Source organism: Ricinus communis, chromosome 7 (genome assembly GCF_019578655.1).
Source record: "Ricinus communis isolate WT05 ecotype wild-type chromosome 7, ASM1957865v1, whole genome shotgun sequence".
Lineage (NCBI taxonomy): Eukaryota > Viridiplantae > Streptophyta > Magnoliopsida > Malpighiales > Euphorbiaceae > Ricinus > Ricinus communis.
Genome location: NC_063262.1, coordinates 21617226 through 21689049, shown reverse-complemented (window position 1 = coordinate 21689049; position 71824 = coordinate 21617226). Strand labels below are relative to the sequence as shown.

The 71824-nt window shown below is 31.9% G+C and overlaps 6 protein-coding genes across 16 annotated transcripts; 4 read left to right on the top strand and 2 right to left on the bottom strand.

The window, feature by feature from the left end:
- Nucleotides 1–12838: 12838 nt before the first annotated feature.
- LOC8282543 (chromatin remodeling protein EBS) lies at nt 12839–22938 on the top strand. 2 transcript variants are annotated; one of them, XM_048376766.1, is made up of 6 exons: nt 12839–13214; nt 13595–13937; nt 14046–14114; nt 19380–19518; nt 21154–21290; nt 22505–22938. In XM_048376766.1, exons 1-5 carry the CDS (start codon nt 13142–13144, stop codon nt 21214–21216), a joined length of 687 nt encoding a protein of 228 aa, XP_048232723.1. In that variant the 5' UTR covers nt 12839–13141; the 3' UTR covers nt 21217–21290; nt 22505–22938. The 2 variants fall into 2 exon arrangements, with proteins under 2 accessions (XP_048232723.1, XP_002525318.2); XM_002525272.4 differs by lacking the exon at nt 21154–21290 and having other exon boundaries at nt 12862–13214.
- Nucleotides 22939–41876: 18938 nt separating this feature from the next.
- Nucleotides 41877–46913, top strand: LOC8282540 (serine/threonine protein phosphatase 2A 59 kDa regulatory subunit B' gamma isoform). The gene is made up of 2 exons (XM_002525269.4): nt 41877–43755; nt 46149–46913. Exons 1-2 carry the CDS (start codon nt 42511–42513, stop codon nt 46536–46538), a joined length of 1635 nt encoding a protein of 544 aa, XP_002525315.1. The 5' UTR covers nt 41877–42510; the 3' UTR covers nt 46539–46913.
- A 1646-nt stretch (nt 46914–48559) lies between these two features.
- Nucleotides 48560–50313, bottom strand: LOC8282539. 2 transcript variants are annotated; one of them, XM_015723086.3, is made up of 2 exons: nt 50168–50313; nt 48560–49256 (listed from the first exon to the last, which is right to left on the bottom strand). In XM_015723086.3, the coding sequence occupies exon 2, from the start codon at nt 49208–49210 to the stop codon at nt 48770–48772; it is 441 nt and encodes a 146-aa protein (XP_015578572.1). In that variant the 5' UTR covers nt 49211–49256; nt 50168–50313; the 3' UTR covers nt 48560–48769. The 2 variants fall into 2 exon arrangements, with proteins under 2 accessions (XP_015578572.1, XP_002525314.1); XM_002525268.4 differs by having other exon boundaries at nt 48560–49233; nt 50168–50279.
- Nucleotides 50314–50405: 92 nt separating this feature from the next.
- On the top strand, nt 50406–58109 carry LOC8282538. 9 transcript variants are annotated; one of them, XM_002525267.4, is made up of 18 exons: nt 50406–50680; nt 51136–51250; nt 51342–51523; nt 51609–51716; nt 52466–52530; nt 53271–53376; nt 53903–53986; nt 54532–54678; nt 54765–54893; nt 55722–55789; nt 55973–56006; nt 56095–56179; nt 56366–56433; nt 56510–56623; nt 56725–56760; nt 56915–57001; nt 57460–57551; nt 57658–58109. In XM_002525267.4, the coding sequence occupies exons 1-18, from the start codon at nt 50546–50548 to the stop codon at nt 57752–57754; spliced, it is 1752 nt and encodes a 583-aa protein (XP_002525313.1). In that variant the 5' UTR covers nt 50406–50545; the 3' UTR covers nt 57755–58109. The 9 variants fall into 9 exon arrangements, 5 of the variants coding, with proteins under 5 accessions (XP_002525313.1, XP_025014243.1, XP_025014242.1 ...); XM_025158475.2 differs by having other exon boundaries at nt 57531–57551; nt 57658–57769; XM_025158474.2 differs by lacking the exon at nt 53903–53986.
- Nucleotides 58110–60480: 2371 nt separating this feature from the next.
- Nucleotides 60481–61944, bottom strand: LOC8282536. The gene is made up of 5 exons (XM_002525266.4): nt 61451–61944; nt 61249–61370; nt 60948–61039; nt 60770–60856; nt 60481–60692 (listed from the first exon to the last, which is right to left on the bottom strand). The coding sequence occupies exons 1-5, from the start codon at nt 61810–61812 to the stop codon at nt 60585–60587; spliced, it is 771 nt and encodes a 256-aa protein (XP_002525312.1). The 5' UTR covers nt 61813–61944; the 3' UTR covers nt 60481–60584.
- Nucleotides 61945–68182: 6238 nt separating this feature from the next.
- Nucleotides 68183–69292, top strand: LOC107261748 (uncharacterized mitochondrial protein AtMg00810-like). The gene is made up of 2 exons (XM_015723088.2): nt 68183–68337; nt 68407–69292. The coding sequence occupies exons 1-2, from the start codon at nt 68183–68185 to the stop codon at nt 69290–69292; spliced, it is 1041 nt and encodes a 346-aa protein (XP_015578574.2).
- The last annotated feature ends 2532 nt before the right edge of the window (nt 69293–71824 follow it).

Genomic DNA, 71824 nt, shown 5'->3' with positions numbered 1-71824 from the left:
ATGGCACTGGTTTCGTGGCAATCGGGCTCCGTTTGCAAATCGACGGCCGTGATCGTCCGCAAATTTTTCCGGATGATCGGGTGTCAGATCAGAAAATTGGAAGTGGGAATCATCATCAACGCGTCGTTGTGAGTCCGATGGTGTGTCCAGATCATCGATCGGACTCCGGCGGCCGGAGGCGAGTCGACCGAGCGTCTCGGTAATTTTCTCTGGCCGTTGATCTTGGAAATTCTTTGATTTAATTTGTGTGTCTATTGATTGTATTGAGTATTTGATGATATTTGTGAGTCATAAATAATTGTCAGTTTGCCTGCCATAGTCATGTTTTTGTACTATGTGGCGGAGTCGGGAAATAGTAAAGTTTGGGGACCCGACTCCCGTTGTTTAAATTGTTTGATATTTGGAGTGTTTTTCTGGCAGGTCCTGGATCCATTTTTACGGGGGGTAATGTTCGTGTTGTAGGGGAGGTTCTGTCGGATTTTCGGTAGAATTCTCCCGAGTCGAGATTCTTAGACAGTTAGTCCTAGGAGTCTAGACCTAGGATTAATGATCGATTGTTTCAGCGTTTTGATAAATTGTTTTCCATGACTAGATTGTCCGTTTGTTCGGCTCGCTCCAACTGAGGCACCGGAGCAGAGTTAGGAGGTCGCCCAATTCTGTGAGTCAAAGTCATTTAATCTTTGCACTATTGCTAGGTCTGATTTTAATACGCTATTTTAGAATTTATGCTTAACATGATTATTAGTATCACAAAATAAATGATTTCACTTGATTAATAATATTTGAAATAAGATAAATATTATTATTAGTAATGTTATAATAATACAAGCGTTATTATTTTTTCCCCTCACGAATTGCACGTTGTTTTATCCTAAATCGTTAATCTTTATTTCGATATGTATTGGGTGAGTTCATTAGATAATGATATTTATTATTTGTGATGATTGAGAATTGGGAAATGTGGCTTTCGTAGAACATGCCACCTGATGGGTTACATCAGAACCGCGTGATCGCTGATCTTGGTGCCGATCGACTCCTCTCGCTCTTGGCCTTGTTTTGGCGGCAGCGGTGTCGCCTGTGGTGGCCGGAGACAGAAGATCCGGTGGAGAGAGAAAATGGAGGCAAGCTTCCGGTGAGCTCCGGCGGAGGATGGACGATCGGAGGACATATCCCGACTCTCCTCAGGTCAAGCTTCGCGATGGCACTGGTTTCGTGGCAATCGGGCTCCGTTTGCAAATCGACGGCCGTGATCGTCCGCAAATTTTTCCGGATGATCGGGTGTCAGATCAGAAAATTGGAAGTGGGAATCATCATCAACGCGTCGTTGTGAGTCCGATGGTGTGTCCAGATCATCGATCGGACTCCGGCGGCCGGAGGCGAGTCGACCGAGCGTCTCGGTAATTTTCTCTGGCCGTTGATCTTGGAAATTCTTTGATTTAATTTGTGTGTCTATTGATTGTATTGAGTATTTGATGATATTTGTGAGTCATAAATAATTGTCAGTTTGCCTGCCATAGTCATGTTTTTGTACTATGTGTCGGAGTCGGAAATAGTAAAGTTTGGGGACCCGACTCCCGTTGTTTAAATTGTTTGATATTTGGAGTGTTTTTCTGGCAGGTCCTGGATCCATTTTTACGGGGGGTAATGTTCGTGTTGTAGGGGAGGTTCTGTCGGATTTTCGGTAGAATTCTCCCGAGTCGAGATTCTTAGACAGTTAGTCCTAGGAGTCTAGACCTAGGATTAATGATCGATTGTTTCAGCGTTTTGATAAATTGTTTTCCATGACTAGATTGTCCGTTTGTTCGGCTCGCTCCAACTGAGGCACCGGAGCAGAGTTAGGAGGTCGCCCAATTCTGTGAGTCAAAGTCATTTAATCTTTGCACTATTGCTAGGTCTGATTTTAATACGCTATTTTAGAATTTATGCTTAACATGATTATTAGTATCACAAAATAAATGATTTCACTTGATTAATAATATTTGAAATAAGATAAATATTATTATTAGTAATGTTATAATAATACAAGCGTTATTATTTTTCCCCCTCACGAATTGCACGTTGTTTTACCCTAAATCGTTAATCTTTATTTCGATATGTATTGGGTGAGTTCATTAGATAATGATATTTATTATTTGTGATGATTGAGAATTGGGAAATGTGGCTTTCGTAGAACATGCCACCTGATGGGTTACATCAGAACCGCGTGCGCACCGGCAATAATCATGGACATGTAATAAGATTTTTATGGGTTTGCCCTAGTCGAGCATGGCTCTCTGGGCTGATTTGTGTAAATTGTCGGAGGTAAGGTCCCTGGTCGAGCATTGCTCTCGGGGCGCCAGTCTTATTGGATTAAGAGAGCCAAAATGGCTGTTAGAATTTGGGGTTAGGGTTCTACTGAGCCACTCGTCCCGTAAAAGTAAATATATATTTTTATTTATTTATTATTATGGTATTTGATTATAGTATGATTGGTATTTATGTGCATGGTTTGATATACTGATTTGAATAATCTATGTTTTCTGAGAAGAATGCAATAGTCCCCAGATTATTTGATTTTAACTCACTCTCGAGCGATCTCATTTTTATTTTGATTCGTGACTGTTAGTCCTCTCGCGACTCTTATTCAGTAACCCGACTCCTTCATCATCGGGTGATGTATTTGATTTGGTATGTAAATTGGTGAATCTTAGATTATCCGCAGTAGTAATTAGTAGATGTATCAGTTGTAAATTTTATGAGTTTCGGGTCTCGCCTAATTTTTCTGGCAGACCGAAGTATTTATGTAGAATATAGCTATTAAGATAATTTGTGGCTTTAATAATATTAATTTGAGATGAGATTTGTTTAAGTCAGTGAGTGTCAGGCTTACTACGGGTTTCGGTGGCCTTACGCCTACCCATTCCTTAGTGCCGGTCACGGGCCCACGGGTGGGGTCGTGACAATAGAATCTACTTTAGTAACAGAGCACTTCAACTCCTTGAATACTCTATTTTCTTATCTCATGTTGTTGGATTATAGAATAGTTACAAATAAACATGTTGACCTTTTACTTCAAAGTCTACTCAATTCGTGTGATCAACTCATCATCAATCTGATAAAAAATTCTATTACGGAAATCCTAAACTTTGATGATATTGTAGTTGCTATTCTAGATAAGAAAATTGATACAAGAGCAAAGAAGACATGTTAGCTAGTTTGCAACCAGCAGAGGCACTAGCGGTGATGAAAGGGAGATCAACAGAACGTGACCAAAGTGAAAGTCAAAATCATGGTAGATTAAAATTAAAATGTAAGAACCTGAAGTCTTACCACTATGGCAAAAAGGGATATTTGAAGAAGGAATATTGGAATTTAAATTAAAAAGATTTCCAATCCTTAAGAAGATATAGCAAGTACTTTAAATAATAGTGATGCTTTGAGTTGTGAAGGAGTGGCAACTAATAAATGCAGAAAGACATTAGCTGATGATTGGTTTATTGACCTAGGAACCACATTTCACATGACCTCTCGAAGGGAATGGTTTCATCATTATGAACATGTCTCTGAAGGATCTGTGTGTAGCTATAATGATCAAACCTTGAAGATTGTCGATATTAGAACCATTAAGATAAAGGTCCATGATGGTATAGTTTGCATTATTCAACAAGTACAACATGTGGAAGACCTAAGAAAGAACTTGTTATCATTAGGTCAACTAGATGACCTTGGTCGTAAAGTTAAAGTTGAAAAAGAAATTTAAAAATGATTCAAGGTGCACTTATACTAATGAAGGGAGAATAGATAATCATCAACTTATATAGGTTAAATAGAGCAAGAAGAAGAAGCATCAATTGCTTCTATTCCAAGTGAAAGATCTGTAATAGTATGACATAAAAAACTTAGGCATATGTTCGAGCAAGAAAAGAAAATTCTTATAGAGTAAAATTTACTTTAAGGTCTTACTAAGGTATCCTTACCTTCTGTGAGCATTGTATTACAAGTAAGCAACGTAGGTGAAAGCTTAAGATATCAAATTCTAGGATTAAAGAAATTCTAGAGTTGCTTCATGTGATGTATGGAAAGCACCACTTACATCTTTATGAGGAGAGAAGTACTTTATGTCCTTCATAGATGATTATTCCATAAAATGTTAGGTGTATCCTATCAAGGGAAATGCAAATGTGTTTTCAGTTTTCAAAGTATTCAAAGTGCGTATAGAACTTGAATCTAGCAAAAAGATAAAGTGTTTGAGGATAAATAATGAAAGAGAATATACTAGTAATGAGTTTTTTACATGTTGTAATAAGAAAGGTATCAAAAGACAGTTCAAGGTAGCATATACTCCTCAACAAAATAGAGTGACAAAGCAGATGATGGAACCTAGTTCGAAATAATAAGAGCAATGTTAGGAGCTAAAAGCTTAGAAAAATATTTTCGAGCAGAAGCAGTCAATACTACCTGTTATGTGATAAATCGAACCCATCAACAATAATTGAGTTGGAATACACTAATGAAGATGTGGACTGAAAATAAAACTCATTATTTAAACCTAAATATAGTTAGAAGTCTAGTGTATATGATGTGTAATACCCAAGAAATTATAAAGTTGTATCCAAAATCTAAGAAATGTTTATTCTTAGGTATGCTGATAGAGTAAAAGGGTATCGCCTGTGGGATCCTACTGCCCGCAAGATTATAGTTAGCAAGGATGTTACTATTATAGAAGATAAAGTACAAAAGGAAGAAAATAATGATAGCACGGTGAAAGAAAATTCAGAGACTATATTGGTAAACGTGGAAAGGGATGATAAACAAAAGGGATTCTTTTGAAGCAACATTGGAGTATGGGTTACAAGAATTAATTGTGTCAGAGGAAATGTTAGAGCTTGAGGTATAAGAACCAATTGTATCACAACCTCCAAAACTTTAACGGTCAAATCTCTTGACAAAGAAATAAATATGGCAGTCTAATTATGTTTTGGGGAGTAATATTGCATATTATCTTTTAACAAAGGATGGGGAGCTATCAACTCTTCATGAGGCAATGACTAGTTTACATGCATCTCAATGGATGATAACGATGCAAGAAGAAATAAAAGCTCTTCAAAAGAACAAGATTTTGGAAACTTGTATCATTACCACAAGGAAGAAAGCCCAATGGTAATAAATGGGTGTATAAGATCAAGTAGAATGGTATTGTGCAAGATTAGTGGTAAACGAATATGCATAAAAAGAAAGTATTGACCTCAATGAGATCTTTCTTTCAGCGCTTCGATTTACAACAGTCATAGTAGTTTTGGCAATGTGTGGTACATTTGATTTACATCCGGAGCAATTAGATGTCAAAACTACTTTTATCTGTAGAGATCTTGAATAAGAAATTGACATGCTCCAACTAGAAGGTTTTGAAAGAAAAAAAAGGAGAAGAACTTAATTTGCAAGTTAAAAGATCTTTATACGGTGTCAAACAAATATTGCACTGTTGGTATAAGAGATTTGATTCCTCCATTATAAGCTTTGGATACAACAGACTCAATGTTGACCCTTGTGCATATTTCAAGAGGTTTGGTGAAAATGATTTCAATATTTTATTATTGTATGTAAATGACATGTAGCACACATTACCAAAACTACTATGACTGTTGTAAATTGAGGTAGGCCCCAACAACGATCGTATTAAAAGAGCAAAAGTTGGCTTAGTCTTACATGTTGGCTAGAGAGTTTGAGATGAAGGACTTGGAACCAACAAACAAGATTCTTGGGATGCGAATTCATCAAGACACAAATAATAGGAAGATTTAGCTATCTCAAAAAAATTATTTGAAGAAAGTCTTGCAGCGCTTCAACATGCAAGAGTATAAGCCAATTTCTACTCATTTTTCTGTTAATTTCAAATTATGTTCCAATATATGTCCAAATAGTGAAGCAAAGAGGATGAAAATATCACAAGCACTGTATGCATCAGCAATGGGAAGTTTAATATTCACTATGATCTGTTCAAAACCAGATATTGTACAAGCAGTAGGAGCAGTTAGCCGATATATGGAAAAACCAGGGGAAGAACATTGAAATGTTGTCAAAAGGATTCTGAGATGCATAAATAGTACATTAGATGTTGCAATATACTATAGGGAATTAGAGTTTATCGTTAAGGGTTATGTAAACTCTGATTTTGCAGGAGACATCGATAAGAGAAAATCTACAACTGGTTATGTGTTTACACTTGTAGGAGGAGCTGTAAGTTAGGTTTCAAAATTACAATCAGCTGTGGTATTATCAACAACAGAAGTAAAATATTTGGCAGCCGCATTACCTTATAAGGAAGCAATTTGAATTAAAAGATTATTAGAAGAACTTGGGCAGAAACATGATAAATTCTTTTTTTTTTAATTTTAAGATAGTCAAAGTGCTTTGCATATTGCAAGAAATCTATATTTTTTCATTCTATAACTAAACACATAGGAGTTCAATATCATATTGTTCGAGAAGTTGTAGAAGAAGGATATGCAGAAAATTCATACTAAAGAAAAATTCAATATATGTCTTAATGACACTAATTAATTTCGATAAATTCCTTAGGTCTTTTATAGGTCGAGCAAAAACATATATAATATGAGAAGAAGTTTAAAGATAATTTTCAAGTGGAAAAACATTAAAGATAGTAAAATTATTTATATATATATTGAAAAAATAATAGGGATTAAAATTTCTCAATTTATAGTTTTTTCTAAAACTATTTCTACCATTCATATTTATACTTGAAATATTTATCGATTTGAACCAATCTTTCTTTTAAATATGAATGGTAGAAATATTTATTCATTTGAACCAATCTATCGATTTGAACCAATCTTTCTATATTAGGTTAAAAGAAAGATTGGTTCAAATCGATAGATGTTTCAAGTATAAATATAAATAGTATAAATAGTAGAAAAAACTATAAATTGAGAAATTTTAATTCCTATTATTCATTCGAAAGATTTTTTTTTTCTTCTTTATCATATGTGTTTCTCATACTTTGAAAGAGAATTGTAATTTTTTTGTTTAATAAAATTACATACTTTAGTGGTATATTGTTTCACCTCTTTATTTTCTAGCAGTTGGCTAGATTAACACCCCAAAACTAATTTCTTGGCTCAATTTCTTCTAATATTTGATAAGCTAGTCGATTTGCCCTAAATTTAAGAATGTACATTTCACATGCATATGTAGACAAATGAGGTATATTTCACATACATGTGTAGACAAGTGAGATATATTTAAAAGTATAAAAATATAATTCTAACAATTTCATTTTTTCTTTATCATTTTTCCTACTTTTTCTCTTTAATTCTTTATATAAAATTATAAAATAAAATTAAAAAATAAAAAAGGAGAGAGAATGTCATCATTACCTCTCTTACTCCACCATCATCGTCACCTTTCTTCATCTATCTTCACTACCTGCAATCATCAATTTTCTTTTTTTACCGAATTAGGTGATGACAACTAATATTAATATTAATTCAATGAAATTCAATTGATATTGTGATGAAAACTTGATGCTATCTGATTATTACTTAGGCTTGTAGCCATTTAGTTGATATGGTGATGATGGTGGCTGATGTAAGGTGGTGTTAGCACATGGTGAGAGAGGAAAATTCTTTTTTTTTTTAGTTATTTGTTCATTTATTGGTGTAGCAGCAAAGTGGATGAGGTGATGTTGTTGAGTGGCTTGTGGTGGCGGGAGTGGTGATTTCAAACTGGTTTAGTTGGTAGCTTTTAATGATAGCACCAGACAAGATTATCTGGCCACTTACTCTGATGACTAAGTGAGTAATTTGTGAAAGGGTAGCTTATAATATAATGAGTGTATAGAATAGCATGCACTTATAAATAACATATTATAGTTCCTTATATAAATGTTGAAATTCTTCTCCTCCTATTAGGAGAACTCCATAGATGTAGGTCGTCTTAGTTATAATAGGACTTGTTTTCTTGGCTGTCAAGAGAGTCCTAGGTCGGGTCGAACTCTTCAATCCGACCATGACATAGTCTCTTAGATTTCTTGTTATAATAAGATATAGACTTGGTCAATCCTGTCTTTCTCAATCATGACAGGTTGGCTTATAATGTTCAGTTATCATTATTCCCTCTTTTGTCTGAGAGTATTTATGTTCGGCATTATCTTTTTGCTCGTACTTAGTTAATTTTATCATATGAAGAGTTTCATATTTTTCAGTAGACGAGATCAAGGATTGTTCATTTGTACTTGATCAATTCCTTAACAAGAGGTAAGCTCGGTCATATTGTTTGAATTTCAAACGTTTAGTCAAATGAAATAGAATCTTTGCAGAGCCAAATTAAAGTTTAACTTTAAATCGGAGTTGCAAGGTCGAGTTTTAGAGAAGGAAAAGAGAAGGATGAGGTCGAGTTTGCTATTTAGAATTCAATCAAAGTCTCCAAAATCATCAAACTCTTTTAGTAATAGGCAATAAAGGTAGAACAAAAGACATGGTGGAGAAAGGAAAGAAAAGATGACACATAGAGAGACAGAGAGATGAAGGTACAAAAAGATATGAGTTTTTCTATTTTAACTAAATACGGTATGTTTTGTTTAGCCTAATGATGAGTTAGTGGTTTTATGCTCACTCAACAAGTTTTTTTTTTGTATTACATTAGGTTCAGTTTGGATGCCACATATGTAAAAATCACCACTTGTGGTGGTCGGATTCTAGATTTAAAAAATAAACTTTACACAATAATTAAAATTGAAAATCTTGGAAGAATTAGACAAAATTGAAAAAAGTCCAAACTTCAGATTTAAATAGGTAAATATATCTAATATAAATATTCATCTAATAAACAATATTTTTTAGTTTCTCTTTTTATTAGCATTTTTAAATTATTGTTCGATATGATCTTATCTTTTGTTGGACAATAGAAAAGAAATGTTGGCACTAAAGGGGCATTAAATTCAAAATAGTACAAAGAGTTCTATTACAAACATTAAATGTCCAGCTAAAAAACTTAAAAGGACCCAAGGTCCACAAAAAGCTAGCCCACACTAGGCTTGAAATAAAGTGTCTAATACTTATAATAACTACTTAACAGGCTTAAAGCCTAAACTATTACGATCCATAGGCCTACAAAGGGAGAATTGCAAATGAACCCTTGAACTAATGACTTCTTACTAGAAGTCTCTATTGGCACAAACAATTTATTCGCCATTGGAGAAAGTGCGGCTACCATAACCACCGCACTATCCAAGGGTTTGATAACTAAACTTAGCAAATTACCCATGTACTATTAGACCCAAGCAATTAGCGACTAGATTAAAGATTGTGTTGTGAAAAGGCTCAAGTGACAAAATCCTCATCTCCTTGAACTGGTTATCAAGAGTTGTCCACCACCAGAGATTTATAGATCTATTAGTAAAGATAATGAAAAGTAAGGATAGATTTATCATTAAAACCATTTGTGCCCACTATTGGATCTCCAATAGCATAGTCAACACCCTTTTATTCTCTTCACCATCAACCGCTAGAGGATAGCTACCCACAAGATTACTGTAATGAAAGAGCCGGACTTAGCTATAAAAGTTAGTAACAAGAACAAATAGAAGACATCTAACTTTATAAACACGAAACATAAAGACAAGTAACCAACTACTAATATTACTATTCACAAACCCAAATATACATTTAAACAATAAAAAGATAAAAAAATTTAAGCCCTTATGGTAAGCTCTCAATGGCTGGAACCACCGAAAGCCACCTTTAAACTCAACCCCAAATGAGTATACTCAAAAGGAACAACAAACCAAGTGTTATAGAGAGAGAAAAAGAGACAATAGCAATAAAATGGCGTTAACTGAACCAAATGTTTTGGTTTTATATGGTCTATATAATAATTCAAGTTTTGTATTATTTAATTTATTATTTATTTAATCCTAGTATTTTTAAGAAATAATCTACTAAAAATATTTTTTTCCAATACAATAAAATCATTCTTGATTAATAATTGTACTCAATGTTCCTATATAATCATTTTAGTGGAGGTTCCTATATTTTATCAATTTTTTTAAAAATATTTTATTACTTAATAGTATAAAATCTTAATGGAGCTAGGATTTGTATACTCTTAAGTAATAAGAAATTTTAAATATTAATTATCAATTGAGTCCATTAAATATTTAACCAATCTCAATAAAATAATATGTAAGGACTTTTTAGCAAGTAAAATTTACTTTTTCCTCCTTCCAATTTTTATATACGTGTAAAATACTAATAACTAGACTTGCTATTATTTATCAAGAAAAGATAAATCAATCTCAAAATCTAAATTATAAATATCTTTTATGTTAAAAAGTTAGCATCATCTTTAAATTATTTATAATATTCATTTAAGTTTTACCCTTTTATTGGATTTGGATTCAGATTGATCTATAATAGCGGTTATTAACTTGATCCAATAGGCAACTATCTTACATGAGTTATTTAAAATTAATATTGTAGAAATAACTAAGAAGGGATAGAAAACAATAGAAAAATTTGCTTTCGTTTTGCGAATAATATTTTATATAAAATATTAAAAGAAAATCCTTTTCAATTTCTCTCATGCAATATAAGTATTCTAAACTATGAAAATCGAATGACTTTCTATTTTGTGATCTTATTATTGGCGGTCATCAATTTGAAAATCTGAATTCCTATTTCCATTAAAAAATTATAACATGTGTATTTAATAATATTTAGAATTAAAACAAATTGCTTTTCTCCACTTTTTAATATTAACTCATTTATTATATTTGTAAGTAAATCATTAGATTTTTCTTAAAGAATTTTTCTTTTCTTTTCAAATTTAAGATTTAAAAATATTTTTATGTTATAAAATATATAATTATTATTTTATACAAAATTATAAATTTCATTCCGGCTATCATTCCAGATTTGTCATTGGAATGAAATATTTCGGTACCAGAGCATTTCAGCGTCCGGTTTCGAACTGTTTCAGATTATTTATAATTTAATTTTAAATCATTAAAATACAACACTACAAAAATATTATTTATAATCTAATTAAATAGCATATGAAAAGCAACAAGTACACATATACCAAACTTTTCATTATTATAGAATTTTAATAATGAAATCTCTTTCTATAATACAACCAACTAAATTATAAAATATCATTTTGTGGGAAAATTTTATACAAATCAAATTATAAGTTTTAAGTTGTTATTATTAAATAATATAGGTTAGATCAAAAAAATTATAAATTAGTAAAAAAAACATAGTTAAACTATAGAGACGCAAGATGAGGTGATAGATAAAGATAAAGAAATAATTATTTAAAGTTTTAGATTTCAATTCATTTTTATTGATAGAGATGAAAGAGATTTTATTATATTAGGGTTAAATATTACCAAACTACTTAATTCAATTTAATGAAATATATTTTTTTATAAAGTTGCTTTATTTCGGCCTATTTCATTAATTTCGGTCGGAATGGTAATTTCGGTCCAATCTCGGTCATTCTAGTCCGAGATGGCCAAGATTTTAACTGATATTGAATAAAAAAAAATTTATTCTGTTTTTCTTAATAAAATGAGGAATCTCGGTCATTCCAAGCGAAACGAAACATAATCAATAACCTTGATTTTATAGCTAATAAATTTTATAAACTATAATAATTATTATTATTTATAAAATTTAAAAGGCTTTATGTTAAAAAATATTTAATTATTCTTTTATAGCTAATAAATAATAAATGTGGTATATTTACACTCTCATTTATTTAATTTTTTAATAATAAAAAATATTTTAAGATTCCTAAATATAGTTTATGCAAAAGGGCCATGTTTACCGATGTATTATTTGATTAATATATTTTTATTTCTTAAAATTTGATATATTAATCATCTTTAAAAGTGAAAGAAGTATTGGATTTAACTTTTATATATTTTCCTTTTGACTTTTTGACTTCTTAAATCATACATTTTGAAAACAATTGCTAATGAAATAAGGTAGTATGAAGAATATAAGATCCACAACGGTCTGATATAGCATTCATTAAATTCTATTGGTCGGAAGCATTTCAACGATGTTTATCTATATTTCTCTTTTAAAATTGAAATTTTTACCTTGGTTATGTATTGAAAATTTTAATTTTTTAGCCTGTTAGCCAATGAGTGATAGTGTATAATATATTTCTCTAGAAATTTATGATTGATATTAATATTCTGAACTATCATTGTTCTAGGATCTCAAATCCTAAGACTAAATATATATTTGTCATTAATTAGCAACTTGAAATAGTTGTAGGAATATGGGATTCAAACATTTAACATATCTCAAAATTAGAATTTGCAATTGTTAGTAATTTTAATATGGATAATCAGTAATTTACTTTTATGTGTAATGTTTTCTGGTTGATCCACGACGAGATGTTTGGCTTGTTATATTATATAAAGGGCTTTGATGCCTTTACTTTAAGCAAGAGTGATTGTAAATTGATCACTCACAATGGATGAAATTAGATTGTTTATATATATATATATATATATATATATCTTAAAACATTATTAATTAATTAATATTTTAAAAATATAAATTTATTTTAAGAGGCGCCTTTTAACAACGGCAATAGAAAAGGGGCCTTGTGCTAGGCATTAAATTGCTGTTGTCTCACAATGAAGTTGAATCTAGGTTCTGCTGTTTTGTCTTGTTTATGATCTTGTCGAGATGACGACACAGAAAAAGGATAACAGAGAGAACAGTTACAACACCGTAATTGGGAACAGTATCCTTCTGAATACACATACAATAATAAAATCACATACGAATGGATAATGACGTGTCCTCCATCTCGCTGCTTCTGCTCACATCACAACAAAACCCACCTTAATAGCCTTCTATGCTATACACACACTCTCTCTCCTTTCTCTCTCTTTCCCTGTCTATCGCGGAGCTAGCTGAAGCTGCTCCCCTCCCAACTCTTAGGGTTTTTTTTTTTGAATTTGTTTTTGCCTTTTCCGGCCAAAACCCACCTAAAACCTTGTCAAATCTTACACATTTTTGCATTTCGTTCTCCACATTTCGTCCCCATTCTGTCTTTTCATACATTTCTTCAGAGGATAATCCAATAGCTTCTTATTTGCTAACCTAAAATCGACCAATTCATGGCCAAAACCAAACCTGGAAAAAAAGACCTTGATTCTTACACTATCAAAGGAACCACCAAAGTTGTTCGACGTAATTATTCTTACTCATTACTCTTTCTCTTGCTTTTATTCAAAGCTCAATCTCTATTTCTGTTTTTGTTGGTTTTCTTTTGGGGCTTTGTCAATGTCAAACCTACGAATATCTCTCTTTAAATATATATATATATATATATATGAAGTAGTTTTCCCGAAAATCGTTCCCTTTCTACATTGGTTTCCTAGAACCCTTTTTCTTTTCTTTTTTAAATTGGTTTCATTTGATTATCCTTTTAGTGTTTTAGAACCATCCAGTTTTTACCTTTTTCTGCTTTTAAATGATACCCAAAATCTTGTTTATATGATGCCTTTTGAGATAAAATATCCATCAAGTTTTGGGCTGGTTTGTTTTGATGTCTTTCTTTGTATTTGCAGCTGGTGATTGTGTTTTGATGCGCCCATCGGACTCTGATAAGCCTCCTTATGTGGCGCGCGTTGAGAAAATTGAGGCTGATCATCGGAACAATGTTAAAGTCCGTGTCCGGTGGTATTATCGACCTGAGGAATCAATTGGTGGCCGCCGCCAATTCCATGGGGCAAAAGAGCTTTTCTTATCAGATCATTATGATGTGCAAAGTGCCCATACAATTGAAGGCAAGTGCGTTGTGCACTCCTTCAAGAACTACACTAAACTTGAAAATGTTGGAGCTGAGGATTACTTTTGTAGGTTTGAATACAAGGCCGCCACTGGTGGGTTCACCCCTGATCGTGTAGCTGTGTGAGTACTCATATGCATTGTTGTTGTCGTTGTTGTTTTTTTCAATTGATTTTTGTTGGTTGTAGCTGAATTAATTGGTGTATTGTGTTTTCTATTTTATTCTCCAAGGTACTGTAAATGTGAAATGCCATACAATCCGGATGATCTAATGGTTCAATGCGAGGGATGCAAAGACTGGTAACTTTTCCTAACATTCTCAATTTGTATTAAGAATTGTATAGGTTAAAATTACAAGGATTAGGTTCACTTGTTTTGTTATCTGTTGAAGCTACATTGCATTTTGGAGTAGTATTGCTTGGCATCATTACTGCTACCAGTTTCTTCTTGTGCTCTATTTGGAATCTGTTTTGTGAAGTTACTTAGGGACAATTTTTTTATCACTTCATGCTTCTATTTATTTAGTTGGTTTATGGCTTGTTCTTAAAGAACTAGCTCTGTCTTGTAATATTTTCCGATTTAGTTGAGTGTTTGTAATGGGACCATAACCAATATTTGGTGCTATCAGGATGGATTGGTAGATATATGATGGTTATTCAACTATATGGGTAGTTTATTGGGACTGGTGTGAAGCCTTGTTACATTTGGAACATAATGATTTTGATTATTAAAGATGTTGCCATTATTTTGATTTTTTGAGAAATAAGACTTTAGTTTTGTTGATCAGAGAAAAAAAAATTGCATTTGTTTGCTCCTCTTTCCAGTTTAGGGAAGATGTGGCACTTTACCTGCTATAAACTAGCCAATCAGCTTGTAAGCTGCTTAGGCTTGTTTCTCATTTCACCATTGAGATTGATGTGCCAAGGCAAGCCTACTTAAACAACCTTAGCTTGTAGTAATTGAGACTTGATCAATTAAGCTCATGGGTGAGGTTGTATGCAGACTCACTGGTATTGATCTTGAATTTATGGTCATACAGGAGAAATAAAAATTAAGTACCTATTCGAACTGTGTCCAAAAGTTCCTGGATCAGTCATATTTTTGTTAATTCCCAATAGTTATAGCATGATCTGTAAAGATGGGTTTTAAAAAATAGCTAACAATAAATAACTTGGTTAGCAGATCTTTGAGATATATCTTGATTCACAAAGTTGCAAGTGATGCATTTACATCTTGCAGATGGTCTAAAAGGCATACTTCTAAGTTTCCAAAGGCATGCCAAATGTTGGCTCTCCACCAACTGCAGTAATACCTTCTTTCTGGATTAGAAAAGTTTATTTCCTGCTTGGTAGTGCTTTACGGAACTAAAGTCTTCAATTAACACATATTTGCAGGCTCTAATAGCCACTTGTAGGCTGTATATTGTTTGTTCTTCACCAACTTCAGCAGCCTGTGACATATGGAGATAATCATTGTGGTATCATGCTAAAAGGGTTTTTGTCAAACCTTCTTTTTCTTTTCCATTTACTCTCCTCTTCTCTTTTTCCTCATAAATGGTCATGATTTATACATGGTTAAACATGTTGGAATTTCTTTTGGCTTCTTTTTTTTTTTTTTTTTCCTTTCCTGAAGCCCTGCCCCATATTTTCCCAAATTAATTTATTAAACCTGGCATTGTTAGTACATCATGGATTCATCAACTTCAAGATAACTTTTTTTTTGACACATACTTCAAGATAACTTTTTTTTTGACACATACTTCAAGATAACTATGGATCCTCAATTTCTTGGAAATCCACTGGCAGATGTTGAACTTTTACCAAAATCTCTTTTTGAAATAGTTGCTTGGAAGTATAATGCTTTATCTATACTTCATATATTGAGGATTTTGTCTTGTGACACTTGCTTTAAGAGGACTGAAGAGAGTCGGCCAAAGGCAAAGGGAAATTCTGCCTATAGGGTATGTACATGTGCAAGTCAAAAGGATGCGACGAAATCAAGAGAGACTGAATTTCTAAACTTCTTTCTGTACCCAGTCAAAATTTCCCTCCAAGTGGTATGAAACAGAGAGGAACTAAAATTCGGAGCTGATGTCTTCCTAGTTCCTAATGCCCTATGGAGGGGTAAATAAGAAATGACCATGTGTTCTATCTCAATTTTCTTTGCATGACAACATAAGCACAACTTACCATTCTATTTTTCTCCTTCTCCAATTATGTAACCTGGTCTTAGAAACTTACTTTTCCTTTCTTTTGAATAAAGAAAAAAGTTCGAACAACCCAAATGGGATTTTAACTGTCCACTTCTGTCTTTCTCTCATTTTTCTCTAATTTTGCTCCTTTCTGCTCATGCTGATAGATGATTTAACTTGGAGCAGATATGGTCATTATAATATTCATCTTTATTTTCCTTCTTTCAGCGGGTAGCAGTGAACAGTAATAATATTAGGCTGATATCTCATGTATTTCATGTATCTAGTTAAGTTTTGCATAGGTTACTGCTCAAGGCAGGCAAAATAATTGCATGCCAAGATCAATGTAGAAAAGCTAACATGAAAATAGTGGATATGGAAGAAATGGGAACTATTAAAATGAAAAGGGGGGACCATTGGGAAAGACAAACTGAAAAAAGTTGAATAAGAATATTCAAAATCTTGAAGTGTCAAAGCATTACAGTGAGATGCTTATTAGTCACTTGTTCACATTATCCCATAGGCCTTGGAACTTAATCTTGCTACTAATTTTCCGTGCTAGTAAATTAGTACTCTAGAAAGTCTAGAGGTGTAATGCACCATGGAATTTGAGTCTGATTAGAATTGTTTGTTTGCATATTTCAATTTGGTGTGAGATAATTAAGATGGTTGTCATTCGTAGCTTGAACTTAGACCATAGACAGGTACAGTTATTATGCTTAATGCATCCAAAATAGGGTCAATTCTCTTCAAGTGCATAAATGTGATTAAAGTAGAGTGTAAATCAGGGCCTTAACCTCACTTGCAGGAGTATGAGGGCTATTTGCTATTGAGCCAACGTGCAAAATCTGAATGCATTAAGTGTAAAGAACTTTAGTCTTCAAGAAACAATTTTGTTCCTTACCCATGCTTGTGAGAGGAGGGTTTAGAAGTTATGGAAATTTATATTTCTGTCATATGCTAGGGGCTTAAAGTATGAAATTGAACATTTAATAGAGATTTATCTAGTAATACTTAAACATTGTAATCAACTGATCAGTGGTTAAAGAGAATCAAACACTTAATATTAAGGTAAAATCAAAGAACTAATGTTACAAAAAAGATGCTTTCAAGATTTGAAATGTTAAAGTTTTCAGCTTAATCTTGTTATCTTGATGGTTGGGTATATTTTATTGTCATGTTATGAATGGAAGTCAAAAAGGCTTAATACATCTACAATCTCCTGTACTTGCCAAGATTAGTTATTTTGCCCCCTAATCCGTTAAAAGAACCATTTTAACACCTTAATTTACCTAAATTCTTATTTATAAGCACCTTTATGCGCTGTTGGCAAGACGTGTTGTTACACGTGCAAGCAAGAGAGAAAAAGCTTAGAAATTCCTACTATGTGGAGAAGAAATAAGATTCTAGATTATTTTTTTAAAATTTTCCAACGGCTAGAAATAGGTATTTTTCTCTTATTTAAGACTTCTTTTTTTCATCTTTTTCTTCATGATCTTACTTTTCTTTTTCCTTCCCCTTTCCATTTATTTTCTGCAACTTCTCGTTCCTTTATCATTGAAGGAAAGAGAAATCATGTTTCTTCACTATTTCTTGTGGGTTTGTGATGAATTCAACAATAACAATGAATCAATGCTCAAATTGATAAACTTGGGTTTTAGAATGACGACAGAGAAAGGGTATTTGGTGTTTGATCTTTTCTTTGGTTTTCTTTTTCTTTATGACAATGAATTTTATGTGTTTAGGAGCCAGAAACTCTTGCTATTGACATTGTAATAGATGAAGAAGATTACTAGAGCATTCCAAATCTTAACTCCTGGTGGAACAATTGCTTCTTCTACGTCTCCAAAATTCAAAGCAAATCCTTGCAGAAAAAACACTTAGTAGGATTCAAAATTTAGAAACATAAATATATATGGTTAATTATATGTAGTCATATATCCTGAATTCTTTTATTTTTTTTTTATGGGAACAAATTTAGCTGCTGAGAATTGCTAGCTATATACATACATGAAAGTTGTAGAAGCAATGTTGATACATGAAGAGCAGATGCATAAGTTAGATGGTGATTAGAAGGTCTTGAGTTTGATAAGCTTGTCCTTCCAATATCGTGGCTAGCCATGCAAAGACTCAGTCTTGGTAGACCATTCTCTTCATTTCTTTAATAACGAAATCGAAATCAAAAGGAAGAGTAGAGTTGATAAAAGAAATGAAAAGATTAGAAATGTTGAAAGTGAAAAAACAAGCTCTCATGGGACGCCTCAATGTGAGGGCTAAATAGTGTTTTTGTTTTTTCCCACCTAGGCAAGACTAAGTGGATCACTTGTCCACTTGATCATGAGTATAAAACATGTGTGGTTGATTTTTAAAAAGTGCAAAAAGGTGCTTGAATAAGTTTATAGGTTTTTTGAGGTGTCAAAGTGGTTCTTTTGAAAGATGAGGGGCAAAATGACCAATCTAGGCAAGTATATGGTGCTGCGGATGTAATAAGCCAAGTCGTAAACAATCTCACCATATAGCATTATGGAAGATCATATTGAGTTTCCTTGATTTATTTTCTTTTGAATCAAGAGTCATCTTGTGTTTTTTGACTTTCAAAGTTTGTTAAACGTAGTAGAGATAGCTGTAGTGCACCCTGACCAAAATCTTTTTGTTCTTCTTTAAGCCATTGAGAGACCATCTTAAGTTAGTTGTCTAACTATCTGAACTTTGTCTTGAATTTTCTTTGAACATTTAGATCAAGTGCATGCCTGTTTGAGGAAATTTTGAGAGAAGTGATATTTAGATGGTTTGAACTTGTGCATTCTAGATTAGCATGATTGATTGGGAACATTAAAGTTGTCACGATAAGCAAGCAATGGACAGACCTAGAATTGCATTCAAGGAAGTAGTCAGAAGGTATTTAACTGCTCTAGGTATTTTCTGAAGATATTGCCCTATGTTGGTTAGGATGCAGGAAAAGGATTCAGAGCCAAACCTAAGTAGTTTCTGAGCAAGATACAGTTGATTGTTTGTGTGTAATTTAGGATCGGATGCATCCATTGTTTTATGCGATTGTCTTATTTTGCTGGAAGCTAAAATCTTGATAAAACATTTTATGGTAATTCTTTCTAAATCAATAAATGGAGAAAGAGATCTTAGTTGATTGAAATTAGATTGGGATTAAAGCTTAACTGAGTTCAGTATAAACAGTTAAGAAGCAGATGAACAAACTGGTTCTGATGATTAATCAAGAAGCACTAATCTCTTTGGGATGCACTTTTTATATTTCTTGGGCTTAATATTACCATCTTTACATACCATTGGTTGTTATTCTGTTATACAACAATATTAATAAGACTCAGATTTCTGATCACATTGCTAATATCTTACAGGTTTCATCCATCTTGTATGGGTATGACTATTGAAGAAGCCAAAAAGTTGGATCACTTTCTCTGTTCAGACTGCTCCTCTGATGATGATGCAAAAAGATCTTTGAATGCATTTCCAGTATCACCTTCTGTTGAGGCCAAGGTTTGATCTGTGTTCTTTGTCTGACTCTGATTGTGGCTGAAGACGGGTTGCTGTTCAATTTTTGTACTGTTGTCTTAGTAGCATGATGAAGAACATTGAGAACTAATTTATTAATATTTAGTAATGTCTTTCTCTGCTAATTCCAGTTGTAGTAGTTTTATCTGTTCAATACTGAATGCTCGGTTCCTCTGCCCATTCTTTTAAACAGTCAGTTTAATTAAGCAACGTTGAGCATCTACTTGTGAGCATGCTCACCTTGTTGACTTTGATCACCTGCCCTAATCTTTCAAATTACCCACCTTCTCTATCATATAGCTAGATAAAAAATGCATGGGTGTCCTCTTCAGTCACCTATTTTGGTCACTTCTTGTGGTACTGTCCATTTATTTCTCTGGTAAGATCTCAGCCTTCGGTACATGCATTTTCTCCTTCTAAACTATGCGTCCCCAACCCTATCCTTCTGAGTGATCCAAGACCTGAAAGGCCTGCTGATCATAAAGGATGGTTCTTACATTATGCTTCTTGCCTTATACTTTGCATGAAGAGTGACATCACTTATGTCAATTTTTTAAATTTACCTTCACAAACATGTTTTGAGTTTTCACCCTTGCTCATTATGTAGAGGGCATTATCATTGTGTAATCCAAGTTCAGTTCCTAGGATCAACTGGATTGAATTGCAATAGTTAAGAGCCTACTATTGGGTTTGAGTCATTACATAGACTAAGGAAAAAAGTAAAATGTTGTAAAAGAATTAAATACACTTCATGCCTATTCCACTTGTATGGATGTCTAAAATTTACCATATTCTGTGTGCTTGCTTATGGAGTATGAGACCTAGTTTTGTATTCTGTTCTGGGCCTGTCAATAATAATAGATGTGCAAAAAGCATCTTATCCATACCTCTTAAGGATCATAATTGCATTTCTTGGTTATGTAAAATCAGATTAGCATGGCCATCTGACTGATTTTGATCATCTGTTTTCTGCTGTCTTGAAGAAGTCTCTAGGCTGCCAAGAAGGATTGAGCTGAATGTGGGTGAAATTAAATTCTATTCAGTAATTATTGAACTAAGAATTGTAGACTTGAAAATATTCAAGTTCCATGATGGATATGAAAACATTTATCTGATAATGAAGGTCTATCAAAAGGCATTTTATGAAAACAGTTGCATTACAATTTGGGGCTCAGAATGTTAATTTTGTGGTATGTAAATGCTGACTGATACCATGTTCAATTGTCTGCAATGGTTTCCAAAAAAATCTGCGCTTTAAATAATGGTTGTGGATCGCAAGTTAGCATTTTACCTTTGGTTTTTTCTGATTAGTTTCATAACAAGCATGCCTGCTGATGCTGCTGGCCGAGTTCTATGAAAATTCTGTGTAGGTCTGTCATTTCATGTATCTTAAAGATAAGGTAGAGATATAGCAAACGTAATACAGGCATCTTTAATGTTGATCATGGAAAATCGGGTTAGAAGGAAAGAGAAATCAGCTAGATGATGTACCTTTGTCCATCCTACTTCATGAGTTCAATTTACATTGGGGTTTGAAGTGCAAATAAATGTATCTAGGAATGACTACAAAAAGGGCTGCCAAGTGATGCTACCCTCAACAAGTTCTCTTTGTGATTTCAGAGTACTGTCTATCAAAGGAGTGATGATATGGGGTCCTATACCCTGAAGAAATTGGAAATTTGATTGCCATGGCTGACTTTTCAAAGTGGTTTTGAATCAACAGCCAGTGCTTTGCTTAAGCATAGGCAACTAGTGAAGTAACTCTTTATATATTCAAGTGCCAAATCCTCTGGTTTATTATATCTTTTTCCTAGTAATTTTTCATTTATTTAGAAGTGCTAGTTTATGTTAATTTTGGCATCTCATTGTGGCATAAGATTGACATGTCTGTTTCAAGCTTTAGCTTTTTCACATTCACTGGTTGCTTGCTGGAAATGGATCTCATAAGTACAGTTTTAGTTTTCATCAGGCAATGGTTTCTTGGTAGTTGTAGAAATTTTTAACCTTCATGTGGCAAGTGTTTAAAATAATTTTGACTTTCCTAAAGCATATATGTTCGAGAATGTCAATTCATCTGGCATGTTACTTTTACCCTATTAGGGTTACTTTAAAACTAATTCTGTTGAATTTTATTGCCTATTTGCTTTTATCTTATCAATAGGTCTTCATACTTCTAGATTTTAGGATTTCAACCTTATTCAATATGCGTTTAAAACTGTGCATTTCCTGAGTTCTATGTCATATGGAAGCCAAATATGGCTAAAGTCATCATCATATTCAGAGATAGCAATTATTTGCACTGTGTATAAATCTGACTTGCTAAGTGATTTGTCTATCTACATAAGTTTGAATCTGACATGGTGCTTTTACCGAGGTAAACTTTCTTTAGAATTCCTTTCCAAATTTTGTCCTCAAATTTCCTATTCTCTTATTAAAGTTCTGCATCTTCTCGAGTTTGGTATGGCATCTTTTTTTATTCTTTAGGCGTCTACATGCCCATCTCATCGAGTTGATTCCTATTGAGTGGAAAGCAAATGTTAGATAAATATTGCAATGATATAATTGGCACTTAAAGACCACTGGGAGACTCCTTAGATGCTTCGTATTGTGGAGGATTAAATTTGTCGTTTATTTTTTTGCACTATTGGTTATATGGATTATGGTCATATATGTGTCTAGAGGATGCTAATTTATTAAGAGATTTAAGTTGCAAAAGACTGCTTAATTGCAAAAATTGGAACCATAGCCCACTCATAAATGACGTAAAGTTTATGGGCAAAAGCCAATGGTTTTCAAATACTCTGAAGCAAAAGGAATCCATTTGTATCAACTCTGCAGAAAGCAAATTCATTTCAGTGGCTGTAACATAATGTTTATACAGTACTGATGTATCTAATTTTGGATTAGCCTTTCTGCTTTTATCTTTTCATTTCTTTCTAATATTCTTTAAAATGTCTCAAATTATTGTCAGGTGGAGACAAAGCGAAGGAAGAGGTAACGTATGATCAAGATGTGTGATGGGGAGGTACTTTTCTTGCACATTAGCTCCAGTATGTTGTTGTTGTTCTTGTTGAATTGTACAGTGCTGAGAAGATGCTATGTTTGCACAAACAAGAGGCTTTTATTATTATTCATCATTCCGTAGTGTTTGTATGTGTGAATGGACTTAGGAGATGAAGACTGTGCCAAATGGTTGTCATCGCGGGTAATGTGCCAAAAATTATGCCCCATTGATGACAAATCAAGCTGAACATCTAAAGGACCATCGCTTTTCATTTTCTTTTCTTTTCTTTTCTTTTCTTTTTTTGATATTGCTGTAACTATATGCATGGTAGAACTCTTTTGTACCCTCCCCCTCCCTTCTCTCAAGAGATAATAAGAAAGAGAGTTGTAGTTGAGCAAGAATTTTCACTGGAATTAATACTTGTGGGATATTTTGTTTTATCAATGGATAAAACTTCTGAAGTAGGATCTAAGGAAATATCGTTTCATCTCTTCATACAATTGACAGCCAAGTGGGTGTAGGCAATGGATTGTGAATCCACCATGTGCGGGTTCAATTCCCAAGGGTTTTTCAGTGTTCTGTATAGGAGTTTCTAACTCAAGTCTGTTTTGGCCGTGTCTAAATTCTCTGGCCGTCAATTTATTCTTCCTATTATGCACACGTGGCTTTCAGACCCGTCCAGTTATTGACCTGGAGAATGTGGAGGGTCAAGGGTTAGATGTCTAACCGGAGTTGAGTTCGGGTTGAACCAGTGACTAAAAGTATATCCATAAATACTTATATGAGATATAAAAGTATGTTTACGTTAAAAACACTTCAAAGAATATAATTTTTGATATTATCTAATAATAATTAAATCTGCCAAAAGATAATATTCAATAAATATTAATATCTATTAAGATTCATATCTTAATAACAAAACTCTTGCACATAAATTTAATATAAAATTACATATATATTTATATCAAAGGCGAATGCTTAAATAATTCAACATGATAATGTAAAAAGACAAACCTCTTTTATGGTTAATTTTATTATCATATCTTTCATCTCTTATTGCAGATGAAATGATCAGATGAGCTTGGCTTTTACTAATCAAAAGGTCCAAATGGAACAATGAAACTATGCTGTTTAAAAAAAAAAAAAAACTTTGTTAAAAGAAAAAAAATCAGAACTGCCAAACCAGTGTGACCCCTGACTGGGTCACAGGTCTACGTGATTGGATCAAGAATTATTTTGGCAGGTATGACAAGAAAATGGTCTATAGGGTTGTCCGCAGCGGACATAGGGCCGGTCCCTGGCTTCACCGGCCGGGATGGGTCAGGCTAGGCTGAGTTTGACAACCATGAATTTCCACAGTGGTCTTGATTGGGTGCTGGATGTCTTCCGTTGAAGTGGAGTGGCCAATGGCCTTCTTGAGGGTGGTATCTTTTCTGTTTTTGTCATGTAGCACCGCATGGACGATAACAGCATGTGCATTCATAGGGGAGAAAGTGCAGGCAATCTACTAGCAACGACAGTTATTATAGGTGACAATACCTTCCATTGGAAAATGTGATCTTTTTCTTTGAGCAAACTCTGAAACACATTCACTGGCAATGCATTATGAGCAGCGAGTGCTAATTGCTCTCAAAGTGTGAATTTCCCATGTTAGAGGCAACAGAATTTGCTTCACTTCCAATTCAACCCACGAACTATATTCTCCGATCGATTGGCTTAAAAGTCTGCTTGAAATCAATAGCTAATTAATTTATTCAGCTTTTAACTTCTTGGTCTATTTACCACCAATTTTGTTGACAAAAGTTTTACTCATCGTGCAAAGAATTTCTCAACCAAATCAATAAAACAAGTTTAATTTATTCCTAACTTTAGAATAAGTATCAAACTCAGTTAAAATAAAATTACTAAACGATTTTTTAACTAAAATATTTTTAATTAAATTGAGTTCTAATCTTAATATATATATTATAAAATAGTTAATTAATATTTATTTTCTTGCTCTAGGTAAACTGGTCATTCACTTAAAATTGAGGGGGCAAATTGACCTTGAAACCCCCATTCCTGCTCTACGCTATTTCATTGATGCCTGCCTAAGTTATTCTTTTGGGCTTCAATTTTTCTCTTTACCCAATTAGTTTAGCGGTTATGACCACCCAGGTTCATAAAAGGAAACAAATAAAGAACTTTAGAAACAAAATTCAATAATGGATCAAATTTATATTGCATTAAACAGGGTTTATTACATAATTTCTCATTGGCTTTTTACGTATTTCACTTTATTATGGACCCTTAATTTTTTTAACCACCCATAAACTTTTGGGAAATTTACAGTTACACTAATTTCAGATACTTTTTAATTTTAAGGAGCAATACGTTTTCTAAAGAGCATTTTGCAAAAAAATAATTTTAATACAAACGTGCTGCATATTTGAAAAAAATAAAATTAAAAGAATTCTTCTAAATTCTTTTTTAAACTTTAGCATGTCCGTGGATATGACTCGTTCAAACCGATACAACTAGTTACTCAAGTGTGATTTGCAGCGGTAGATCTCCGTTTGCTGTCACTGAATTAATATTTTTCAATAAATCTTAGTAATTTTCAGTTGGTATAATGATTTTATTTATAAAAAGTAAATAAATTTTCATCGGTTTTGCCTATGCCATAAATATCAGAATATGAATGAGATTAATTTGTTTAATTGAGCAATTTCAGTTTGGTGCTTGTTTAATAACTCCCTTCTCAAAGTGGTATTGTTTAATTTCTTATGTTAGTCTTAATATGCATAAAAAATTAAGAGATAAAGTCTAATTTGGCCTCTCATTTCGTTATATGAATTTAAATTAGTTATTTTTAAAATTTATGGACTTTTTAGCCTAAACTTTTATATATTTGGCATAAATTAATTTTATTTTGAAAGAAAAAAAGAATGAGAGTTACTCTCTCTTGAAAATAAAAAATAATTAAAAAATTTATAATAATATTTAAAATTTATTATATAATTTTAATACAATTAATATAATTAAACAATAAGTAGTTATTACCATCATTATTCTTATTAAAACCGCTCTCACTTCCATTGTCCTTGGCATCACTACCACCGAAACCATTTCCTTTACCATCATTATTAAGAAAGAAAACAGTAAGAGCATTGATAAGTAGCAATATTTATCTTTTTATTGTGTTTTATTTAAATATCAATATATTATTTTAATTTAAATAATTTAATTTAATAAAATTAGTTTTTTTATTGTTTCAACTTTCTTTTCTAGAGAGTATGTAACTCATTTTCTCAATTTTATAAAAAAAGGACTAATTTGAGTTCAATATATATAAAGATTAGAGCTAAAATATCCATAAATTTAGAAAATAGCTAAATTGAACTTGAACAATAAAGTCGGTGGCCAAATTGGACGTTATTACTAAAATAAAGTCAAGATAAATATATAGATATTGCTGGAAATATATATTAAAATTAATCTGCAGACTGAAAATAAATCTATTGTGGATTAATATTTATTTTTTTGAAAAGAAAATCAATTTACTGATCGAAAATAAATTATCTAATTGCTCATTAAATTCTGAATTTTACACTTTTTAATAATTTTATCCAATTATTTCAAAATTTTAAACAAATACTCATGCTTTTAATTTGTTTTCAAAAATACTTTTTGATAACAATCTTAAAATAGTAAGAAAGATAACGTGGAAAGTCGACTGTATTTACTAAATGAATAATAATTATAAATGAGTAAAAATAATTTGTCATAAATTTAATAATATGGTAATTAAAAGTCTCACATATGTACATCCTTTTATACATCTTATACCTAAACACAATAAATTTTTTATTAACTCACTAATTTTTCTTTAATAAGTAGAATTAACTTACCACATCATTTTTTTATTGTAAAATTCTAAAAATTATTATCTAAAAGATTTTTTAAAAATAAATTAAGAGTATGGGTATTTATTTTAAGTTTTTTATAAATTTATTAAAAATTATAAAGTTCGATATTTAATTGGCAATTAGGCCAAAATAAATTTATCGAACTTTTAAGGTGACTTTTGTCGCTATAAATTATTTTACCTAACAAGCCAATTGCTGCAGCCTCCTCAATCGTGTATGGATATGTAATAATTAAAAAGTCTATGCATGGATATAAATAAATTTAATAAATAAAGTATAGAAAAAGTATGACGTGGTTTGACTGTTTTATAATTTTTAATATGTATTTTTTTAATAAATAAATAAAAATATGTGGTTAAAAACTGTGACAAAAAAGATATATCATTGTTAAAAAATTTGTTAAATATATAATTGGTTTCCTGTATTTATTCTGTTTTTGCAATTGGCTCTCTCAATTGACTCCTCTAACTTCACGGGTTTGATATTTTAATTCTTAACAGATAGGAGTTATACACATACATTGTACGACTGCTGAAAAATACAATGCTGAAAATACATTGTATTATAATTTAATGAATTAAATATTCAAAATTAATATTATTAAATTAAAAATAAAAATGAATTTGAAATCATTAACCAAAACCCACCGTTTTGATTAAATGATGAAAGCCCCAAAATTGATTAATAAAAAAAAAAAAAAGAAGCCCTAAATTTATAACTTGCGCTTATCGCAATTCGATAGTCTAAATTGAAATCTTGCACTTCTATTCCTCTAAATTGATAGTAAATTGCACCAGCAACTAGTCTTGCAACGTACGACATCACCAGCAACCAGTCTTGCCACCAGCCATATCAGCAGCTAGTCTCATTGTTGCAAAATGCGCCAGTTTTAGTCTCGTCATCGCATAGGCACCAGAAATATTCTCGCCGCTGCACAATGCACTAGTAACAGTCTTATCACCGCACAATCCACCAGTAATAGTCTCGCCAACACACATCATACAAGCAAACAGTCTCGCCTCTATATACTGCACCAGCAATGCCGCCGTTCACAAATCTAGCCTCACCATGCACCACTGCCCCTTCTGAAGTTCCTGCATCCAGTGTTTTGATTGATTTTTTTTTTTTTTTTGTTTAAATTAGTTAGTAATAATTTGTCGATTTTGATTTATTTTACCATGTCTCATATTTGATATTTAGATTTTTAGGCTATATAATGAATTTGATGGTATCTGGATTTGTTGATAATCTGGGGTTGTTAGATTTGGTATTCAATGGGTTTTCATTTCTTATTTTCATTATTTTGATTAATAATATTTGTTTTGGTTTTATTATTTTTATTATTATAAATAACGTTGTTAGAGAAGAATATTAGTTTATTATTACTGCTATTAGTGAGGGGGTTCATGGAATCAAGAGATTCAATTAAAGCAAAATTTAGTCGAGAGAGTCAATTGTAAAAAATGGACAAATACAAAGGGCTAGCTATGTATTTAGCCTAAAAAAAATTTATTTGTAAATATTTAACTATCTTTACTCTAATTAATTATCATTGTCGTATTGATTGCATTTGATAGTATGAATTTAGAGCTTATTATTTTATTGATTGACTATCAAATTGTAGTTTAAGAAATTATCAATATGATGAAATCAATTTAATAATTAAATAAGAGAATTAGGAGTTATTAAACTTTAAATTCATATTATTAAACGCGAGCAACTTAATAATAATGGCTCATCGATATAAAAATAGTTAAATTCTTATAAATTGAAACATTTTAATAATAATTTTTTTTTATCGTAATTTATAACTAGTAACTTATTATTATCGTTATCATATATGACTAAAGCAAGTACTATTCTTACTATTTCCTTAAGTAGCGTGCTACAATTAGTTAGTGTTTGATGTATTTTAAAGACTAATATATGTTTATTCATTTGCTGTATACTAAAAAAGTAATCAAATCATAGACTTGGAGTCATTTGTTAGGTCAAAGTTCACAAAATTAATTAATGTATTGAAGTGTTATTTTTATGTGAGACTAAACTATTTTAATATATATTAAGAAATTAATATATGTTATGTTAACATATAAATTGATATATTTAAAAATAATAAAAGAGAAAAAAAAATTATAAAATAGAAGAAAGCTACTTGTATGTGAGTGTATTATTAGGTCGAATCCAATGTTAAGAAATTACTATAGTTAATATTTAAAGTATTTGTGAAATAATGATATTGTGTTAAGCTGGACTGCAGAAAAGAAGAAGTAACAACAACAACATTCTTTGCGTACGGAAAAAACTGTTAAAAAGAAAAAATAAAAAAGAAAAGGGGGTCAAATAATGAGTTAGGTTTGTAGTTGTGCACGTGCAAGCATTGTAAAAGACTCTGCACACGTGCACTTGTAATTTTAGAAGAAAAAAAGAAAGTTGTGCACGTGAGTGAGCTGTAAATAAATAGAGTTTGAGATGGGAAATAGAACAAATTTGTTTTTAAGTGATGATGTTGCTGCATAATGAAGCCTTTGACGGACTTCTAATTATTTCGTTAGTGTTTTTACTAAAGTCTCATTCAGGATTTGCATTCGGGTAATCTTTAATGTTTTAGAAATATAAATTTAAAAGGTGTGAAAGAATTGAAGATAGTAAGTATATATTTATGATAGAACATGTAAAAATCACTTAGCCTGCAGGCTAGCCCAAAGGTCGGATTTCTATTTCAGTCAAAAAATGACTTTTATATTAGGAGGTCTTTCTATTAAAAGTAAAACTGCTAAATAAAAGGCTACATTTAAAATTCTAAAAGGACAATATGGAAATGTCATTAAAAAAATATACTATTTTTAATAAAAAAATAGATAAAATATCATATTATATCATCTAATTTAGGCAGTTGAATGGTCAAAATTGACATGGTCTTTGACTGCTTCTTTTTCTCTTTATTTTATAAATCTAATAAACTAAAAATTCTAAAACTCTCTCTTAAATCCCTCTGAAATTTACTAGATCCATAAATTTATTTCTAAATATTATAATTTTTTTTATTATCATACACTTTATTATCAATATTTTATTTTTGCATAGACTTTTTAATATTATAAATTAGTTTAGTATACCTCTCGATTTTTTCAAAAAAAAAATTAAAAACTATATTCTGAAATCTCAAATATCTATCCGATAATATTAATTTTTAAATATATGTTATAAGAAATAAAAATTATAAAAAAATTAGTGTTAGATAGGAACTTTTCTTTCTCTAAAATTATTAATGAAAAATTGCTCCAAATATTTTTTCTTCATTTATAGTTGTGTGGGCACCGCCCAAAAGGTGATGTAGCCGAAATCACTTGACGTGTGGCCTACGGATTTAATATGGAGAGCATCTGGTAGTTTAGCTCAAGCTCGTGAAGATAAAATATCTTCAATTATTTCCAGAAAAGAAAAAAAGAATAAATATTTAGTGATAATAATAATTCTTTTTTGAAGAAAAATAAATTAGATTTCCTTTTTAGTTTATTAAAAAGGGATGACTTTTCCATTTTTATCATTAGTCAGCTAAGGTTAGCTCAGGACTGGATAAACCAAAAGTATGTAAATTATTAAATTTGTTTATGGCAGCAGTTCATTGGGCGTGTTAGACTTAACCAATCAAATTTAAGTATATCTTAGCTCCCATATATAATAGAAATAAACTTCTCTTTCTAAGGAGAAAGTGGTTTATAAATTTTAATTGCGAGAGACAAAAAAATAAAAGTGAGTTTGGAATTTTCGAAAAAAAGTTAATTAGTCGGAACTTATACTAAACGGTTAGAATCGATTAATTTAGATTTTTCATCAAATAGCATCATAAATTTATATCCAATGATTAAATATATATAAATTTAAAATTTTCAGTAAATAATTTTTTAAATTTTTATTCGATGATCAAATATATTTAATTTAAATTTAAAATATATTTGATTATTGGATAAAAGTTTAGAGGACTACTTACTCAAAAGCTTTAAATTATATGTAATTAACTTTGAATATAAGTTCAAAGGAAGTTAAAATAAAGAAAGACTACTTCTATTTACTTTTTATTTAACATAAATAATAATAACATTGTTCAAAATTTTACAAATCAAATTAATCTTGAGAATCTCATGTCAATCTTTATCTTTTAACTTACTTGAAAAGAATTTATTTTAAAGTATCAACTTCTTCACCTTTCGGCTTTGGCGCACATTATCCCTGTATGTACATCTCTTACTTAGAAAATAAAAATATGTTATATTATTATTTATAATTAAAATAATAATGATCGTAAATATATATATATATATATATATATATATATTTACTTAATTTTAATTTAATTTAAACTTTTATCTCATAATCCTTATTCCATAATCATTTGTCTTCATTGATAAACCGATAGTATCTAATATAAAAATCTTAAAATAACTACAAAGAAATCAATTAAAATTATTAGCTTCGAGTAATATCAACTAAACAAAAAGACCTTATAACAATTAATATGAGTCCGCACGACCCATCAATGCATGGTGTTCTTTGACTGGTTATTACTTTATACGGTAAATATATTATTGACTGCGAAACTAGTATTAGATTATTTATACAAAAATAAAAAAATTATGGAAAACCAAACAATTATATAATATTTACCCTATGTATAGTGAATATATTATCAGCTACAATTAGTATTAGGTTATTTATATAAAGAAATGGAGTAAATGGTTCAACACTGTTAGAGAATATTCAAGTGCTCAAAAGAGCTAGCTATATTAGAGTGATTATGTTAGAATTTTATAGTATAGCTTCTCATTTGTTATGACTTAGGTCTGTTAATGATAAACATATCAGTATACAAACTCATTTTTTCTATATATTTAGAGAAAGAGGATTAGTATATGATTTACTCAAAGTTATTAGCTGTATGAGAGTGACAGATAATTATTTTTTATCGGGGAAGTAACGACCGATTTACTTTATGGATGGATAGATAAAATATTTAAATTTTTTTACAATTATTTTTTTATAAGAGTTGCTGAATATCAAAACTTATTATGCAAAGAGTAGGTATTATTAGTGTAGGGAAGCATTAATATGGGGTTTATTGGGACCTATTGGGATCTTTATCAAGTTGATCATTATAAGTATTGTGACAAACTTAATTGAGAAATCCAATGGCAAAAAGGAAGAGATTTAATAGCTCATTTAAGGATATTCATTAGCTCATTATTTAGTTTGTATCAGTGAAACGATGAAATCTATAAAAATTATTCAATAAGCTCTAGAAGAAATTTTGGGAGTACGAGAATTTAGAAACCCGATGTTTCAAAAGAGATTCAGAATGAAATAATTTTGTATATGGATTCAGTAGTAAAAAGACTTCTCAAAGTTTTACATTAGAATTTGGGGACTTGTCTAAAAGAGATTAGAATGGTTTTTCTTAGAGACAGAAAATTTATCCATCAAGTTTTATCAATGAATTAGTTAAGAGAATGAAATTAGCCAACATTATGACAATACTAGGTATTATAAATATCATTGTGGAAGAACTTGAAAGTTGAAATGATAATTGATACAACAAAAGCAGACTCTATCAATTCCTCTTCTAAATTAGAGAATTAAACAAATTTTATAAAATTATATAAGTGTTTGTTCCTATTTTGATTCTTATACTGGAAATAACGATAGACATACTAGTAATTAAATAGTGAGAAAGAAAAATATTTGTAGGAATATATTAACATAGTGGACATGAATATGTTGATCTTTTAGGAGTTTTTTATAAGACTCCTTTTTTAATACAAATTAGAAACCTAAAGAATATGAACATACAAGGAAGGAGATAGATATATGAGATATATACTGTTTAGGAGATAAATACAAATCAAATTTTCTACACTTTCTCTCAAGTTGGTGCGTATGGATCTTACATTCCCAACTTGTCTAATGCTCGGTAAATTTTTTTTCTTGATATTGCTCTGGTAAGAATATCGGCGAGCTGATCTTCAGATCGGATATGTCACGACCTGATCTGTGGGCTCGTGATCGGCACTAGGGAATGGGTAGGCGTAAGGCTACTGAATCCCGTAGTAAGTCTGATACTTACTAACTTAAATAAAATCATCTAATATTTTGATGTCACAATTTCTTAACCATTACATTCCACATATTTAATTCAGTCTACCAAAAGAATTAGGCAAGACCCGAAAACTATAATAATTTACAATTGATAAGTCTTCTATTTCTACTGCGGAGAATTTAAGATTTTACAATTTAACATACCAAATCAATTACATCACCCGATGATGAAGGAGTCGGGTTGCTAGATAAGAGCCGCGGAAAGACTAACAATCACGGATATGAAAAACAGTAAAATTGAGACTGTTAGTCTCGAGAGTGAATTAAAATCATATATCTAAAAACAGTTGCAAACACTTCAACAATACATTTATTTAATTGAAATAAATACTAAGTCATGCTTAAATTAAATAAAATAATTTCTTACACACTACAGGACGGAGTACTTCAGTAAAATCCTAGTCCCAACACTAACATCTCGGTCAATCTCAACACTGACATCTCGACTAATCGCAACTCTAACATCTCGACTCTCTCATTCTAATATAACTGGTGCCGAGAGAGCGAAGCTCGACCAGGGTCCTTAACTCCAGTCCGGTCAATTAATGTTCACTATCAGCCTTAGCCTTTCGGCTCTCTTATTCCAATAAGATTGGCGCCCAAAGAGCGAAGCTCGACCAGGGACTTTACCTTCAGTCTGGTCACTTAGGTTTTCAAATAAGCCGGTGCCTAGAGAGCGATGCTCGACCAAGGACCTTTACTCCGGTAACCACACTTTACTAAGCCCAGAGAGCGATGCTCGACCAGGGTAAGTCCTAAACTTTCCTTTTTAAATTTATCCATTTACCATTTTTCCATCACTCTCGGATTTACACCGGTACACTCATCAAACTAATATGTCCTATTGTCATCCCATCCCGTATACATTTGGAGAAAATTTGAATAATCAAAATATAATTTATTTCTCAAATAATTTTAGTTAATTAATTTCTTAAAAATCCAATTAATTTGGTATAGAAAAATAACTCCTTTAATTATCTAACATTAAAATTCTACTTGATTAATTCTAATTTAAACCAAATAAAAATAAAATAAAATAAATTTAAATAAAAACTCATTTATTAATCATTATTAATATTATCTTTATTAAAGAAATTTTTTGGATATTACAGGATATGAGAGACTTCAATTATCTTGGCTTCTAATTGTTTCTTAATAAAATATATGTCTATTTCCACATGTTTCGTTCGATCATACTGAACTAGATTATGAGCTATATCACAAGCAACTTTATCATCACAATATAGTCTCGTAGGACTAATTTGTGGAACTCGGAGCTCATGTACTAAATTCTTAATCCAAAGTAACTTACAAACACCTTGAGCTATTTCTTTATACTTGACTTCTGCACTAGATCGAGCTACAACATTTTACTTCTTACTTCTCCATGTAACAAGGTTTTCTCCAATAAAGGTTAAGTAACCTATTGTAGATCGCCTATCATCAATAGAACCAGCCTAATCCGCATTAGTATAGCGCTCAACAGACAAAGTTGTTCCTTTAGTGAACGTAATGCCTTTTCTTTGAGAGGATTTCAAGTATTGCAAGATATAAAGAATATTGTTCATATGATCTTCACTTGGAGAGTGCATGAATTGACTTAATATACTTAGAGAATATGCCAAATACGGACGAGTATGAGCAAGATATATTAACCGACCTACAAGTCTCTGATATCCTTCTTTATTCGTAGGTACTTACTCAGGAAATATGTCGAGCTTCATATGTTCACTAGTAGGAGTATAACTAGTTGTAAGCTAGCATACCGACCTCTTTAAGCAAGTCCAAAGTATACTTTTATTGAGATAAGAATATGCATTGCTTAGATCATAGTACCTCAATTCCTAAGAAATACTTGAGATCACCAAGGTCTTTCATTTCAAGCTCTTTAGAAAAATAGTTTTGTAAGGCTACCTTTTCATTATCATTATCTCTTATTATAATTATATCATCCACATATATGATAAGAACAGTTGTTCTTCCCTTCTTATGTTTTATAAAAAAAAGTATGCTCGGAACTGCTCTGTTTATAGCCAAATGCCTTTATTGAGTTTGTAAACCTTCCAAACCAAGCTCTCGGAGATTGTTTCAATCTATATAGAGACTTCTTCAGCTTATGTACTTGCTTACTTCCTTCAGCTTGAAGTCTACACCCTAGAGGTAGTTCCATATACACATCCTCTTGGAGATCGCTATGAAGAAAAGCATTATTTACATCGAATTGATGTAGAGACCAATTTAAGTTGACACCCAAGAATAAAAGAATTCTAATAGTATTGATCTTGGCCACATGAGCAAAAGTTTCTGCATTATCTATCCCTTATGTTTGGTTGTATCATTTTGCAATAAGTCAAGCTTTATATCTTTCCATACTTCCATCTATCTTGTATTTAACGATATAGATCCACCTACACCCAATAGATTTTTTCCATTTGGTAAATAAGTAATCTCCCAAGTTTTATTCTTCTGAAGAGACTTCATTTCTTCGCATAGTGCTTCTTTCCACTTTGGTCTTTTATGGCTTCCTGCACAATGTTAGGTACATATGTAGAAGGTAGTTGACTTACAAATGATTCACATGTCTTTGACAACCTATAGTACGAAACATAATTATTTATTAGATATTACAGTCTAGAGTTCATCATGGGTTCATAACTTGATTTAGGCTTTCCTCGGGTAGTTCGGTTTGGGAGTATTCTAATAGAGGTCTCACGAGTTACCTGAGATTCAATTCGAAATGAGTCATCAAGTAATAGTGACATTGATCAACTTTATTATCTTGACCCCGAATATCAAGCTCACAATACTCGATTGATCCAAGGTCGGAAGAATAATGCTCAGATTGTTTTGGCAGGTCGGGAGTTTTGATTAGAAGAAGGTCGGGAGTCTCAATTGGAAGGTTGGAAGTCTCTATTGGAAGAAGGTCAAAAATTTCTGTTAAAAGATCAGGTTGTGTTTGAAGGTCGAAAAAATTTTGAAGGTCAAGTTGTCTTTGATGGTCGGGCTGCAAGTCAATGTTTCTCTCCCCCTGACTTGCAGTAGTAAAAATATATTTGATGCTCATGAAATTGGAATCCATACCGATATACATTCGTTGAGCTGGAGGGTGATAACACCTATATCCTTTCTGATGAATACCATATCTGACAAAGATACAATGAATAGCACGAGGTTAGAGCTTGTGACGTGTGTGACGAGGAAGGTGAACAAAGGTTGTGTAACTAAGAACTTTAGGAGGTAAGTTCAGTAATGAGGGTGAGGTAAGGCTTTTATTTAATGTATCAAATGTGGTATGAAAGTCTAGGGTACAAGATGGGATTCGATTTATGAGGTAAGATGCTGAGGATAAAGTTTCTTCCCAATATTAGAGAGGCATATTGGCTTCAAATAGAATGCTCCTACCATTTTTAAGAGATGTCAGTTTCTTCTTTTTGCAACCCCATTTTGTTGATGAGAATAAGGGCATATTGTTTGATGGATTACACACCATGTTGTTAAAGGATTGTGTGAGTTCATGATTAATGAATTCACCTCCATTATCCATCTGTAGTACTTGAACTGAAGTTTTATATTGAGTTTGTATCATCAAATAGAACTTCTTGAATAATGAGCAAACCTCCTACTTATTTTTCATTAAGCATGTCCATGTCATACGACTATAATTATCAATAAAAGGAACAAACCACTGAGCTTCATTCAAGATTGGTATCTTTGCAGGTCCCCAAATATTATAGTGTATAATCATAAATGGTGTTGGACTTTTATTTAAACTAGTTGGAAAAGAAACACGATGGCCTTTTGCCAATTCACAAGTATCGTATTTGAAGTCTAAAGTAGATACTTTTAAAAACAACTTAGAAAATAAATAGTTTAAATATTTAAATGGTGCATGACCAATGCGCTTATGCCATAACCAGATCGTATCTTCTATACTAGTCGATATCGAGCTACTATTTTTCGAACTTGATTTCGTCAAGGCACTTAAGCTAAATGGTGCAAGATCAAGATAATAGAGCTTTCATTTTCTAGTGCCACAACCAATCGTCCTCTTTATCTTGATGTCCTTAAAAGCATAATAATTAGGCCAAAAAATTACTACACAATTTAAAGAGGTGGTTAGTTGAGATACAAATATTAAATTGAAGTTTAGAGATGGAACGATCAAAACAGATTCTAAATTTAGGTTGTCAAGTGTGAACAACCATTTACCAGTAACACTAGTTTCTGCATTATTGGTTGTAGATACAACGTATTGCTCGATTTTTTTAGCTCAGTAGGTGTGTTAAAAGACATATGATCAGTTGATCCAGAATCAATAATTCATGCATACGACCTAACAATGGCAGATTACAAAGAAAGTTATATAGTGGTTATGAAGATATGAATAAGGCAGTTATATCTGGCGTGGAAGGTTGTTCGGCTATAACTGTTGATATTGATGCAGTTTTCTCAGTTTTTGACTTTCTTTTCGAGGCTTTAGATGGATCCCACCATTTAGGATATCCAATCAGATCATAATATTTGCTTTGAGTATGACCTGTCGTACCACAATATGTATATTACTTTGTTGAATTAGTCTGTTTATTACTAATATCAAAGCTACGAGTAGTATTATCCCGAGGTGATGAGTTAGTTCTTTTAGCGAGCAATGCAGCTAACTCCGAGGAAGCATGTTCTCCGGTTAAGATTTTTTCTCGATTTGCTTCTCGGTGAACATATACATATGTTCGTTCAAGGTCTAAAATTGGATCCATTCAAAGCATTTCTCTTTTTACTTGTTCAAACTCGGCATCAAGTCCGTTTAAAAAGATGTGATTCTCAACTTCTCCATAGCTACTTTCTAGATAGTAACATCCTCAGGATCTTTTATTCTTACATTATCTCGATGATCAAGTTTTTGGAATATCTCAATTAACTCGCCACAGTATGTCGGAACCGATATGCAAGACTGCCGAATTAGGAATGCTTGTTGATTAAAAGCAAAAATCTGAGTTTCGTTTGATCCATCATTGAATGCTTTTGAAAGAGCACTCTAGATTTCACGAGTTGTACGGATATGAAGATATCTTTTCATGATTTCTGGTGTCATTGATGTAAGTAACCAACTTTTAACTTTCTGAATTACAGCATACCACTTGAAGTAAGATGGATCATTAATTCGGATTAAGGAGAATTTTCTATAATATAATCTAATCTTTTTTGCCCAGCAATATGCATCTCCATGATTTGAGACCATGTTTCATAATTGATTTCGGTGAGAGTTATTCCAGCTTTAAAGCCAGAATTTTATAGTTGACATGGATAATTTGTGGTGATGGAATAGTGGGATGATTTAATAGAGTTTTCGGATGAAGAGGAAGACATTTTTACAATAAAAATTTTATACAACTAAGCTCTGATACCATGAAGAAATTTGATTTAGTTCATTCATTTATAATGAATGTCTTATATGTACAATGATTTATATAGACTCTTATTTATAAATTTTTTTTAATATAAATTAAGAATGTATAAGAAATGAGTTAAATACAAGAGATATATACTATTTAGGAGATAAATACAAATCAAATCTTCTACAATTTAAACTTTAGCATATGGAGCAAAACTACTTTTCAAAAGAATATTTTTTCTTTTAGAGTGGATACTCGTTTATTGACACTCATATTAATTCTATTAAGCTATTCAATAATTTTTTTTTTGACTATTACCTTATTTAAACTAATCCAAATATTAGTGCTTTTTAATAGATTGATAATTCTAGTATTGCAAAGATGGTTATAAAAGATAATTACTAATAATAAATGTTAGCCTTCTAACATTCTCTAACTGTTTGTTCATTTGGTTAACATCATCGTAGAATAAGGATTTTATGATAACAAATTTACTTGCATTAAAAAGTTCAAAAGTTTAAGGCAACTTTAATTTTGAGTCTTGATGTAGTATAATGTTGTGTTATAACTATATGCTTTAAAATCTAATTAAGTATAGAATAATTATTATTTATAAAATGTGTGTGATGGGATTTGGAGTGGCTTTGCTGACTCAATTTAATTTAATTTAATTAAATATATATATTATTTTTTTTATGTAAATATGTTATAAAGAATTTTGGAGTGATTTTGCTCTATTCATTTAAACTAATTAAGTATAAACTAATTATTTTAAATGTTAACATGATGATTAGAGTTATTGAATTGGAAATCCAACTTTCCAAGTTGGTAGGGCCCAACTAGGGTCGATTAAGTAGATTTGTTTTATTTTTCACATAAATTTGTAATTAGGATTATGGAATCAGAAATTCAAATTTTCAAGCCTGTAGGATCTAATTAGAATGGATAATATACATATATAATTAGGATTTTAGAGTGCTCTTATTCGACTCAATTTAAAGTAATTAAGAAAAATGAGATAAAATATTTATTATGGAATTAATTTAGAGTTTTCTAAATAATGTAATTTTTTTATGTGCAACTGCTTTAGGTTGCAACCTTAAGAGCTCAAGATTGACCTATTTTAATTACTATTTACGTTCTTATGATTTTCATTTGTTCAATCATTAGGTTGCCCACCTTTAAACATTAGGATCTTACTTACTTAAAATATCATTTTTTTTTTCTACCCTGATATTTCTATTAAAATCTTAATGCATGTTGCACGTATGCAATTATATCAATTTGCGAACATAGATCAATGATCCTTGCATGGGGGGGAAGACAAGGTATTCAATGATTAATATTGAAGGGAAATTGATGTTAATATGTTTTGCCACCAAACCTATTAAGGGTATTTCTGTCCATTTGCCTTTATCAATCTAATTTAATTATTTATACTCAGTAACTTTTATATTTTACCATGTTAACTCCATTTGATCCGGAACAATTTTATTCAAATAGCATTATTTATAAATTTTTAAAAGTAATAATATATTTAGTAACGATTTTAGTATAAAAATAAAAATAAAAAATTAAACAAACCACGTCGATTTATCCTAGGTGTTGCCCGCTCGAAGTAACATAAAATGTTTTTATAAAAAAGAAAAAGCAATTTCAAAATATTAAGAATAATTTTATAAAAATACTATATGATAAGTTAGATGGATAAGAGTTGGAAAAATTAAAATCTGCTATGTAATATTGCTCTAAATAATATCTACCTACATTTATATCATAGGATATAACTATACTAAATGTGAGTGCCAGAATTTAGACCTCATTCCACTAAAATAAAGGAAAAACCAAGAAGGTGGTGTTTAGTAACAAAAACTTATTCTATTAAGAGAATAAAAGTTTGTCTATTCTAAAAGCTAGAGATTCCTTTTTGTCCAATTTTACGAAATTACACAGGCATAAGAAAAGCTAGAGGTCTTTGTAATTCTATTTTTATAGTTCGGTGCTGGTTTCGAACTCGATCAACAACAATTCTTTTTTCTTTTTCTTTTTCTTTTTCTTTTTTAATAAAAAGAATTATACTCAAAGGTCTCATACGAAGAAGAACACAAAATGCCATTTCAAAAAAAAAAAAAAAAAAGAAAGAAAAGAATAGAAACTAATGTTAGGACAGAAAATAGAGAATTAGAATTAGACAAGCAACACATATTTATAGTTTGTCATTTCCAATTGGGATAACAGAAAATTATAAGAGAATTTGACACTTCACTCATATTATTTATGTACAATTTAGTAACTTTAAAGTTTTTTTTTTCCGATAATATTCGATCCATTATCTTAAATTTTCAATATTCAACTAAGTTGATTTTCGCTAATTTTTCGTTTAATTATAAAGCCTTAATTGTTAGAATTGTAATATTGTTGTGGAAGATATTATTGATGTTTTCTAGGAAAAATTTCACTCACAACTCTTAAAATGTTAAACTCTTAAAAGCTTTGGATGTTAATATTGAACCTTTTCCTTTTAAAAATAAGTAAGCTACTCTTATCCATTCTAGTTTCCATTAAATGAACCCAAGAAAATCAAAGGCCGTTGATTGGGTTAAATAAAGCGACTTGGTAATGGCTTGAGATAAATTACGCACTTACAATAATTTAACAATTTAACGTATGAAATTGATTTCTATTGTAATAATCCTCTCAAAGTATGGTATGCCGACTTTAGGGCAAACTTTAAGTGTTCATTCCAGAACAACTATTCATTTTATTGGTGATAAAGTCGCCAACGAGGAGTCTATAGTTTGATATCTAAGCATATGTTTTAATTGAATTGAGCCGAAATATTTACAGACTTAATCTTTACTCGATTCGAAAATTTAAAATTCAATTGAAGCTTGAATTAATTTTATTTTTTAGGCTTGAATTTGACTCTATGATATGTTCAGATTCTATATGAGTAAAATAACAAAACAATAAAAGCTTAAATTCAATGGAGTTATATCTTCTAAGCTTGAATTTATCGTATTAATATATACAAGTTTGATTGAATTATTATTTTAAAAAGTGAAATAGTACACTCCAACTGAACTAATTTTCATTTTTTAAGCTTAAATTCCACACGATAATATATACAAATTCAATTTAATTAGTACATAAAAATGAAGTCAGTTGAATTGAATATCGTAGAATTCGAACTCGGCTCACCAAGTAATTTGAAAAGTTTAAATTGGAGCTCGAGCTCGAGCTTTGTGCAATTAATAATGAGTCAATATCAAATGCCGTTTGAATCGATCATAAATATTTCACGGGCAAATTAATTTTACTAGATTATTACCCCTATATCTCTCCTTCAAGTTGCTAATTTTAGCAAAAGGAGGAAATCAACCTATCCAAGTGTTGTAACTTATCATGGTATCTTTAGATACTATTACACATGTTGATGTCCATCTTTCTAACAACATTCTTCCTGTGTTTTTCCTTTTTTTCTTTTTCTAAATAAGACAGTCAGAGGCCCTTCTGGGTTGGTGAAATTACAAAAATAAATTTAAGATTAAATAAATAAAATCTCATGAAAAAATAAAAATAAAAATAAAAATCTGCCTTTGCCTTGAGCTGTGTTAGCCTAGCAATTGGGTTAGGATAATTCGGTCAATTAGCAAGTCAACCCAATCCGCACACAGCAGAAAATGGGGCCATACTCACCTGCATCATTTTGTGATGGACTTGAGTCCATTTGCACCATTCTTACTGGTCTCAAAAATAAATTCAATTCTTTTTTTGAAAAATAGACCAACTTAAATTTCAATTCTACCCCTAATTGACAAAATCTTTGGTTCCAATTTGCTTTTCTTTTTTCCCCTCTCATTCTTTCTCAATCTCAAAACATAAAACACAATAACATCATCTAAGCCAAGAGGGAAGATTTTTCTTTTTTTCTTTTTGGTTTTTGTTTTAAGAGAGAGAGAGAGAGAGGTGCTTTTGCTATTTTTATAAAGCTAACATTTTTATATTTTCTTTTCTTTCTCTTTTTTCAATTTCTCTTTTGTCTTTCTGGTATTGTCCCTGTTGATTTTTTTTTCTTTCTCCCCTTTTCTCTTTCTCTCTATCTCTTCAAAATCGATTAGGACGATTACACAAAAGCCATATTTAGGGTTTATCAAAACTGCAGATCAAAGCCCAAAAAAGCTCAGAATTTTTAGGGTTTCTTCTCGTTTTCTCTTACATTCTCAGATCTCTCAAATCATCATCTTGTCAATGTAAGTTTGTTTTATCTTTGACTACATCTTTTCTTCGAAATCTTTTCTCTACAATTGCAACTTCTAATTATGGAACGTTACATGCATAGACCCGTTTATGTAACTTTTTTTCAATGCCCAATCTGAATTAGGGTTCCACTGATCAAATATGAATACCCTGTTGTTTTTAAGTGTTTTTTTAATTTAAGGTTGGAGCTTTGATTTAACTGTTGTTGAGATTGATTAAGATTGTTAGGGCTTGGGTTAGGGTTAGGGTTTTCTGAGTAAATATGATCAAACAGATATTGGGTAAGCTACCTAGAAAACCATCAAAATCATCTAATATTGACTCGAGCAATGATGGCGGGGTCAATGCCTATTCATCTCTCAACCCTTCCCATGGACCCAATTCCGTAAACAACTCAAAGTCATCATCCATTTCTTCAAAGTCTTCGAATTTGGGTTCCGGTGGTTCGCGCACAAACAATGGAAGTCTTGCCTCGCAGAACAAATCTAATCCAGGGAAAAAATCAGCTCCTGGTGTAGGCCAAGTTGGTCCTATGTTGGCTTCTGGGGCTTATGAGGCATTACCTAGCTTCAGGGAAGTTCCTAGTTCAGAGAAGCAGAATCTATTTCTTAGGAAGTTGAATATGTGTTGTGTTGTATTTGATTTTAGTGCTCCTTCTAAAAATCACAAGGAGAAGGATATAAAGAGGCAGACATTGCTTGAGCTTGTTGATTATATTTCTTCTGTCACATCAAAGTTTAATGAGGTGACTATGCAAGAGATTACGAAGATGGTGGCAATTAATTTGTTTAGAACGCTTCCATCTGCAAATCATGATAACAAGATTCTAGAAATGTTTGACCCTGAAGAGGACGAACCGGCTATGGAGCCAGCATGGCCTCATCTTCAAATTGTGTATGAATTTCTTCTTAGATTTGTGGCTTCAACGGAGACTGATGCCAAGCTTGCGAAGAGATATGTTGACCATTCATTTGTGTTGAGATTGCTAGATTTGTTTGACTCTGAGGATCAGAGGGAGAGGGAGTATTTGAAGACAATACTGCATCGCATTTATGGGAAGTTTATGGTGCATCGTCCATTTATTCGGAAAGCTATAAACAATATCTTTTATCGCTTCATATTTGAGACAGAGAGGCATAATGGGATTGCAGAACTGCTTGAGATTTTAGGCAGCATAATTAATGGGTTTGCTTTGCCATTGAAGGAAGAACACAAGCTCTTCCTGGTGCGTGCTTTGATTCCTCTTCACAAGCCCAAGTGTGTATCAATGTATCATCAGCAACTTTCATATTGTATAACTCAGTTTGTGGAGAAAGATTTCAAGCTTGCTGATACCGTTATCCGGGGTCTTTTAAAGTATTGGCCCATAACTAATAGTTCCAAGGAGGTTATGTTCCTTGGTGAGTTGGAGGAAGTTTTAGAAGCCACTCAAGCAGCAGAGTTCCAACGCTGCATGGTCCCCTTATTCCGGCAAATTGGACGCTGTCTTAACAGTTCACATTTTCAGGTACTCAATCTACAGTGGTTATATTTTTTGTTGCTGGCATTTGCTTGCTATTGCTGAATGATTTAATGTGTAATTGATAACAATCATCCGAGTTAGTTCCTATCCTCTATCTTAATATCTTTGCAACTGAAATTTTCTGTAGTTATTGTAATGCTGTACTTGTCCAGATATTTTAGATATAGTGATTGATGAAAAGGAAAGTAATGATGATTTACATTGGGGGGATAGAGGAAATTTGTTCGTAGAGCCAATCTTAGCTAGTTTGGGATCAAGTCGCCGTCAAGCATATGACTTCTTAAATTCTCAATAAACGAATATAATTTGGTCAACAAGTGGGACGTTCTTTGTATGCTTAACAACTCTATTTCTCGAGAATAATTATTCTGTATAGACTTAGAAACCATCTAACAGGCCTTTGGTGTAATATCAGATTTATCTACTCCTTTGTTCTTGCGAATGATACTGCAATAGTTGTATGTTTACATTTTTTTTGAAAATAATTTTTCACCACTTTTACAAACCGAAGCTCTTATTATCATGTTTGGCGTCCCTTTTGATATGGTAGGATTTGTCCTAGAGGCTAGAGATGAAGTGTATATAGAAGATTGCTTTTGTTTTCCTAAAGGTAAACATGTGGCTTTTAGAAGTTGGCAATTCCTCTTCAGAAATTCATGATTATGAATGCAAAATTTCATTCTTCGAGTCCAAAATACATGCTCTTAATTGTACATCTTGCTGACTTGAGCACATGCGCTTGTGGAAGTCATTGAGAAATACATGATAATGAATAAATCATTTTGATCCGACTTAAAAGTACATACTCCTAATTGTACATCTTTCTGACTTGAGCATTAGTTACGCATGGAAAATTGTCCTTGTTCAATACCATTACTGTTGTCTTAACTCCTTCTGGGTTCCACTTGTTCTGTTGAATGTTAAATTACCAAGATGTTCTTTTGACTTATTCCGCCTATTTTAACTTTAAAAAAATTGAAAAAGAAAATTTATTCTTTAATATGATAAGCTTGCACTATATTAATGCCATTTCTTTTTCTAACTGCTGGTGAGTATATGACTGAAATTGAACTCCATTATTTTAAATTTTTTTGATGTAGAGCTGGCTGATTGAAACTTCTGTAATTTTTGATGCTGTGTTGTAGAAAAACTGGGGATTAGGTTATTATAATGATTCTTAGAAAGATAATGTTAATTTGTGCATAAGGAGTGGAAAAAAAAGACTTGTTGGATTGGTCAATAGCTAGATATCTCTCTCTTTTAAATTTTAAATTTTCTGACAACAAAGCAAATAACTCGTACCCAAGTATATTGAATTTGGAAATATGCAAAGAAAATCCAAAATACTAAAGGTAAAGAAAGTCAAAGTCAGAAATAGTGTTAGACTTACTATTCAAAGTCTGAAAACACTGATTGCGAAAATGAACAATAGCAGTTTAAGCCTTTATAATTTACTTGGGAAGTGCAACTATTTTACTTGCAGTAGATTGTTACATAATGCATAAAAGAGTCATTTTTAGCTTCCCATGCCTGGCCTACACGAACTTATTAGGGATATCCCATTAAATTGAAACCTTATGAAAAGCTAGCAAGAACACATCTCTTGCTATTGGTGCCAATCCAGATAGCTCATCATATCTCTTTTGTGTATATCATTAGTTGATACTATATATTAATATATGCTTCCTTATGATCATCCATGTCGAACTCCAAAAGCAGCAGCCTGACTGAGTGAAACTGTAGCAGCACCTGTCTTCCTATGGGGCTACTCGTCTCCTTGTAATAAGCTTTGCCTCATACTTTTTCTCTTGTGGACAGTGGACACCCCATAACTAGAAATAGTGGTCTTATGGTGTCAATGAATATGTTTGATATCTGGCAGGGATCTGTATGTCTGTTCAATGCTGTAAAAGTACTTTCTGCTTGTAGTATTCAATGAGGTTTTCCCGATCCCTGTCTTTTTTTTTTCCTCTTTTCTGCTTTCTTTGATGTGATTAAAATTAAGATTTTTGGACGATGGCGGGCTGGTAATTAAATGTTTTCTGGTGATATTATAGAGAAGGCCTATCTAAAGGAGTACTAAATGTTTGCCAGGTCATGGAAATGGATGTTATTGTCTAAACTTGAGAAGAGCGAACAAGATGATGGGCCAAATTTACATTTGCAAGTTATATATAAATCTTGAGTTGTTGGAAGGTTCATTTGTTACTTTTTGAGTTATATCCATCAAAAAAATTAATGTTGTGAATAAATAAAGCTAGTCGTTTAGGCAGTGCAGGTTTTTGCCATACCTGTTAAAGTAGCTCCATATGTTACATATTTTAAAGAATTGTGGGTTTTGTGGATCTTCATCTTGTTAAATGTGCCTTTCCTGGCAGGTTGCTGAACGTGCATTGTTCTTGTGGAACAATGATCATATAAGGAATTTGATCACGCAAAATCGAAAAGTCATACTGCCTATTATCTTCCCAGCTTTGGAAAGAAACACAAGGGGCCACTGGAACCAAGCTGTGCAGAGTCTGACTCTGAATGTGAGGAAGATATTCTCAGATGCTGATCAAGAACTTTTTGACGAGTGCTTGGTTAAGTTCCAAGAAGATGAAATCAAAGAGAGAGAAGTACAGGAAAAGAGAGAATCAAAATGGAAAAGATTGGAGGATGTGGCAGCCTCTAAGGCCATAAGCAATGAAGCGGTGCTTGTGTCAAGGTTTGTCTCCTCTGTAGCAATTACCTCCGGGACAAGTCCGCGTGCCACTGCAGCTAGTTGAGGACCTCAGCAGGTGTAAACTACCAGAGTTTACACATGTTTGAATCGTATGATACTGGGAGGAACCTCATTGGCTTCATATGGAAATCGTTTGGCCTCTCATCCCCTTGGTTTCTCATTTCATCTCATGAGCAGGATAAGCGCAATCTGGGTTTCAAGGGAACTGGTTAATCCTTTTTTGGGTTCTGGGCTCATCCTGTTTTATTTTTCTTTTCAGCCATTAAAGTGTAAGTGTGTGTATTATAAGGGATATGATTTATAGAGACAGTTCTTCAGATTTCCGTGCTGATAATATTTATTTCCCCTGTAATGATGCAAAGAAGATTGTTCCTTCTGTGTTTCAGCGTAGATGATTCCTTGCTTTTTAGCATTTTAAGTTGCGGACTCTCTATTTTGGAGCAAACAGGGGCATCTTCTTTCTCTAGCAGGTTATTTTGGCACGTTGGTAGACATCATGTGGCTGTTCTACTTGAGTCAGCTCTTGATGTTTTTCCTTTTAAATTTCTTATTCTTGTCTAGTTTTAACCAGTCCTTCAATCATGCTCATGCATATCTAATTAATTAGAGCAAGCCTTTCCACTGCGAACTTAGTTAGCAGCAGATTCTGGGGAAATCTATCCTAGAAGAGAGATTGAGAAAACCAGCATATGCCAATGTGACAGATAGAGACCTCCTAAAAGGTAGCAAAGCCAAAGGGAAGAAGAAAGGTCATTGAAAGGAGTTAGCACTTTGACATCAAGAATAGCTCAAAGTCAAAGGAGCCCCCCTGACAAGCATGGTTTTCCGTCTTCTCTTCTCTGTAAATATTGCAGGTGGGTATTATCAGAACTTTGAAAAAACAAGTTGAACTAGAAACCAAGGAATCTCCCAAGAAGCATGTTGGTGGTGTTGATATTTAGAACTACGTTTCAATTTCACAATCTCACGTACTATCAAATTAACAGCTCTGAATTGGCTAATGGAACGCCTTATTAGTCTATTATAATTGTGGGGGCAGCCTACTTGAGGCTTGTTTTCCAGATCACATCGAAGGGGTGTTTGTTTTATTTTATTTTTAAATCTTGAAAATTAATTTTTCTACAAAAGTAGATAAATTAATTTTTTTCTAGATTCAGATTTGATAAAAAAACAGTTTTTAAATATTCAAAAAATTAATATTATTGAAATATTCTAAACCTACTTTTCCATACACAAAAATACTGCATTATCTAAAACTAAAAAACCATCTCTTTTTTCTTCTATTGCAATTTTTGGATTATTATAGTATATGTATAGAAATAGAAAAAGGTAGACTAGAAATCATCTCTCCTATCTAATAACACAAAAGACAATATTAAATAAACGAATTAGAATATGGATGAAATATAATAAAATAAATACATTTGAGGTTCCTTACGAGATGAGGCATGAAATGAAGAAACTACAAAGAGGCCCTGGGAGTTACTATGGAAACTTCAAGCTCATATTGGTCATGATTTGAGAAAAGGAATTAAATTCTATGAGGTCTATTCTCTTATTGTTTCTCGGTAGAGCGATTGGCTGTTAACTTACTGATCCTAGATTTGAATCCTACTTGGAGAGATAGAATTCATACTGAATTTTTTAATTGAGAATGTCATTCAAGGTTGGTTTTGGCTGTGATAACCTGTTCCACGTGTCTTTCTTTCTATTACATTTTATCACATTCTATCTTATTATATCACATTATATTCTGCAATATTTGAGAATCATCACCAATACCTCGGCGCAGGTAAATCTAATAGTTGAAGCTATTTACAACTAGCCGATTAAGAATTTTTATATGTACCTACTAGTACTAGCAGCTAGCAAGTGCCTCAAAGATGCAGTCCCGAGAGGCCACAGTCAGTATACACACCAATACTTATACTTGGTCTGCTATTCTGCCCAAGCTTGGACCAAAACCATCAGCCCAGTAAAATAGTTCATTGTAAAAATAGTGATTCAAATTCCTATTTGGTGGTGGTATCTATCCACAACAACAATTGAAAATAGATGGTCTGATAGTCTGTTAATACAGCAATAAATTGCTTTAAATAATGGAAATTGTATCTCAAAATTACAACCTATCAAAGTTATCCAGTTCATCATGCATGGAATAGCAATCCAACTTGCAGTTGTTGGGTTAACTACTTTAGTTCAAAAATATAAACCCTGGAATATACCTGATACTTAGGATGACGAAGCTGGCATAGTTAAGGACGCAATGTGGGATCAACAGTCATCACCATATGCTCGAAACCTGTAACGCTCCTGGTATGGACCGTTAAAGAAAAGGTCAGCTTCAAACCATTTGGGGTAACGAACTAAGTCACCAGCCACAAACCGCATGTAACGTTCGCTTCCTTCAGGCACTACCCTTACCTCCCCTTCTTCGATATAAACTAACTGGTCCACCTGCCAATCCCAAGGCAACTTGCACTTGCCGGTCTTCCACATTGACCATCTTGAGACTCCAAGGTCTGCCAATCGCTCTGGTGTCACTTTCCTTTCTACCCTGACATTGTATAATTCTTCTAAAGACTTCTCTACTCGCATTGCCTTTATACCATGAGATTGCCTGTTAGTGCTTCTGAACTTGCAACAAGTTCTGTTACTTCTGTTTATAGGCAATAAGCCATACCCTTGGGCAGTTATCATGCCTGTTGTAGCCATGTAAAATTACCTTGCTTCTTTCCCTGCTCCAAATGGCCAAGGTTTTCTGTAATGAATTCTCGAACAAATAAATTATCAATGCACATTATTAAATGGTATAGATTCAAGAGGTTAACACCTTGATCTATAAAAACATGCATACAATATTCATGTGAGCTCTTTTGTTCATGCCAGCAACCAAGGCAATTCAGGTAAATCATTCTGACAGAAGTAACTTGCCACAAGACAAATAAAACTAGATAGAGGATGGATTGTTTCACACTAGCATAATGACAGCCAGCAGGAATCCTTTCAAATTAATTAGCTAACTTAAGCATTTATGCACCTTATGATGTTAATTTTATTTATCTGGGGAATTTGTTTCCCATATGCTTTTCACCTTAGCAAGCAAAGAAAACCTGAGATCTAAAGTAGAACATACTCCATGGCCTATGGAAATCAAAAGGTAATTAAATTAATATATTACCTGCAACCAAAATTACATCTCTTCAGCTAAATCTTCAATAAAATTCTCAGCCATGGTTGTTTCACATCATTTATCATATTTAAGAGTGTTTTACTTTTCCTGAATGCTGACTTAGGGTTGAATCTGGGATTTTGTCTTCTAGTCATATTATAACAGTCTTCCTCTCTTTTGGATAGTGAATTTCAGCAATAAAATGTGAAATCCTATTATGTGTGTTGTGTTTCTTTTTAGTGCAGCTATAAATTCATGCTGGAGTATGTTAAAATTGATATAAGCAAAATTTTAAATGCACAAAGTTTCATTATCTGATACCGAATACGGAGATAGCTTGACACAAATATCTAAGCTTTCAAGTGGTTAATCCTATTCTTGGAATTCAAACTAACTATTCAAGAAACAAAGTGAAAAACCCTAAAATTTCATTTCATTCTCTTCTCTCTCATTTTTCAGTAGCCAAACAGAAAGAAGATAGGAAAAAGGATAGGGCTTACCTGATATGTATAATCTTCAGTGTGCAGAGCTGAAGAAGAAAGAATGGGTCTTTTTGTTCTAAAACCCTGGCAAAGTTGGGAGGTTTATCTGATTAGTAGAGCTTCATGTCAAAAGTCACAGCTGGTTTATATTTTACATGTCACCCGCGGGTACTGATGACTGGGTACCGGGTCTTTCGGTTGCCACTTTTTATATTCTATGGCAACCATCATTCATGAGTAGGATTACAAAAAAGCGAGGCAAATTCAGAGGGCGTTTTGGTAGTTAACGTGTCAAGTTGTGTGACACATGATATACGTTAATAAAATGGAGTTTAAAAGTTGATGATAAATTGAAGGAAAGTGAGAGAATACCAAGATCTTGGGTTTGGTTTTGAAATGGAGGTGGTTCAACTTGGACAGTGTAATGGGTTGTTTAGCTACCCAAAATTAAGTCCACTGCTTCAGAGGAGAAAGGAGAGAACTCAAAGAAGCATGTCCTTGCAAGCACAAGCTGTTCCTTCTAGAACCCAGGTAAGTTATTGCATTGATCTTTTTGTTTCCATGATAAATTTGGTTCCAGATAACATGAGGGTACAATTTGTTTGTAGCCTTCAAATGAAGGGGATCCCATCGTTTCATTAGGAAGTTATAGTTTTTATCTGTGGCTGTTATAATTGCTTTTCCTTGTTGAATTTTTGAGATGTAATTGAGGTTTATTCATTCTCTCTACTTGGAAGGTTTTTCTTTTAATTTTTTTTACTAGTTGTCAGTGAACTTCTACATGGAAAGCCAAGTGGCACTTGAATATATAATATAGAGATATTATTCAACAATAATATAAAACATGAATGATTTAGATTGAAAATCATGAGATGCCAAAAGTCTTTAATCAAGTAAAATACTAGTACTCTGGCATTCTGACTTTTATATTTCCCAATTGCTTCTACCATGCATTAAACTTGTCGCATTCTTGTTTCAATCTGTAGAGGATTATGGAGAGCATTTCGGTAAGTAATGAAGTTGGTGGTGCTGGTGGGGCATACTCATACGACGCCCTAAAGAGATTGGACCAAATTTGGTCTAGTATCTGTTCTCAGGCAGGTAGAAATCATGCCACTTCCATTGGTATAACTTTTAATTATATGTCCAAGAGTGCTTAAGAAATCCAGTAGTTTTTACATCTGTTTTGCAGCTACGCAAGAACCTCAGCAAGTAGTTTCAAGTATTCCGTATGTACCAAGCCGTTTAGATCTCACTGACGAAGACAGATTTGATGTGGTAGTTTGTGGAGGTACTTTAGGGATCTTCATTGCTGCAGCATTGATTGCGAAAGGCCTTCGTGTAGGCATTGTGGAAAGAAATATACTGAAAGGGGTATAGTGTACTGTGGAGTTCTTTCTTGAGATAATATAGGGCTTAAGAAATTGCTTTTAAAAGATGAATTGTTCTAAATGATTAGAGGGAGCAAGAATGGAATATCTCAAGGAAAGAGCTCTTGGAGCTTGTAGAAGTTGGTATTCTTTCAGAGAATGACATTGAAAAAGCTATAGCAGCGAAATTCAATCCTGTGAGTTCTTGAACTTCATAAGTTGATGAATATTTATTAGCTCTTCAGAATATTGAGTCACATGGTTGTATAAGTTTTCTGAACTTTTCTCCTTAGGCCAGGTTTACCTCTGAATTGTATTCTCTCTTGGTGCTTAGAGGAAGCTATCTGTTTGTTGTGTGAATATCTTGGGTAGACAAAGGTGGCTAGTCCTAAATCCACATTTTCTAAGAATCTCTATCTGGGAGAAAATTGTTGCCACAGTTGTTCAACATTGTTAGATATCAAATACAGAGGCCAATGTTTCTTACTGAGGAGCACAAAGGAATGAATGTCAATTTCATTTTTCCAATTACTTGGCTCTTTGATCTGTCATCTAAAATTGCAATTTTTAAAGGATTTCTAATTTCAAATAAATTAAGTAAGCATGTTCAATATCCACAATTTGGTGTTTGGAGTTGCTATAGGTTCCCATCCTCTGTCAGATTGTGATTATGGTATCAAGACCTTCAATGTTGTGTTTTAAAGGAAGCATGAGCAAGATAATTCAGTTCTTTAGAACATCTAGAATTTAAGGTATAGCGGAAAAGAAGGAAAATGCAAGAATAGGGATGAAATGAGTTTTGCATCTTTTTGAGACATGATCTAGGGAGGTTCCTCACCCTTCTAAAATATAGTCCTGATTACTATCCAAGTGCCAATTCTGCCTTGTGTTATCTATGCTTCCAAAGCTCTCCAGCTTATGTCTTGAAATTTCATTAATTGTGCAGAATAGATGTGGATTTGAGGACAAAGGCGAAGTCTGGGTTGAAGACATTCTTAATCTTGGTGTTTCGTGAGTTTTGTCTTTTAAATTCACACTTCTCAAATAGCTGATCAAAACAAAAGAACTATTGTTTGTCATTTGTCAGGATCATCCCTATAACAGTTTCTTATACCTTAACATTGTCCAGGAAATCAGAACAGCATCAGTTTATTTCATTGCCTTGCATCACATCCTATCATGTTATTCCAAATATGCACTTATTGTTTGCGATTTTTGGCGTGTTATGTTGCATAGACCTCAACTATGAGAAAAATGTGGCATTTTCTAATAAATGTGCCATAATTCTTTTTTATAGTTCCTTTCCTTTTACTGTGCTCACAAGCTATTTTTTTACTATTAATAAGGGAATCATGTTGTCAGCTACTTCATCAAATATTTAGTTAACAACAGTTTGTGTCAATATTGTACAAACTATGCCTGACAGTTACGTAGCTCATGTCCCTGAAGTGTATTATGATGCACTGAAGGTTGCTTCCCTAAGTTTCAAAAGCTTGAAGTAACTCTCAGTGTTTAACTATATAATTTAACAGTTGTGTTCTCTCTCCTTTATTGGTTTTTGTGGCATGATGATAAAATGTAACTTAATTTCTTCAATATGAATGCCGATAGTTTTCTTTGAGAAGAAAATTGATCCTACAGAATAATGATTTTAATGAAAAGATTGATATTTTTTTGAAGTATATGAAAAATTTGGTCTTGATTCCAACAAAGATGGCAGCATTTTGATTTCCACTATTCTATCATTACAGGCCTGCAAAGCTCATAGAGATTACGAAGAAACACTTTATTTCCCTTGGCGGAGTCATCTTAGAAGGATACAGTGTCTCCAGCATTTGTGTATATGAGGATGCCGCAGTAAGTCTACTAACACTTTCTAATATTACAATCACATGAAATTGATATGAAGATAATTAACTAATGTAGATAACCCAAAGAATTTTAGTATACTACTGTATCAATGAATTGAATTAAGTCTCATTTGACTGATGTTGTCGTCTACCATAGGCTGAGTTAATAACTATATGAAACAAGCAATACATTTTGACTAATGGACATAAGAAGCAACAATGGTGGAATGGGTTTGTCAAGATGATAGTACTAGGAATACTGAAAATTATAAACAACTTATAATGACATTCCACTTATAATAAAAGTAAAAAACATGGTTAAAGGGGGGAAATGGCAAGATGTTTGAACTGACGTTGATCAAAACTGAAAATCTGAAATGGGATTTTTAACTACAGATGAAGCGGAGATGTAGCATTCAGTAACACTAGCAAGTGATGCTTTCAAGTTTACGGGATATGATATAGGCACCCGTACCGAGCGTTATATTATATTTTGTTTATTTACATCATTTTTACTTACAATTTTTCCATAGGTCTTGCAACTTGCAGAAGGGAAAACATTATCAACCCGTCTTATCATTGATGCAATGGGGAACTTTTCACCTGTGGTGAGACAGGTCAAGTTCCGTTTCTTAATTAGCCTTTGCAATCAAAATTGTAGTGGGGAATCAGCAAATTTCTTGTACAAGATTTGATTATTTTTCACATATAGATGTGCATTTTAGTGCTATCTTTGGTAAATCCTCTAGCGTATGAAATCTAAGAGCATTTTAATAGTACTGGTCTACATTTAATAGAGTGATTAAGTATTCATTTTTCCCTGGATAGGATTGGGTATAACTCATTCCCAAGAGCTAGCTCAAAGGAATAGGGTGCCCAATGGGATAAATGCCCAATGGGATAAATACAACTTATAATACCCTCCCTCGTAACATGAGGTCCAAAACCATCATGATAAATGAACTTGGGTAGAACTCATTCCTAAAAGCTAGCTCAAACGAATAGGGTCCCCAATCCACTTATATATACTATAACAGCTCAGTAAGCAAACGATGTGGGATAAATACAACTTATAACAGAGATGATAACAACTTATATCAATTGACTTTCTGCAATCTATTACCAATGTTTGTGCTCTGAATCTTAAATATGTGCTCTGCAGATAAGAGGAGGAAGGAAGCCTGATGGTGTTTGCCTTGTTGTGGGATCTTGTGCTCGTGGTTTTGAAGACAATTCTACAAGCGATGTCATATACAGTAGCTCATCTATGAAGAACATTGGAGAGTCAGAAGTACAATTATTTTGGGAGGTAATATACGTTTCTAGTGCAACATTAAAATAATTTTGCAATTCATCTGCTTTTGTTAATAAAGCTCTTCTATAAACATTTCACAGGCATTTCCAGCTGGCTCTGGTCCTATGGATCGCACTACTTATATGTTCACCTATGTTAGTCCTCAACCTGGATCACCAAAACTGGAAGATCTATTAGAGAACTATTGGGACTTGATGCCAAAATATCAGGTAGATATTTAGATCTGATGACTAAGATTTTGGGCATAACTCTTCAGCTTGCTTAGTTCTATATGTATTCTGTTCCCCTAAGACAATTATACTTATGAATCTACAATTTACACCTTGATTATCAATTGAACTTTTAAAAAAAATTTCTATATCTTTATAGGTTTTGTGTTCCTAAGTATATATCTTAAGCTCATAAATGAGCTATCATAATGTAGAAAGGGTATCTCTCTCTATATATAGTAATTATAAGTTTGCAAGTATAATTATCAATGTATTGTGAAATGTGTCCTATACTGTAATATCTCTTGCTCTATTATGAATTTGACTGATGTGGTTGCTTCTTGTCCAGCAAAGATGATAAAGCATAAAAAGCATTTCAGTGAGAAAATATTGTTAAAAATTATTATGTTCTTTCTGAGTGTGCATGTTGTCCAAAGATTTCTAATACATTCTTCAGTTTGATGACTTTGTGATAAGATTTTTGAGGTTGAAATCTTACCTTATATATGTTAGCATTAAGTTGTTGCATGCCAACTAAGCTTCACGGGCTTTCACTGTACATTTCTACAAGGTTTCCCAACCATATTTGATACCTCAAGTTAACCTTCCTGCAAATGTGGATGTTGTGTTAAGAGTCACGTAGCTCTTGTATTTATTAGTTATTATATATTCAATCAAAAAACAGCATTTTCCTCTTTACTTTTTTATTCCCAAAAGAGCGTGTCTTGATTTCATTAATTAGTTCTCGAGTGGCATGTGATTCTGTATCTTCAATTTTTTTTGCCAGTCTGTAGCTGGTATAACGGTATGCATTTTTCCAATTTGTAGGGAGTCTCTCTCGAAAATCTGGAGATAATGAGAGTTATATATGGAATTTTTCCAACATATTGTGACAGGTAATAATGTAACAGAAGAATTGCAAGGTTTAATTATATTCAGTTAAAAAAATCATTTTCCGTATCTCCATGCGCTTTATGAAAATTTCTCTTATATACTTTATATGATTGCACTTTGCGGAGTAATTTTTGTCTTCAAATCTAACATCCTAAATTCTTAACGGGGGATGATGAACTTTTCAGTCCATTGCCAGCAGCATTCAATCGTATCTTACAGGTGGTTTACATTGCAAACTTGTTAACTTTAGAATAATTATGGGTATATACCAATTAGGATGCAGATTTTACAATTTCATTCTCTGCAGTTTGGTGATGCTAGTGGCATACAGTCACCTGTTTCATTTGGTGGTTTTGGAAGCTTGACGAGACATCTTGGAAGATTGTCAGCTGGTATATTCTTCGTCTGCCACTATGTTTATTTTCCAACTCGCTAGGCCAATGCATTATTTTGGAGGTAGTTCCTACTTTACATAGGAAGTAAAATCTGCATGGTGTCAAACCCAAAGAAATGCCATAAATAGAAACATTATAGCTCAAAACTTACTAGTATTGGTTTATTTTTATCTGATAATGAAGGAATCTATGAAGCGATCAGTGGCGATTTTCTTGATGCGCACAGCTTGTCTCTGCTAAATCCGTACATGGTTGGTGACTTGTATCATGACTATACATTTAAGCAGCCTGTCTAACAATTACTTGAACAAAATTTATGTATTGCAGCCCAACTTAAGTGCTTCATGGCTGTTTCAAAGAGCAATGTCAGCCAAGCAAAAATCTAATATTTATCCAGAATTTGTTAATGATCTCCTTCATGTCAATTTCCAGAGTATGCAGGTACAGGATAACGTCATTCACTGCTATTACCAATGTTTTCATGTGTTAAGTTCTGATCAGTTTTTTTCTGAATAAATTTAATGTATTATGTTTTCCTCCAGAGGCTTGGTGATCCGGTTCTAAGACCATTCCTCCAGGTTACTACCTTATGTTTTTCCTCCCTCCTTATTTTTAGTCAAATTCCCATTTCAAGTTCATTCCATCAGGTTGATCGAGAATTCCGTTGTTGTAACTGAATCTATCAACATATAATTATGAAACTGTTTTTTTCTCTGGTTCTCTACATGGCAGGATGTTATACAATTGGAGCCTCTTGCCAAGACGTTAGGCATTGTTATGCTAACTAAACCTCAAATTATCCCAGCAATATTCAAGCAGGTATCACTATCAATCTTATTCATCATTACATTTACATGTGTGTAATATTTTGAAAGTGATAAGCACAGAGAGAAAAAGAAGATTTTGGTCAAAATTTTTTACCTTATGGTCCTAATTTGTGCTTTATATTTTAAGGCATAATTGTTGGTGTTTGATTTCATTTGCTTTTCTATTTATGATTTAAATCTTCATTTAATTTGCATAATCTGTGTAATATTTATTTAAGAAGATGGAAGGAAATAAATGTGATTGGTTGTTATTTCTGAAAGCTGAATATCTAGCTCCATCATCCAAGCTGAAGACTAGCACCATGGCATGATTGAACAATAAAAAAATGAAATTTTGGTTTATATAATTTTCTCACTTGAATATGAGTAATGTGAAATTTTGATTAGCTAAAGTAGCAACTAGTAATGGAACAACTACTCATATCACCAAATGAGTCTATTAATCTTCAGGTCGGTATTCCTGTGCTTCTCGACTGGTCCGGCCATTTTCTTATGCTGAGTTATTATACTTTTCTCTCCAGCTTTGCTGACCCCGTAATCAGGTAACATAATCATCTTTTCTTCTGAGTTACTGGAACTCAACTTTGTCTGTAATTAGTTCAAACATATCCGTATGAGTTTGCTTACACCTACCCTCTTTCTTGCAAGGCCATTAATAAATGTGCTTCCATTGAAGCTTAAGTACGAGTGGAAGAGACATCTTGAGGCTTGGAAATATGGATCTGGTTTAGATTACAAGCTGTGACAGGCACCCAGTGATGATTAAATTTAAACAAATTAAGTGCTCATTCGACTGGTCTGCAGTTACATGAACTGGTGACAGAACTAATATAATTCCCTCCAGTTGCGAAACTCCGGTGCATACTGATATCAATGCCAGAGCCAGAGCGCATTTCGAACCTAGTAGGATAAAAGTGCTTATTCCTCAATGTACAGTGAGTTGTTTAAATGAACTTGCTTCTGAATGAACATTTGAAGAATATTTAATTACGACTGCTTGGAACTCATTATTTAACTGGATTGTTCCTTTGGCTTATTCATCAGAACAGAAAATTTTGGTATAAAAAAACCATAAGACATATGCTTTCCTCCTTTGTCAATCCTGTTATACTTGGCATGGCTGATGTATTTCTACGAGACAGGGCCACAGGGGCGATAGACTAACAGTGTGCAAAAGCTGACTGTGATATCGCATATGCAGTGATGCACTTCCAAGACCCTAGAAAGCTCATACTCAGAAGTAAGCCACTCAGGATCAGGCACCTCGTTCTGAAGGATATAAATAATGAATCTACCAGGTAGCAAACTATTCTAGAAAATTGCATTCAATTTCAGTTCTAGCCTGTCCAATGAAAACCCAAATAACAATATAAGTGCATTATATATTTAAATAGAGATAGAATTTTCGCTTAATTACACAGAACTACCATTTCCATGTCAACTAAACCTAGCTACTATTTTGTATAACCCTGTTTCTTCAGCTGAACTTGAGAAGCTACTTGCTCAGGATATTTCTTATCCTTAATCCAATGAAATTACAGTCATTCTGAGCAAAAAGAAATAAAATAAACATAACTCCAATTTGTCCGCCTTTGCGTGCTACATGTTTCTCCATTTTTGTTTCATTATGCATTTGCCTTAGATATATTTGCTTATTACTGTTAGTTAAGTTAAAAATAAATTATTCTTATTCAAAGTGTACAGATGAGATGACAAATTATGTCCTGCATCCCATATCACTTTGCAGTGCAGTTTGAAAATAGGATCATATGTGTGAGAACAATAGTCCTTCCTTCTTTATTCATTATGATAAAAAAATTATAAAAACTAATATTATATTAAAAAATTATATATTGAGTAAATATTTTTATATTTATGAAAATCAATTTTTTACTCATGCTTTGTATGATTGTCATAATTAGTTTAATTTTAAATAATAATATAAATTAAGTTTATAGATAAAATTAAATAGAATTTTTAATGTCTTTCGTAAACTTTTTAAACATAAACTTTAATTTTATGTGCTAAAAAATAAATACACGTGTAAATTAAAGATTCTATATGTCAAATATAGTAATACATACTAAAAGAATTTATGTCTCAAAGTTTAATATATATATATATATATATATATTTATATTATAGATAAATGAAATTTGAAAAATAATACAATTATTAACACATTTTCTTAATTTATTTTCAATTAGTCAATACTCTAAAGAAATAAAAAAATTAATATATTTTTAACAAATAATAAAATAAGTTATTTATTAAAATTAATATAATATAATTTTTAAGAAATCTTTTGTATACTCAAAAAATTATACTATTATTGAATGCAACTAACTTTCTACACATTTGGCAATTTAAGAATTTTATTAATATGTAATTAATAATTTCATAAATGAAAGTATTACATTTTTTATAATGGATATCAATATTCATCATTTGTTGCACAATATTCATTATTTATTATAAAGATGTTTATCTTTTTATTACATCAATTTTTAAATGTTTATTATTAACTGTCATTATTTTAGTGAAAATTGTTCATCATTTATAATGCATATTTATTAATTTATTTTTTTAAATCAGTAGTATTGGTTTTATATATGTTACTCATATCACTATGAAATAAAAAATGAATGATTCTTTATAAAAGTTAGCTTCACTATTTTCGTGATGCATTAAAATATTTTTATGATTTAACATAAACATTCATTATCATATATATAATATTTATTAGCTTGTTAATAGATATTCATAATTAATGATTATCATATTCATTAATCGATTCAAACGGACATATATAACATAAACATAATATAAATTTTTCTTAATATTAGTAAACAAAAAAAAATATCAAGCTAAATTTATATTATAAATATTTATATTGTGGTACAAATATCTTTTCAACAAAATAAAATTAATAAACAATAAACATATAACGCTTAAACAAATGAATATTTAATACATGTTTAATAAACATAATTTTTATAAAAAAAAATACACACTAGAATTCTGACACATGTGTCGTGCCTGATACAAACCATAATATAAAATAGTCAGTTGACCAGAATATAAGATCCTATTTCTAACTTAATTAAATGTTTGAGTTTAAGTATTGAATATACAGTTGTACTAAATTTTTTTTGATATATAATTGTATTATAATTTTTAAAGTAGTATTTTACCATCCGTAAAAGTACTATCATATACCTTCTAAATTACTAAAAATCTCTTTTAAAAAAAATTATTCTTTACAGCTAGTTTATAGAATGTTCTGAATTACTCTATATTATTAAAGTTATGCTTTATACTTATTAATTTTTTTCTATTTATTTTATATTAATTTATTAATTCTTATTAATTTAATTCTTAATTCTATTTAATATTCTTAGAATTATTGATTATTCTTAGGATAATCTATACAATTATTTTCTTATTATTAATTTTCAGATAAAAAATTCCTTATACAACAAATTTATTCTTTATTCTTTTTTTTCTTTTTAATTTTTTAGGGGATTACGATACCAACACACAACACTATCTATAAATACAATGTTGCACAAAATTCAATTGGAGGTTTTAGCACCCAAAAATTTAGAAAGCTCCTTTATGATAGGCTTCTCTTTAATATCTTCCTCCTTATTGAGATGCCATTTCTTTGACGTGCCTTCAACCTGAAATCAGTTTCTCCAAGTGAGTACAAGCAGCACAGTTTATTAAATCCTGCAAACTTGTAAATTAGAAGGCATACCCATATTCTCAAAGGCACTAATTGCTCTCTGATCACGTCCAATTTTGGTTGAACGAGGTCTTTCCCTTTGTTTTTGATATCATCACTCTGAAAAAAAAAAAAAAAAACACAAAAACTTGAGATAAACCCATCAATATTAATTAATTTCGGGGCCAATACAAATACACAAGACACTTACATTGTGCAGCTCAAACTTGGAGACTGCAAAGCTGAAAACCAAAGTAGCTCCACCAAACACTAATGCAGTAGCAACTGCAAATGCCTTTCCAACTGCGAATACACTTTGTTACATTCCAAAATAAATAAATATACCATCACATATATTGCTCCAGTTAGCCTCTCAAATCATATATTTTTATTTTGAATGATGTAAGGAAATGTTAGGGAGTCAAAACTTCAGCCTATATTACAATTATCATTACCCTTTTATCAGCGGAAGAAAAAGGAGGAAAAGAAAAAGAAGAAGAAGAGACGCTTACTGTGAGTTAGGCCTGCAGCAGCAGCCTTCAATTTATCGGGATTAACAGGGGTATATCTATCTTTTCGCAATTCGTTAGCTGTGGAAGCCAAAACCGAGTTCTCTTGTGACGGCAATTCCCACCTGAAAAATTCTCAATTGCCAAAATAGGAAAAACAAAATCAAGAAATAACATTAAAGAAAATGGGAATTTGCAGGGTTACCTTTTGGGGCCAAAAGTGACTTGAGGAAAAGACAGATAAGCTCTAAGAGGATTGAGTTTATCAGGTGAAACAGAAGATGAGTTATTAGGATCAGAGTGAAGGGTCCACTTCGATGACGTAGATAGTGAAGACGGATCTGACGGTTTACCATAGATGTTGGAGGGAAGAGAATGCCTCAAAATCTCGGGAAGAACGTCTGCTTGGGATTCTTGACTCGGGGCGCCGGAGGAGGAGGCGGAGGTGGTGGAAGTAGGGGTCTTTGGGGTGGATTTCTCGACTAGACGGTTTACGGCTTGTTTGGATTCCTGGAAAAAGAAGGCTGCTTCTTTTCCTGCTAGTCTTCCTCCGGCTAGAAAACTCATTTTCTTCTCTATTTTAGATTAAAGCTGTTGTTACTGTTAGCCTTTGATTCGGTTCGCTGCCTTCGTTTAATTATTATGGTATTTATAGTTTTAGATTTTCCTTTTCGGTGTCTAGAGTTGGACGAATAATTTTGATAAGATAAAAGGACTTGTCAACACAAATTGATCCTACCTTATGTTGTTAGCCTATAACATTTTTCATTCATTTATTTAATAAATTATATTAAATTAATTGGATAACAAAATCTATATAAAAAAAAAGTTCTCAACCATTTGACATTATATAAACGGATTTGAGATATTCTCAAATTTTAAATAAAATGATAAATCAGGTTATTATAATTTCTTAATTATTAATTTCAAATTTAATGATTGAAATTTTATTATTTAATAAATAACCATTCAATATATTAAATTAAATTAAACTTTTTTGATAAAATTTTAATAAATTGAGATTTAATGATATAAATTATAAAACAAGATAAATTGAGTTTAACATGAATATGAGAGGATTCTAATCCTATACAGATATATTCCTCTTGAAAAGTTACGTCTTTACATAAATAATTATTTTTTATTTTTAGTTTTAATTAATTTAAATAAATGAAATTTAAAAAATAATGAAATACCAGATTTTTTGGTTTTAGTTAATTTAAATAAATTAAATTCGGAAAATTATGAAACACCAGGTCTTGTAATAAATAATAATGATGTTGAAGAGAATAACCAGAAGAAAATAAAAGACTCTCTGTGAGAAAAACGAAATGTACTTGTTGCTTAGAACAGGCTCGAAGGACTCTAAATTAAAATAATTAGTATATTCAAACTATCTGTTTTCTTTGGATAGAATTATGTTAAAAATTAAATAAATTTCTATCTAAATTTGATATATGTTTTTATCTGTATCACATAATTATTAATTTTAAATAATAAAATATATGTCAATCATTTAATACCAAAATATAAAAAATTCGTACATAGATTTTACTTTCTTATTAATTATGGTGTATGCATTAAACTTAAATAAAAATCTCTTTAAGAATTATCTTAAATTCAATAATGTACCTACCATCAAATTAATTAATTTTTGTCTAATTAAAAACAAGAGGGTATAAATTTATCTTATTAATAAACAATTTATTAGGTGTTCTGCAAAAGTTCTAAAAGGAAGATAATTGCATCTAAAGTACTTTGAATTTTATCAGTATTTGATAGTCACTAAATGGAAGAGAAAATAAGTTATCACTTGCTATTTCAACAATCTCCTAATTATATTATTTAAATAAATATGTTTTAACTTCTATAAATTATGATGCAATAATAGAATAATTTTATTAGATTTTATAATTTTTGACAGACCAAAAAAATGATTGGAGGGAGGAATTATTAATTGCATATGTTTTTTCGTCTCAGATATTTACATGTGATTATGTAGTTAATATTATTAATTTTTGTTACTTATTTTCTAAAATATCTTTTTTAATCTTTTTTTAAAAAAAAAACTACAATTTTAAAAGTAAAAATATGAGAATTGTTGCATTGTTATAATATCTGTGCCAATTAGTGAAGAAAACAATTTTGACAATTATTTAATTACCTCCGCTCTAGAAAAACAAATTGTATTCCGAATTAAGTATCATATTGAGAAATTAACAAAGCATTAATATCTTTTTTTTAGTGTTATTTTATTTGTTAGAATAAAAAGAATTAATGGAATAAAATAAAATAAAAGTAGTATGAGAAATATATTTTACAGCAATTAGAGTGTTGTAATAAAAAATATTTTAATCATATTAAATTATTGTTTTTATTATTAATTGATGTTATTTATTTGTACAATAATTCTAAATGATACTTATTTTGGAATAAAAAGGCAATTGGGGTGAATTTTAGGAGAGATAGAAAGAAGACTATCAATTTGAGATGAAAGGGACATTAAAAATAAGGTAATTTTAATAATTTCTTTTAAAATATTTGATTAGTTTATTTGATATGGTTGTCTTTCGTGCTTGATACTGCTGCAGATATTTTGATATATTTAAATGTGGAAAAAGTAAGGCACCAATTTTATTCTTGAGGACCAAGCAGTAATGCGCATCCTCATTTTTCCTTGCAGGAATATATAACCGTTTAAGGGAATTTGGCCCCCAGCCCAGACCACCTTAGTACGACTTCTTAGGGCAAAGATTATTATTTTTAAATTTTTTTATAATTTTAAAATTAATTTTTCAAGGAGTTGAATTTCTTAACAATTTTTAATAATCAATCTTCGAAAAAGCAGATTTTAGAAATTTTCAAAAAGTAAAAAATTTAAAATTTATCTAAAACACTACACCAAACTTTGGCTTAAAGAGTGATTGATCAAACTGTTAAGTGTTTAATAGATTAGTATTAGTTGTTGCTGATAGGATATTTAAACCGATATACACACTAAATTAGAATTTATTATCAATAATGTATAATTTAATATTATAACTTTAATAAGAAACATTAATCATATATTGGATATAAATATATACCAAAATTCTTATTTATACAATAAATAGTTTTTATATTAATAAGTTAACATATTAATCCTATCACATATTATTTTAATTTTATAAAGAAAAGAATAAAAGAATATTTGATCTCAAATTATTGAAAAAAATTAAATTAATATTCTTAAAGATACAAATAATAACTTAATTTTGTTATTTCTTTGTAAGAAAAATTCAAATTTAAGTTACTGTAAATTAGAATTAAAAGAATAATAATTTAAAATTTAAAATAATAAGAAGTTAATTTAATCTATTCGTTTTAAAATTAATAGTTATTAGTGAAAATATTCATATTGGAGTTTAATGCTCTAATAAAAAAATTAAATTAATATTCTTAAAGATACAAATAATAACTTAATTTTGTTATTTCTTTGTAAGAAAAATTCAAATTTAAGTTACTGTAAATTAGAATTAAAAGAATAATAATTTAAAATTTAAAATAATAAGAAGTTAATTTAATCTATTCGTTTTAAAATTAATAGTTATTAGTGAAAATATTTATATTGGAGTTTAATGCTCTAATAACTATCGGGGATGTAATACTCCCTTTCAACTGTAACTGACATTTGATTTTGACGCTTAGTTGTTACTTGAAATTGCTATCATATTAGAAATTGAAATTGAATTGATTATGATAAGAGTTAAATGAATTAGAAAATATAGTGCCCAACTAATATATTTGAGCTTGGATCAAACTAATACCAAAATCACTAGAACTAGTCAATTAGTTAGTTGGACTTTTACCCTTATAAATTATTTGTATCATGTATTCTTTAATAATATGAGATCTCTAACAGTTATTGCTCAAATTAAATTTTTTGATATAATTATTAAAAACTATACAGCTATCACTTGTGTATGTTAGGATTTAGTCAATTATTAGCCAGTAAATAAAATCTTAGTTTTCATGGGACTCTTTGCTATAGAACAGGTCTTTATTGTTTGAAGAGTTTGTTAGTAGTGGATTCCTTATTTCTCGTTGCTTTTTGTTTGTTTTGTATGGCTATTTAAACAGCCCGACATATTTTTCAATTCAATCAACATAATTCCTTCCAAAATTTTTCTCTTGTCTTAAATCTTAAATTTTTTTAGTTTTAACTTTATCATTTGGTATCAGAGCCTCACAAGAGGCTTGGTAGAAGCAGCAGTCTTCTAGAGGTAAAGGGTGATTTCATTCAACCAGTAGTGCCGAGGTTTGATGGTCACTACAATCATTGGGCGATGCTTATGGAGAATTTTCTTTGATCAAAGTAGTACTAGGGTGTGGTAGAAAATGGAATTTTTGCAGCAGCAAAAGGCCTGACTCTTACTGACGCACAAAAGAAAGCTTATGAATGGCAGAAGTTGAAGGATCTCAAAGCTAAGAACTATCTATTTCAGGCATTAGATCGTTCTATTTTGGAAACAATCATTAACAAAGACACATCAAAGAATATTTGGGACTCTATGAAGCAGAAATATCAGGGAATAACACGACTCAAGCGTGCTCACCTATAGGCATTACGAAAAGAGATGAAATTGTTCACATAAAGTAAGGAGAATCTGTGAACGAGTACATTGCTCGTGTTCTTGTTATTACTAATAAGATGAAAGCTAATAGTGAAGACATGAAAGATGTTGCTATTATGGAAAAGATTCTGAGGTCAATGACACCCAAGTTTAATTATGTTGTATGCTCCATTGAAGAATCCAAAGATACGAGTATGTTATCAATTGATGAGCTTCAAAGCAGTTTTTTTGTGCACGAACAACACATGAGTAACACTATATAAGAAGAACATACTCTGAAGGTAACTCATGGAAACCAATATGCTGGACGAGGATGAGGGCGTGAGAGTTTCGGAGGTAGAGCCTGTGGAAGAAGCAGACAAAGCTTTGACAAAGCAACGGTAGAATGCTATTCTTGCCACAAGCTTGGTCATTTTCAGTGGGAATGCCCAGCGTCAAAGAAAGGAGTGGCAAATTTTGCAGAAATTCAAATAGAAAGTGAGGAACACATGTTGCTGATGGCTTATGTTGAAGAAAGGAAGCAGCACAAAATTGATATGTGGTTTCTTGACTCTATATGTAGTAATCATATGTGTGGAAAAAGGAATATTTTTCTGATTTTGATGAAAAATTCACAAAGTCGGTGAAGCTGGAAAATAATTTTAACATGGTGATCAATGGTAAGGGCAATATTAAGTTGGAAATCAATGGAGTTGTTAGTATTATCTCAAGAGCTTTTTATGTTCCAGAATTGAAGAATAATCTGTTGAGTCTAGGACAATTGAAAGAGAAGGGGCTGACTATTTTATTTCAATAAGGGCAATGCAAAATATATCATCCTGATAAAGGTTTGATAATGAAAGCTAATATGTCTGCAAATCGAATGTTTATTTTGCATGCCACCTCTTTGCCTATAGCACCCACTTGTTTTAACACAGTCACAGAAGATGTGGCGCAGCTGTAGCATTGCAGGTATGGGCATTTAAGCTTTAAAGACTTACAAACTTTGCAGCATAAATAAATGGTAAATGGTTTGCCATTACTAAAGCCGCCCTTGAAGCTATGCAAGGACTGTCTTGTGGGGAAACAACATTGAGATTCATTTCCATTGAAAAGCTCTTGGAAAGCCTTATAGATCTTGCAGCTTGTACATGCTGACATTTGCGGACCAATTAAGCCAGCCTCGAATAGTAAGAAAAGGTATTTGATTACTTTTATTGATGATTTTAGCCGAAAAACAGGGCGTATTTTTTGGCAGAAAAATCAGAAGCTCTTAATGTTTTTAAAAGCTTCAAGATACACGTTGAGAAAGTAATAGATGTGTCTCTTAAAGGACTATGTACAGATCGTGGTGGAGAGTTTACATCTCGAAAATTCAATGATTTTTGCAAGGAACATGGAGTGTAAAGAAAATTGACGGCTGCATATTCACCGCAATAAAATAGCGTTGCAGAACGAAAAAACCGCACCATCATGGATTTAGTTCGTAGTATGCTTTTTGAAAAGAATGTGCCCAAAATATTCTGGCCAGAAGCAGTAAATTGGTTGTGCATGTTTTAAATCGTAGTCTAACTCTGGCAGTTAGGGATAAAACACCTGAAGAAGCCTGGAGCGAAATTAAGCCGTCAGTTTAGCATTTTAAAATTTTTGGCTGCGTCTCCTATGTTCATGTACCTGACAGTTCAAGAACTAAACTAGATGGGAAGAGTTTGAAGTGTGTTTTAGTTGGAATTAGCGAGGAGTCAAAGGCGTACATGCTCTATGATCCTATCTCACAAAGGATTATAGTGAGCAGAGATGTAGTTTTTGAAGAAAGTCAAGAGTGGGAATGGAACAAGCAACATGAAGCAAGCATTTTTTGTGAGCTGGAATGAGAAGATGATGAAAATGATGTAATTGAAAAACCATATGTAGAAGAAGATGTTACCGATACATAATCAAAGGAGTCACTTGCAACTAATCAAGAAACTTCTTCGGATTACTTTGAAGGGAGGAATAGGAAGAGATCAACTTGGTTATGAGATTATGTATCAGGTGAAGGTTTTTCTGATGAAGAGGCAACATGTTTTGCTTTATATACAACTATTGCAGATCCACTTAACTATGAAGAAGCCGTGAAGAGTGAAAGATGGAGAAATACTATGAGTGTTGAGATTGGGGCGATTGAGAAAAACGACACATAGGAATTAATCAATTGACCAAAAGGAGTCAAAACAGTTGGAGTAAAGTGGGTTTACAAGACCAAACTTAATGAAAAGGGAGAAGTAGACAAGTTTAAAGCAAGGCTGATCATGAAAGGATATGCTCAATAATATGGTCTAGATTAGACAGAAGTGTTTACTCTGATGGCTTGTATGGAGACTATTCGATTGGGGATTGCTTTTGCAGCACAAAAAGGGTGGGTTATTCATCAATTAGATGTAGAGTCTGCTATTTTACATGGTGAACGAATTGAAGATGTTTTGGTTGAGCAGCCTTGTGGTTACATTCAAAAGGGAAAGTAGGAGAAAGTGTACAAGTTGAGGAAAACCCTTTATGGACTTAAACAAGCTCCACGTGCTTGGTACAGCCGAATTGAAGCATATTTCATAAAGGAAGGTTCTAAAAAATGTGATTATGAGCATACTCTCTTTGTTAAACAAAACATGGAGGGTAGTATGCTTAGTGTAAACTTATATGTTGATGATCTTCTTTTTATAGGAAATGATGAGTTGATGTTTGCTGAGTTCAAGAACTCAATGAAGCATAAGTTTGATATGACTGATCTTGGTAAAATGAAGTATTTTCTAGGTCTCGAAATCTTGCAGAAATCATGTAGAATCTTTATTAGTCAAAGAAAGTATGCTCAGGAGATGTTGCAGCATTTTGGAATGAATCAAAGCAATTCTATTCAAACTCCAATTGTTCCTAGTTTCAAGCTTTGTAAGGATGAAGGTGGAACTAAGGTAGACAAGACTTACTTCAAACAAATTGTGGGATGTCTTATGTATCTTACTGCAACTCGTCCAGATATGGTGTTTGTGGTAAGTCTCTTGAGCAGATATATGGAGAATCCTACTCAGCTTCATTTACAACTACCAAAGAGAGTGTTAAGGTATTTACAGGAAACAACTGGGTATGAAATTTTCTACAAGAAACGAGGAAATAATGGACTTATAGTATACACTGATAGTGACTATGCTGGTGATTTGGATGATAGAAAAAGTACATCAAGAAATATCTTTCTTTTTAGTTGTGGAGTTGTATCGTGGTCCTCTAAAAAACAACCAATTGTAAGTTTTTCTACAACTGAGGCTGAATTCATTGTTGCGGCATCATGTTCTTGTCAAGCAATTTGGTTAAAAAGAATGCTCATAATACTTGATCAGACTCAACAAGAGACAATAACTATCCATTATGACAGTAGTTTTGCAATCAAGCTCTCAAGAAATCTAGTAGTTCTGTCAAGCATATAGATGTTCATTTTCACTTCCTTCGAGAACTCGCATAGGCAGGAATGATAGAACTAGTTCATTGTAACACTTTGGAACAAATTGTTGATGTAATGAAAAAGCCACTCAAGCTGGATGTTTTTCTGAAGCGGCGTACGATGCTTGGAGTTTGCGTGGAGAATAGTATAAACTAAATTCTTTCAACATTTAGTTTAAGAGAGAAATTATTAGGATTTAGTCAATTATTAGCTAGTAAATAAAATCTTAGTTTTCATGAGACTCTTTGCTTTAGAATAGGTCTTTATTATTTGAAGAGTTTATTAGTAGTGGGTTTCTTATTTCTCGTTGTTTTTTGTTTGCTTTGTATGGCTATTTAAACAACCTGACATATTTTTCAATTCAATCAAGATAATTCCTTCTAAAATTTCTCTCGTCTTAAATCTTTTTTTTTTAATTTTAACTTTATCAGTATAATAGCTATACCGAATACTCCCTTAATCATTTCATACATAACATATTATTTAATTTACTTTTTGATATCAGTACCAAACAAATTAGTACTCAACTATTTAAGTATGATCAACACACATTTTGTACGAGCGTAGCAAAATCATATATAGAGCCATCTGAAAAGCTTTATACCACTGTTTAGCACTTTTCTTTAGAGTTGTGAGAAAAATTTTGCACCTGATCGAATCTAATATGTTATGCAATCCCATCTTAATTTTTAAATTATTAACATAGTCTAATATATTTCCAAACCATCATACAAATTCATAGGCGGCAATCTCAACTTTTTAGGAAAGTGCTCTGCTAGGATGCTCGGACACAGAGGATTGCCCTTAGAGATGACCTCCTCTCTCATTATCCTTCCCGCATGATACCTTTTCAAAGCATCATTAATTCTCTTATTAATAGTATCCTTAATCCATGCAGAATCGTAGGTTTGAGAACTATCCGCTTTCGAGATCTATTATCCTCCATCCAAGTATTTATCATTCTCGGGATTTGTATGATCAGCGACGGACCAATGTCGATAGTATGCTCAGTTGTCACAGGAGTTCGGCTGGTGCTAACTGGCATAGGCTGCCTTGCAAGTGTCTGAGTTAGAACTCTCATAATACATTTTCATCTCTTTCACCTACCGATTATACATGGTAACAGCATCCTCTAGTGATAGCTGGCAAGGACTTTGAGGAAGGCATGGGGCTGAAGGTCGACTATGAGGCGTGACAGGCAAAGTAAAGATCGGAGCTTGAGACATAGATGGTTTAGGTCTTTGCCCCATCTCCTTTTGCCAAGTAGCCGAAAGATCTTTGTCTAGAGGCAGACCTCCCAAAGTGTAGTTTCCACTGAACATTAGCTCGGGCGTGAAGTTGTTAAAAATATTTCTCCTCCAAGGCTATAAGGATGGGATAACCTATCCATACGGGCCCAAGGATGATTGATTTTCCTGCGGAGGAATTTAGAGTCGTAGGGGATTGATGGTTCCATCCGTAGTTCTTAGTGGATGAACATCTCCAATTTGAACTTGATCAGATGCCATTTAGCTTGATGAGGTAGGGAAACAAAGCTTTTTGCATAAACTTTTCCACAGACAACGCCAATTAATAACCTAGTCAATAAAGACGAGCTCTCAACAAAGATCTTGGAAGGCTGATCTTAATCTCTAAAATACCTGCAAGGATGGTTGGAAAGCGCCAGATGGGGTTGCCCGGCCACTTACTTTGATAATAAAGTTAGTAATTTATAAGAGGGTAGCTAAAGTGTATAAGGATCTCAAATAGCATATACTTGTAAGTGCGATGCCCCAATTCCTTATATAGACATTGCAAGAAACTCCACATTCGTAGGTCGTCCTAGTCATATTAGGATTTGTCTTCTTGTTTGTTAGCAGAGTTCTAGTCGGATCAGACTTTATAATTAGAGTCCACACAAGACACGATCTTTTATAGTGGGATGCAAACTTTGGTCAATTCCGTTATTTTCAAGTGGGACAGGTTGGCTCATAGTGCTTAATTATCATACATGAAGTACAATCTTTATAGGCTATCTTGTACTTAAAATGGTGAAGAAACTATTCATAATATATATATACATTTATACTTTATATGAAAAATAATAGCTTTACCTTAAATTTTGATTCTTGTGTTAACATGTTGTAAAATAAAGAACAATAACAAAGAAAATAAAAAGAAAAGAAAGAGTAATTTTCCAATGGGTAAGTGTCATTCCATTGATTGTAACACATATTTATAAGAATTTTATTTACATAAAATAATTTATTTGTAAAGATAATGATAGATATCCAATGTTACTCAAATAATTCAATGTTATTATAGAAAAATAAACAATTTCATAAATATTTAAGCATAAATAATTATTGTTCAATAAAAAAATTAGATTAAACTAAGAATAAAAATTGAAAAAGTAGAAAACTTTATAAACACCTTAGAATAAGAAAGACTTTAAAACTAAATTTACAACAATCACTAAAAGTTCATTTCTTTAAAATATATCAATTTTAGTATATATATATAAAACTAGGTGAACTTA

Bases quoted from the DNA above. Each gene is read 5' to 3' on its own strand.
- LOC8282543 (XM_048376766.1), top strand. From the start codon at position 13,142: ATGGCCAAAACCAAACCTGGAAAAAAAGACCTTGATTCTTACACTATC. The intron at 14,115-19,379 runs GTAACTTTTCCT...AATATCTTACAG, and splicing joins TGCGAGGGATGCAAAGACTG to GTTTCATCCATCTTGTATGG. The intron at 19,519-21,153 runs GTTTGATCTGTG...TTGTGATTTCAG, and splicing joins CACCTTCTGTTGAGGCCAAG to AGTACTGTCTATCAAAGGAG.
- LOC8282540 (XM_002525269.4), top strand. From the start codon at position 42,511: ATGATCAAACAGATATTGGGTAAGCTACCTAGAAAACCATCAAAATCA. The intron at 43,756-46,148 runs GTACTCAATCTA...CTTTCCTGGCAG, and splicing joins TTAACAGTTCACATTTTCAG to GTTGCTGAACGTGCATTGTT.
- LOC8282539 (XM_015723086.3), bottom strand. From the start codon at position 49,210: ATGGCTACAACAGGCATGATAACTGCCCAAGGGTATGGCTTATTGCCT.
- LOC8282538 (XM_002525267.4), top strand. From the start codon at position 50,546: ATGGAGGTGGTTCAACTTGGACAGTGTAATGGGTTGTTTAGCTACCCA. The intron at 53,377-53,902 runs GTAAGTCTACTA...ATTTTTCCATAG, and splicing joins GTGTATATGAGGATGCCGCA to GTCTTGCAACTTGCAGAAGG. The intron at 57,002-57,459 runs GTATCACTATCA...ATTAATCTTCAG, and splicing joins TCCCAGCAATATTCAAGCAG to GTCGGTATTCCTGTGCTTCT.
- LOC8282536 (XM_002525266.4), bottom strand. From the start codon at position 61,812: ATGAGTTTTCTAGCCGGAGGAAGACTAGCAGGAAAAGAAGCAGCCTTC. The intron at 60,857-60,947 runs GTAAGTGTCTTG...TTTTTTTTTCAG, and splicing joins CCAAGTTTGAGCTGCACAAT to AGTGATGATATCAAAAACAA. The intron at 60,693-60,769 runs GTATGCCTTCTA...AACTGATTTCAG, and splicing joins TAGTGCCTTTGAGAATATGG to GTTGAAGGCACGTCAAAGAA.
- LOC107261748 (XM_015723088.2), top strand. From the start codon at position 68,183: ATGGCTTGTATGGAGACTATTCGATTGGGGATTGCTTTTGCAGCACAA. The intron at 68,338-68,406 runs GTAGGAGAAAGT...TGCTTGGTACAG, and splicing joins GGTTACATTCAAAAGGGAAA to CCGAATTGAAGCATATTTCA.